This window comes from Salmo trutta, chromosome 2 (assembly GCF_901001165.1).
Source record: "Salmo trutta chromosome 2, fSalTru1.1, whole genome shotgun sequence".
NCBI classification, from domain to species: Eukaryota; Metazoa; Chordata; class Actinopteri; order Salmoniformes; family Salmonidae; genus Salmo; species Salmo trutta.
The window spans coordinates 69117638-69184765 of record NC_042958.1 but is presented as its reverse complement, the minus strand read 5'-3'; the positions used below and the strand labels follow the sequence as shown (position 1 = coordinate 69184765).

General features: G+C 43.9%; 1 protein-coding gene across 4 annotated transcripts; it reads right to left on the bottom strand.

Annotated features, from left to right (window-relative positions):
- Positions 1 to 8181: 8181 nt before the first annotated feature.
- On the bottom strand, positions 8182 to 30971 carry znf281b (zinc finger protein 281b). Of its 4 annotated transcripts, XM_029712761.1 has the most exons (8): positions 30739 to 30971; positions 20412 to 20911; positions 20050 to 20154; positions 19729 to 19852; positions 19002 to 19094; positions 13887 to 14005; positions 10207 to 11086; positions 9543 to 9970 (listed from the first exon to the last, which is right to left on the bottom strand). In XM_029712761.1, the coding sequence occupies exons 2-8, from the start codon at positions 20853 to 20855 to the stop codon at positions 9660 to 9662; spliced, it is 2076 nt and encodes a 691-aa protein (XP_029568621.1). In that variant the 5' UTR covers positions 20856 to 20911; positions 30739 to 30971; the 3' UTR covers positions 9543 to 9659. The 4 variants fall into 4 exon arrangements, with proteins under 4 accessions (XP_029568595.1, XP_029568613.1, XP_029568603.1 ...); XM_029712735.1 differs by having other exon boundaries at positions 8182 to 11086; XM_029712753.1 differs by having other exon boundaries at positions 8182 to 11086; positions 19002 to 19085.
- Between the last annotated feature and the right edge of the window lie 36157 nt (positions 30972 to 67128).

The window sequence follows — 67128 nt, the reverse complement described above, 5'->3', positions numbered from 1 at the left end:
ACCAGGAGACAGGCCAGTACATCAGGAGACGTGGAGGAGGCCGTAGGAGGGCAACAACCCAGCAGCAGGACCGCTACCTCTGCCTTTGTGCAAGGAGGGGCAGGAGAAGCACTGCCAGAGCCCTGCAAAATGACCTCCAGCAGGCCACAAATGTGCATGTGTCTGCTCAAACGGTCAGAAACAGACTCCATGAGGGTGGTATGAGGGCCCGACGTCCACAGGTGGAGGTTGTGCTTACAGCCCAACACCGTGCAGGACGTTTGGCATTTGCCAGAGAACACCAAGATTGGCAAATTCACCACTGGCGCCCTGCGCTCTTCACAGATGAAAGCAGGTTCACACTGAGCACGTGACAGACGTGACAGAGTCTGGAGATGCCGTGGAGAACGTTCTGCTGCCTGCAACATCCTCCAGCATGACCGGTTTGGCGGTGGGTCAGTCATGGTGTCGGGGTGGCACTTCTTTGGGGGGCCGCACAGCCATTAGGTACCATGTGCTCGCCAGAGGTAGCCTGACTGCCATTAGGTACCGAGATGAGATCCTTAGACCCCTTGTGAGACCATATGCTGGTGCGGTTGGCCCTGGGTTCCTCCTAATGCAAGACAATGCTAGACCTCATGTGGCTGGAGTGTGTCAGCAGTTCCTGCAAGAGGAAGGCATTGATGCCATGGACTGGCCCGCCCGTTCCCCAGACCTGAATCCAATTGAGCACATCTGGGACATCATGTCTCGCTCCATCCACCAACGCCACGTTGCACCACAGACTGTCCAGGAGTTGGCGGATGCTTTTGTCCAGGTCTGGGAGGAGATCCCTCAGGAGACCATCCGCCACCTCATCAGGAGCATGCCCAGGCGTTGTAGGGAGGTCATACAGGCACGTGGAGGCCACACACACTACTAAGCCTCATTTTGACTTCTTTTAAGGACATTACATCAAAGTTGGATCAGCCTGTAGTGTGGTTTTCCACTTTACTTTTGAGTGTGACTCCAAATCCAGACCGCCATGGGTTGATAAATTGGATTTCCATTGATTATTTTTGTGTGATTTTGTTGTCAGCACATTCAACTATGTAAAGAAAAAAGTATTTAATAAGATTATTTATTTAATTCAGATCTAGGATGTGTTGTTTAAGTGTTCCCTTTATTTTTTTGAGCAGTATACATATGAAGTGGGTAAAAGAGTATGTAAACATTATTAAAGTGACCAGTGTTCAATGACTATGTACATAGGGCAGCAGAAGGTGTAGGGTAGAGTAACGGGTGGTAGCCGGCTTGTAACAGTAACTAAGGTTCAGGGCAGGCTACTGGTCCGGCTAGTGATGACTGTTCAACAGTCTGATGGCCTGGAGATAGAAGCTGTTTATCAGTCTCGGGCCCAGTTTTGATGCATCCGTACTGTCTCTGTCTTCAAAACAATTTTGTCATATGCGCCAAATAGAATAGGTGTAGACCTTACAGTGAAAAGCTTACTTACAATGCCTTAACCAACAATGCTTTAAGAAAAATAAGTGTTATGTGTAATAGAAAATAAAAGTAACATAATTAAACAGCAGCAGTAAAATAACAATAATGAGGCTATATACCGGAGGTCACGGTACAGAGTCCAATGTCAAGGCACCGGGTAGTCCAGGTAATTGAGGTAAGATGTACATGTAGGTAGAGTTAAAGTGATAATAATAAACAGAGTAGCAGCAGCATAAAAGAGGGGCCTGGGTAGCCCTTTGATAAGCTGTTAAGGAGTCTTATGGCTTGGGGGTAAAAGCTGTTAAGAAGTCATTTGGACCAAGACTTGGCACTCCAGTACCGCTTGCCGTGCGGTAGCAGAGAGAACAGTCTATAACTTGGGTGGCTGGAGTCTTCGACAATTTTTAGGGCCTTCCTCTGACACCGCCTGGTATAGAGGTCCTGGATGGCAGGAAGCTTGGCCCCAGTGATGTACTGGGCCGTACGCACTACCCTCTGTAGTGCCTTGCAGTCGGAGGCCGAGCAGTTGCCATACCAGGCAGTGATGCAACCAGTCAGGATACTCGATGGTGCAGCTGTAGAACCTTTTGAGGATCTGTGGACCCATGCCAAGTCTTTTCAGCCTCCTGAGGGGGAATAGGCTTTGTTGTGCCCTCTTCATGACTGTTTTAGTGTGGACCATGCTTGGACCATGATAGTTTGTTGGTGATGTGGACACCAAGGAACTTGAAGCTCTCAACCTACTCCACTACAGCCACGTCGATAAAAATGGGGGCGTGCTCGGTCCTCCTTTAACCGTAGTCCATAATTATCTCCTTTGTCTTGATCACGTTGAGGGAGAAGTTGTTGTTCTGGCACCACACGGCCAGATCTCTGACCTCCTCCCTATAGGCTGTCTAATCGTGGTCGGTGATCAGTCTTACCACTGTTGTGTCATCAGCAAACTTAATGATGGTGTTTGGAGTCATGCCTGGCCATGCAGTCATGAGTGAACAGGGAGTACAGGAGGGGACTGAGCATGCACCCCTGAGGGGCCCCCGTGTTGAGGATCAGCGTGGCGGATATTTTGTTACCTACCCTTAACACCTGGGGGTGGCCCGTCAGGAAGTCCAGGATCTTTGCAGAGGGAGGTGATTAGTCCCAGGGTCCTTAGCTTAGTGATGAGCTTTGAGGGCACTATGGTGTTGAATGCTGAGCTGTAGTCAATGAATAGCATTCTCACATAGTCTGAGGTTTACATACACTTAGGTTGGAGTCATTCAAACTCGTTTTTCAACCACTCCACAAATCTCTTGTTGACAAACTATAGTTTTGGCAAGTTGGTTAGGACATCTACTTTGTGCATGACACAAGTAATTTTTCCAACAATTGTTTATAGATTAATTCACATATAATTCACAGTATCACAATTCCAGTGGGTCAGAAGTGTACATACACTAAGCTAAGTGTGCCTTTAAAAAGCTTGAAAAATTCTAGAAAATGTCTTGGCTTTAGAAGCTTCTGATAAATGATGTCAATTAGCCTGAGTCAATTGGAGGTGTACCTGTGGATGTATTTCAAGGCCTACCTTCAAACTCAGTGCCTCTTTGCTAGACACCCTTTGAAAATCAGGAGAAATCAGCCAAGACATCATAAAAATATTAAGTCTGGTTCATCCTTGGGAGCAATTTTCAAACGCCTAAAAGGTACCACATTCATCTGTACAAACAATAGTATGCAAGTATAGACACCATGGGACCACGCAGCCGTCATACCACTCAGGAAGGAGACGCGTTCTGTCTCCTAGAGATGAACGTACTTTGGTGCGAAAAGTGCAAATCAATCCTAGAACAACAGCAAAGGACCTTGTGAAGATGCTGGAGGAATCAGGTACGAAAGTATCTATATCCACAGTAAAACAAGTCCTTTAATCGACATAACCTGAAAGGCTGTTCAGCAAGAAAGAAACCATTGCTCCAAAACCGCCATAAAAAAGCCAGACTACGGTATGCAACTGCACATGGGAACAAAGATCACACTTTTTGGAGAAATGTTCTCTGGTCTGATGAAACAAAAATAGAACTGTTTGGTCAATGACCATCGTTATGTTTGGAGGAAAAAGAGGGAGGCTTGCAAGGCGACGAACACCATCCCAACCATGAAGCGCGGGGGTGGCAGCATCATGTTGTGGGGGTGCTTTGCTGCAGGAGGGACGGGTGCACTTCACAAAATAGATGGCATCATGAGGTAGGAAAATTAGGTCAATATATTGAAGCAACAGCTCAAGACATCAGTCAGGAAGTTAAAGCTTGGTCACAAATGGGTCTTCCAAATGGACAATGACCCCAAGCATACTTCCAAAGTTGTGGCAAAATGGCTTAAGGACAACAAAGTCAAGGTATTGAACGGCCATCACAAAGCCCTGACCTCAATCCTATAGAACATTTGTGGGCAGAACTGAAAAAGTGTGTGCGAGCAAGGAGGCCTACAAACCTGACTCAGTTACACCAGCTCTGTCAGGAGGAATGGGCCAAAATTCACCCAACTTATTGTGGGAAGCTTGTGGAAGGCTACCTGAAATGTTTGACCCAAGTTAAACAATTTAAAGGCAATGCTACCAAATACTAATTGAGTGTATGTAAACTTATGAGCCACTGGGAATGTGATGACTGAAATAAAAGCTGAAATAAATCATTCCCTCTCTACTATTCTGACATTTCACATTCTTAAAATAAAAAGTGGTTATCCTAACTGACCTAAGACAGTGAATTTTTACTTTTTTGACCCTACCCAGTCATGTGAAATCCATAGATTGCAGACAAATTCATTTCTTTTAGTTAACCGATTTCCTTATATGAATATATATGCAACTCAGTAAAATCATTGCATATATATATATATATATATATATATATATATAAATAATTACACACACACACACACAATTATTAATTTTAAATGGTCAGGAACCCCTACCGGCCACAAGCAGTCGCTTATTTTCGCTTATGCCCAGAGCCGCCAACCATGTGTATGTGACAAATAAATTTGATTTTGATTTGACCAAAGGTTCTCCCCACTCTCTTTACACCATGTGGGTTGTGTGTTATAATTTTAAGCAGTGAAGTCTAGAACTTGGGCCTTTAGGACTGTTCCTGTTGCCATCTTATCAGATAGTTCAGGTGGCTTTGCAATTGCTTAAAGGAAATGCCATTTTCTCCTACACCCCTCTTCCCACTGCCAGTGGGGAGAAATAAAGCAAAACCAAAAGGTGGGATAAGATAAAGACTAGTGAAAATCACTACAAAAATTAGATAAATTATACTTCTGTATACAACTTAGTTAGGCCTTTAACAACATCAGCTGTCTGAGCAGCTTACCGATCACGGTACCTGTACACAGCCAATCTGTAAATGGCACACCCAACTACCTCATCCCCATTTTATTACTTACCCTCTTGCTCTTTTGCACCCCAGTATCTCTACTTGCACATCATCATCTGCACATCACTCCAGTATTAATGCTAAATTGTAATTATTTTCATCTCTTGGGCCTATTTATTGCCTACCTCCCTACATTTGCACACAGTGTACATAGAGTTTTCTATTTTTCTTTTCTTTTGTGTTATTGACTGTATGTTTGTTTGTGTGTAACTCTGTTGTTTTTGTCGCACTGCTTTGCTTTATCTTGGCCAGGTCGGAGTTGTAAATGGCCTACCTGGTAAAATAAAGGTGAAATAAAATGTTAAAAAATTAAATCAGAACAGCAAACATGAACACATCAGTGGGATACATGGTTGCACTAACTGTCAAGCTGAGAACATACGCAAAAACTGGTACGAAAAAGAACATGGAACATGAAGCTTTAGGATAAAGATGATTTCTTAGAGGGGAAAAATGTAGTACCCTTTAATGGGGATTGTAAAGGGTTTACATTAGATAGTTAATAGTTTGACATTAAGTCCTAATTCATATTAATTGATATTTAACTGTCTAACTACTTATTAACCATTTACACCTTTAAAGGGCACCTTAATGTAAAGTATTACCAAAACATCAGACATGGGGAAAAAATGTTATTGTCATTTAGCAAGGTTAAGTGCCTTGCTCAAGTGCACAGATTTTTCACCTAGTTGCCTCAGGGATTCAAACCAGCAACCTTTCGGTTACTTGTCCAACACTTAACCGCTAGGCTACCTTGACCAACTTAAGGTTGGGTACAGAGTTGTCTGTGTTGAGGAACAACATGGTAACTAATGAATGACCGAGCGTGGTAGAGAAAGACTATGGGAGAACCTCAACAGCATACTCCTCGCCTCCTTCTCAATACCCATTGGATGAGAAAGCCAGATGTACCTCTCCTCCAACATTCTCTTCTAAAGGGTTTTGAGGAGAGGAGAGAGAGCAGAAGAGGATATGCAATTGAGATTCTCCCTATGCCAGGTCACTTACCAGTCAGTACCGATGTTAGCGTCTGCTTTGAATTGAGAGCATTGTTAGAGCATTTTAAAATATGATTTTAAAGAATAATCATATCCAGGAAGATTTTAAAGCATTACAATAGAACATATGATGGTTCAAATTACACTAACATTGATATTTCCATTATTTTGCTCCCGTAGCCCCCCTGTAATTCAAATCTCGCAATATAATTGTGAGTCAATCCAAAAATCTAAATGTGAGTTCTTGCCCTTCTTTACTGTGGTTCAAACCCTTAAAAAAATAAGTGTTGACGTGTTGAGGACTTCACTATCACAATCAAGTCCAGTCTGCACAGGCATTTTTTTATTACCAAAAATGTTTTTATTGGCTTCTCTAATCAGTTTATAAATTCAATAACAGGTACAGCCCCGGAAATCATATCACAAGGGTCTTGAACAAATAAGACAGGGATGGGAGGCATCTGCTACAAAATTTGGTGTTGTGACGATCAGAAAAAAAGCCATACAAAAACATATCATGCATATCGGTAGAAACAAAAACAAAAAAATTAACATACATTTTTAGTGTTTTTGTACATTTTTGTAAACAATATCCTTCTAGAGATCATATCAAAACATTTATGGCGAGTAACAAAAATAAGGGATATAACATGAGAGAAATGAAAGTTTCTATGAGGCATCTAGAATGCAACACTGCTTGGCGTGAAGGCTTTAGACAAAACAAATACATTTTGCAATTCAACGAGTCAATTGCTCTTCTATAATTGTAAACACAGGCATTGTTACATGATTATACAAATGTTTAACCTATACTACAAGTATTTCCACTACGTACATGAAACGTGTCCCTGTTTTCTGACGCTTCAGTGATATGAGGTACATTGATCTCTGAAAGACACACTTGACAAAAATGAGCAAAAATTGCTGTTTAAAATAATTCCAATACTGAGCTATATTGCATGCTGGGGAAAATACATTATTTTATACTAATACAATTGCTCAGAGAACAAAGGTGGGGGTCAAAATTATTGATACCCCTGTTTTCAATACCTCACCGTCAGAGGAAAATGGCACTGAAGCATAATCTAATATATTTTCCTAATTTGTTTGAGAATACAATATAACTCAGTATTTTACAGTCACTTTTATTAATCTTTATCAAGGTTGTCAATTTTGGACCCCACTGTATATTTAGGCCAATCCTATTTTTTATTTCCTCATCTGCCTCTCGCTCTCCCTCTTTTCTTTAAAAGCATAGTGTGTGTTTTGGAGTGAAGTGGCCGGTCAGTCATTCTTTTGTTCCCTGTGATCTGAGCAGCTTTAAAAGTCTATCAGCTGTGGGGGGCACACAGGAAATTATCTAAATACCAACCCTGACTGCTGGGAGAGAATGGCTTGAGCTGCGGAAGACAAAGAAGGCCATTGTTTATTCTTGCAAAGTTTGAAGGACTGCCTTTTTGGGGGGGATATATATATACACATACACACACACATAACGTTGAGCCTGTACAAGTGAGGTAATTTTTATGTATCAGGCCCGATTTCATAGGGTACAGACAGATTGATGTACAGTGAATACTTGCACTTCAAAATCGTCCTGCAAAAATAAACTCTTGCTAGGTTACAAATAAATAAAGGGAAAATAGTTTGATTTTTGCATCCAGTAGAGTCTTAGTACATCAGTGGGAATACAAAAAAAAATTAAAAATAAAATAAAAAGAAGTGTTGCAGCATATTATCTGCCCTCTCTCGAAACAACTTACACCGAACAAAAATATAAAAAGCAACATGTAACGTGTTGGTCCCACGTTTCATGACCTGAAATAATAAATCCCTGAAATTTTCCATACGCACGAAAAGCTTAATTCTTTAATTTGTGCTGAGCAGAATTTTGGTATGTAATGTAATATATATATTTAATTTATTTAACCTTTACCTAGGCAAGTCAGTTAAGAACAAATTCTTATTTACAATGATGGCCTACCCCGGATGACGCTGGGTCAATTGTGCGCCGCCCTATGGGACTCCCAATCACCAGGTACTGCAGTGACACCTCTTGCACTGAGATGCAGTGTCTTAGACCACTGCGCCACCCAAAATAAAAAAGCCCTTCTGTGGGGAAAAACTCATTCTGATTGGCTGGGCCTGGCTCCCCAGAAGGTGGGCCTATGTCCACCCATAACTTGCCCAGTCATGTTAAATCCATAGATTAGGGCCTAATGAATACATTTCAATTGACTTATTTCCTTATATGAACTGTAACTCAGTCAAATCTTTGAAATTGTTGCATGTTGTTTATATTTTTGTTCGGTATCAATAGAGGTCTTCTCAGAACATTGGGTTACATACAGTAATGGCAAATCATTTGTACAACCCTTCCCCTTGACCAAACCGTCAAAAAAACAAACAAAAATACATCTATTCAACCCCAGTCTAACCCTCCCTACAGAACAACAAACCACCCTATCACACCCACCCCCGTTCACAGTTGTCTCTAATAGAAAAAAAAGAATCACTTGGTTTTGCGCATCCTTAATTTAGTTGGGCTGTTTTCAGTTTTCAATGACAATTTTGTTTTTCAAAGTGCTTGTTTGATTTCCACTGACAAAAAAAAAAAAGAGTTAACGGCCAGGAGTGGAGTGGAACCCAGTAAAAATGAGCGACAACAGTTGTTGAAACGTCGCCAACGGGGCCAGCACATTTCCTTGTCACGGGCCACTGAAGGGGCCATCCAAAAGGTGCATGGCTAGACAAACATCACTTGACACTGTATATAAACAAAAAAGGATTGCGGATTGAAACCTCTTTCCGTTGAGCCTGGACTGTGTGCACTATGAGTTCTTGAGTGTATAAATATCCGTGTTAGCGTGTGTTTTACATGTGGCCCTTTACGGGGGCAAATGGGAACGGTCATTTTCACATTGACACAGAAGTACCGTAATCTCTACACAGCTACACGTAGAGGAAAGGGTTGTTCAATGGCGAAGAAAACTGAACAGGAAGATCCGCTGAATTTGTTTGTCTTTTTGTTCCCCCCTCCTCGAGGGATAAATAGTAACAAAGCTTTGTAGTCTCAAAGTACACTTAAAAAAGTGTGCTAATTGCATCTCATAATACAAAGTTCTCCTTATTACACAATTTTGTCTTAATACCTGAGTAATACGATTCTAGTAACAGACAATATATAACGTTTTTTTGCCATTTGAATTCTGGGCCTTTCCCTGCCACAAACGTATTATTATTGAAATTATTAACATCATTCATTATTACTTTACAACTGTATGATGATTGGTAAAACAAGAGTTCAAAGAAAAATCATCAAGCTTAGCTAACCCCTAATTTTTCATTTTAAATTACATTAAAATCTACGTTTACGTTCATATCATACCAACTACACTAACAAAATAAAGACTAAATACAGATTTTTTAAAAAGGAATATAAAAAATTGCATTTGAGGCCTTGAAGACCTTCCCCTGGTAGAGTTCTCGTTATCAACATTTAATGGCAGTGTTTAAAAAAAAAAATTGACCTCGCTACAAGAACAAAATGTAGAGGGGTATAGGGACACAAAGAAGAACACAAGACCCGCAACTAGGTTCACCTCGTTTTAACCCTTACCTGAAACTTTGGCTTGTTGGGGTTTTCGATCCTGTACTTACTGGCTCACTGACGTCAGCTAACAAACTGGTATACCCTGAGAATTCTGACACGGGAGTTCGTATTCGGTGGTCGACCTCGGCCCCAGTGCTGTAGCCCAGCGGGTTGCGGCGGCCCGACTTAAATTGGGAACCGAAGGCCTGGGCGAAGTTCTCGATCTGGTAGGTGGCCCGCAGGTCCATTTCCTTGGGCGTGTCCAGGTCGGAGTAGCTGCCGTTTCTCCCGTTGCCCTTGGCCCCCTGCTCCTTGGGGGCTCCACCAGCGGCCGTCAGCTCCTGGGGCGTCAGCTGGAACGCGGGGGAGTGGTGCTGCTTCTCCAGCTGCTCGGTGAGCTCCTGAGAGGGGATGAGCTGCTGGTGGCCAGCCGCCTCTAGGCCGCTGAGGTGAAAGGCCGGCTGGGAGGGGGAGCCCACCACCATGCTGTAGTGGGACTTAGAGGAAGACAAAGAGGAAGAAGAAGAAGAGATGGAGGTGATGGGCAGTGGCGAGGAGTCAGTGGGCGGGTAGCCGCACTCCAGCGGAGACGTAGTGTAGACATGCTTATCGGAGAAGAGGGGCCCCGTAGGGCTGGAGAGCAAAGGGAAGGGCCCGCTGGGTCCCAGCGTGGGGAAGGGCCCGCTGTGGCTGGTGCGCTCCAGGGCCTGCAGAAGAAACTTGGAGTACTCACTCATGACCACCTGCTTGTCGCCGCCGTTGGGCGAGTCGTCGTCCAGCTCTGGGGTGACAGGGGCCGCCGGCTGCAGGGTCACGTGGTGCGGGCCGCTGTGGTCTGAGAGGTCAAAGGTCACATCGTGGTGGTGGTGTTGCGTGCCATCCGACTTGTGGCTGTAGTGGTCCAGCAGGCTCTGGAGCACTTCGTCCGGGATGACCGACTTGTCGTGGTGCTTGAGGTCCAGGGGCGAGGTGTCCAGCATGGTGAGGGTGGGCTCGTTGTGGTGTCCCAGCGAGCCTTGGATCACGCTGCTGGCATGGGGCTGGCCCATGTGGAGGGAGGGTGCCGCGTAGTCGTTGTTGGCCACGTGTTGGAGGTAGCGCCGCTTCTTCACAAACTGCATGGCGTCATCGTAGTTGTTGCTTGGGGCTGATGGGCCTCGTTTTGCGCCTCCGCTGGAGGAGCCCTGGAGGAGGACCATGGCATCTAGCCCCGAGCCCCCCGCCAGCTCCATGGAGCCCTGTTTCTGAGACAGCAGCTTCTGCCCCCCGTCCTCCATGGGGACGAGGCCCTTCTTAGCCTTCTTGAACACCAGCTTGGGTGTGCGGCCCTGCAGGCTGGGGTCGGAACACTCCATGCCGTAGTCCTGCAGGCCCCCGGACGACGCAGTGGTGGCAGCAGCCTTCTTACGCTTACGATCACTGCCCTCGCCTGCGTTTTTGGACTTGCCCCTCTTGCATGCAGAGGTGGTGGTAGCGTTTCCCTGAGTGAGTGAGTAGTTGCCCTGGCCCATGTCCCCGTGGGCAAGCTCCAACATGCTGGGGTCCGGGCCCTTCTTTATGGCTTCTCCGCAGGTCCGCTTGTGCTTCAGTAACCGGTCCGTCCTTGAGAAAAACTACAGGGGAACGGGGGGAGGAGATGCAGAGTATTTGAAAACTTTCTAGTCACTGGATTGAGCAAATGGCACAACGACAGCAAAATGCATCGGCCCACTGTTAGATGCACCCAAAGTGTTCTTGACCAAGCGTTATGGTTTGAAACGTCTGATGACAGAGCACGTAGCAAGCGTCCAACAGTGTGGAACACCCATGATATTTTGAGCAAACATGCTAGATTGAGATAAACTGCAAACATCAGTCTAACATCAAGAACTATTGTCAATCGGACCTGGGTTCAAATAAATGCGTATTCAAGTATGTTACTTAAAAATACACATTTTCTCTGTATTTTAGTATTTTCAAATAATGTGGCCAAACCAGCTACTTGTATTTTACTTATTATATAGTATTTTCAAATAAATTCCTATAAATAGACAAAACTATTTTCAAATACTTACTTCCAAATACATTATATCAAATACACCTAGGACCAAGCAGACCTTGGTTCAAGTGCATGAAGTACTTAAACATTTACACTTACGGGAATTGGCCTATATGGATAGGGCCAAATTCGAAATGTTTTTACCGGAAGAAATATGCAAATAGAAACGTTAACAGAAGAAATATGAGAAGCATATGCATAATCATGGTAGCAAATGAAAGGGAACACTTTGGAAATCCACAACAGTTCACCTGACCGGACTTCAAGACTGAATCCAAACATAACACTTGATTTTATGTGCATTTTACATTTACTGTACTTTTTGCAGCATTTGTCAATGAAAGAAATCTGAAATAACACTGGATACATTCAGTAACATAGTAAGAATATTCATGAGACTTGGGGTTAGGTGCATCAAACAAACAAAAGGACAAGGGTTTGAGTGAGAGGTCTAACTGGTGTCTCCAAGTAGCCACACACAAAATGGACTGGTTGACTGAAGTAAGGAAATATGTGTTCCAACAATAAGCTGCATTTTGGAATAATTGAAATTGTCACTAGTTACCACAGCCACAAAGTCAAAATGGCCTATATTGTAAAAATACATAAAAAGATGTGCATCACTTCGCACAATTCCGTTCTATTTTATCCTGTTTTTTTTACTATAAAATAGATGTGTCTTGACTGCAATATGGGCTCGGGAAATAAGAGGGTATTTATTGTCTATTAAATTAACAAAACAAGACTATGCCATTGCACAGCCATAGGCTACCTTTTTGAAGATCGTGTTGCATAATATAACCAGTTGATATTACGGTTTCAAAAAGTGAATCTTAAATGGGACATTTTTTTAATTGACTGTACAAAACATCTTAATGTTAAGTTGCACCCCCTTTTAACCTCAATTCATTGGGGCATGGACAATACAAGGTGTCGAAAGCGTTCCACAGGGATGCTGGCCCATGTTGACTCCAACGCCTCCCACAGTTGTGTCAAGTTGGCTGGATGTCCTTTGGGTGGTGGACCATTCTTGATACACACAGGAAACTGTTGAGCGTGAAAAACCCAGGAGTGTTGTGGTTCTTAAAACTCTCAAACCGGTGCGCTTGGCACCTACTACCATACCCCGTTCACAGGCAATTAAATATTTTGTCTTGCCCATTCACCCTCTGAATGGCACGCATACACAATCCATGTCTCAATTGTCTCAAGGATTAAAAATCCTTACTTAACGTCTCCTCCCTTTCATCTACACTGATTGAAGTGGATTTAATTAATTACATCAATAAGGGATCATAGTTTTCACCTGGTCAGTCTGTCATGGAAAGAGCAGGTGTTCCTAATGCTTTGTACACTCAGAGTGTGAGGCAATTTAGCAATTAGGATTCTTTATCTGTAATGGTAATAAATTAGGCATTGTTGCGCACTGTTGGCATATAGATAATTAGACCATTTTTCCCCAGTGTGGGCCCTTTTCTAAAAATAGCCCTTTTTTAGTCACTTGAGTACTCGAACACAAAAAAATGTCAAAATGCCCATCGCTACTAGCTAAGTTATAAAATATGATCTTACAGTGTTAGACTTTCTCACAAAGAACTTCAGAGAAACATCGTATTTCTGTTGGGAATAGAATAGAGTCATGAGTGGATTTGGGTGCTTGTTCCAATGATCGTTCTCTTTACAATATGACCAACATAGGCTCATTCTGTTTAGAAGAACCCAGGGTATGACGCCATGTACGTTGTACATCAAACAAAGCGATCATAAACGTTGATATACAAATTACAAGTTTTATAAATATGGAAATGTGAAGTGCACCTTTGGACGGATGTGTGGTTTGCTTTCCTGACATCAAAGCGGCATTCTTTTAATAATTCTCAACGTCTCAGAACACCTTGATTTACAGCATTGCCCTCACTCAGACAAAACATTTGCAAAAGGAGCCCAATTAGCGGGAGGGTTGGGGGCATATTCTTGTTGCGAGCAGTGCTCAAGTTTAGAAAGGCTGTCAGTTGAATCCCATACAGAGCTGAAAAGGCGGAGACCCTGAGCTCTGACTTCATGTACAGTTTACTGTACAGCTACTGCGTTCCATTTTAGGAGCTTATCAGTAAGCAAATCTGCCATTTTCAACCCGTATACCCGTTGTAAGTGTTAAGGGCTACATATTTGTACTTGAAAATACTTCAATAAATACACACCAATACTTTCCAAGTATTTCCAAATACATTCCAATATTCAACTACATTTTTTAAAATACTTACCTCGAAATGTGTTTGAAAGTAATTGAAACACTCTAATTTGAACACAGGTCGGTTGCCAATCAAAAATCTGTTCTGCTTTGAGGGTAAAACCTAGTTATCCTTGTGACTGACCTGTTGGCAGGTGTCACATCTGTATGGCTTCTCTCCGCTGTGGGTCCTCTTGTGTCGCTCCATGTGGTACTTCTGGATGAAGCACATGTTACACTGGTCACAGCTGAAGGGCTTCTCTCCTAAGGAAAGAATGGGACCACATTGACACAGAACCAAATTGTTGTTTCTCTTTGCTTATTTGAGCTGTTCTTGCCATAATATGGACTTGGTATTTTACCAAATAGGGCTATCTTCTGTATACCACCCCTACCTTGTCACAAAACAACTGACTGGCTCAAACGCATTAAGGAAAGAAAGAAATTCCACAAATTAACAAGGCACACATATTAATTGAAATGCATTCAAGGTGACTAACTCATAAAGCTGGTTGAGAGAATGCCAAGAGTGTGCAAAGCTGTCATCAAGGCAAAGGGTGGCTACTTTGAAGAATCGCAAATATATTTTGATTTGTTTAACACTTCTTTGGTTACTACATGATTCCATGTATATTATTTCATAGTTTTGATGTCTTCACTAGTATTCTACAATGTAGAAAATAGCAAAAATAAAATAAAACCCTTGAATGAGTAAGAGTCCAAACCTTTGAGCACGTGCACACACACAGAAACTATTCAGACCCCATGACTTTCCACATTTTGTAACGTTACAGCCTTATTCTAAAATGGATGAAATGCATTTTTCCTCAATCTACACACAATACCCCATACTGACAAAGCAAAAACAGGTTTATATTTTTTTGGCCAATTTATTTAAAAAAATGTAAAAACGAAATACCTTATTTACACAAGTATTCAGATTCTTTGCTATGAGAATCAAAATTGAGCTCAGGTGCATCCTGTTTCCTTTGATCATCCTTGAGATGTTCCTACAACTTGATTAGCAGATGTTAATGCGAGTGTAGCGAAATGCTTGTGCTGATAGATTACTTGTTAGTACTGCACTGTCGGAACTAACAATTCCACAACAACTACCTTATACACACACACACACACACACACACACACACACACACACACACACACACACACACACACACACACACACACACACACACCTGTAAAGGGATGGAATAAGAATATGTACATATAAATATATGGATGAGCGATGGCCGAGCGGCATAGGCAAGATGCAATAGATAGTATAAAATACAGTATAAACATAATAGATGAGTAATGTAAGATATGTAAACATTATTAAAGTGGCATTATTTAAAGTGACTAGTGATCCATTTATTAAAAGTGGCCAATGATTGAGTCTATGTAGGCATCAGCCTCTCTGTGTTAGTGATGGCTGTTTAACAGTCTGATGGCCTGTTTCAGTCTCCCGGTCCCAGCTTTGATGCACCTGTGCTGACTTCGCCTTCTGGATGGTAGCGGGGTGAACAGGCAGTGGCTCGGGTGGTTGTTGTCCTTGATGATCTTTTTGGCCTTCCTGTGACATTAGGTGCTCTGTAGGTGTCCTGGAGGGCAGGTAGTTTGCCCTCGGTGATGCATTGTGCAGACCGCACCACCCTCTGGAGAGCCTTGCGGTTGAGGTGGTGCAGTTGCCGTACCAGGCGGTGATACAACCTGATAGGATGCTCTCAATTGTGCACCTGTAAAAGTTTGTGAGGTTTTAGGTGCCAAGCAACATTTCTAGAGCCTCCTGAGGTTGAAGAGGCGCTGTTGCGCCTTCACCACACTGTCTGTGTGGGTGGACCATTTCGGTGGACCATTACTGTTTCCTGAAGTCCACGATCATCTCCTTTGTTTTGTTGACGTTGAGTGAGAGGTTGTTTTCCTGACACCACACTGAGTGCCCTCACCTCCTCCCTGTAGGCTTTCTCGTCGTTGTTGGTAATCAAGCCCACAACTGTTGTGTTGTCTGCAAACTTGATGATTGAGATGGCCACGCAGTAATGGGTGAACAGGGAGAACAGGAGGGGCCTGAGCACACACCCTTGTGGGGCCCCAGTGTTGAGAATCAGCGAAGAGTGGAGATGTTATTTCCTACCTTCACCACCTGGAGGCAGCCCGTCAGAAAGTCCAGGACCCAATTGGCGGGGTACAGACCCAGGAACTTAAGCTTAATGAAGAGCTTGGAGGGTACTATGGTGATGTGGTGTACTTGGAGTCCACCTGTGGTAAATTCAATTGGACATGATTTGGAAAAGCACACCTGTCTATATAACGGTCCCACAGTTGACAGTGCATGTCAGAGCAAAAAGCAAGCCATGAGGTCGAAGGAATTGTCCGTAGAGCTCCGAGACAGGATTGTGTCGAGGCACAGATCTGGGGAAGGGTAACAAAACATTTCTGCAGCATTGAAGGTCTCCAAGAACAGAGTGGCCTCCATCATTCTTAAATGGAAGAAGTTTGAAACCAACATGACTCTTCCTAGAGCTGGCCGCCCAACCAAACTGAGCAATCGGGAGTAAAGGGCCTTGGTCAGGGAGGTGATCAGGAATCTGATGGTCACTCTGACAGAGCTCCAGAGTTCCTCTGTGGACATTAAAGAACCTTCCAGAAGGACTACCAACTCTGCAGCACTCCACCAATCATGCCTTTATGGTAGTGGCCAGACAGAAGCCACTCCTCGGTAAAAAGCACAGCCCGCTTGGAGTTTGCCAAAAGGCACCCAAAGGACTCAGACCATGAGAAACAAGATTCTCTGGTCTGATGAAACCAAGATGTAACTCTTTGGCCTGAATGCCAAGTGTCACATCTGGAGGAAACAAGGCACCATCCCTAAGGTGAAGCATGATGGTGGCAGCATCATGCTGTGGGGATGTTTTACAGGGGCAGGGACTTGGAGACTAGCCAGGATTAAGGGAAAGATGAAAGGAGCAAAGTACAGAGAGATCCTTGATGAAAACCTGCTCCAGGACCTCAGACTGGGGCGAAGGTTCAGCTTCCAACAGGACAACGGACGTAAGCACACAGCCAAGACAACGCAAGAGCGGCTTCGGGACAAGTCTCAATGTCCTTGAGAGGCACAGCCAGAGTCTGGACTTGAACCTGATCCAACATCTCTGAAGAGACCTGAAAATAGCTGTGCTGCGACATTCCACATCCAAGCTGACAGAGCTTGAGAGGATCTGCAGACAAGAATGGGAGAAACTCTCCAAATACAAGTGTGCCAAGCCCGTAGCATCATACCCAAGAAGACTAGAGGATGTAATCACTGCCAAAGTAGTGAGTAAAGGGTTCGAATACTTATGTAAATGTGATTTCAGTTTATTTTTAATACATTTGCTAAATTTGTCATTATGGGATAATTGTGGGTAGATTGATCCATTAATCCTTTTTAGAATAAGGCTGAAACATAACAAAATAAGGAAAAAGTTAAGGGGTCTGAATACTTTACAAATGCACTGCTTGTGTGTGTGTGTGTGTGTGTGTGTGTGTGTGTGTGTGTGTGTGTGTGTGTGTGTGTGTGTGTGTATGTAGAGTTAAGTTTGGACACACCTACACATTCAAGGGTTTTTCTTAAATTTGTACCATTTTCTACATTGTAGAATAATAGTGAAGACATCAAAACTATAAAATAATGTATAGTAACCGTAAAGGTGTTAAACAAAACATATTTTATATTTTGAGATTCTTCAAAGTAGTCACCCTTTTCCTTGATTAGAGCTTTGCACACTCTTGGCATTCTCTCAACCAGCTTCATGAGGTTGTCACCTGGAATGCATTTCAATTAACAGGTGTGCCTTGTTAAAAGTACATTTGTGGAATTTCTTTCCTTCTTAACGTGTTTGAGACAATCAGTTGTGTTGTGACAAGGTAGGGGTGGTATACAGAAGATAGTCTTTTACCAAATAGGGCTAAGTCCATAGTATGGCAAGAAGAGCTCAAATAAGCAAAGAGAAACAGTCCATTAATTTCAGATATAAAGGTCAGATATCCCAGAAAACGTCAGGAACTTTGAAAGTTTCTACAGGTGCAGTCGCAAAAACCATCAAGCACTATGATAAAAATGGCTCTCACGAAAGACCCAGAGTTACCTCTGCTGCAGAGGATAAGTTCATTAGAGTTACCAGCCTCAGATTGCAGCCCAAATAAATGCTTCACAGAGGTCAAGTAACAGACACATCTCAACATCAAATGTTCAGAAGAGACTGCGTGAATCAGGCCTTCATGGTCGAATTGCTGCAAAGAAACCACTACTAAAGGCCACCAATAAGAAGAAGAGACTTGCTTGGGCCAAGAAACATGGGCAATGGACATTAGACCAGTGGAAATCTGTCGGTGTAATGACTCCAAATTCGAAATTTTTGGTTCCAACAGCCGTGTCTTTGTGAGACGCAGAGTAGGTGAACGGATGATTTTCACATGTGTGGTTCCCACCATGAAGCATGGAGGTGGTGTGATGGTGCTTTGCCGGTGACACGGTCAGTGATTTATTTAGAATTAAAAGGCACACTTAACCAGCATGGCTACCACAGCATTCTGCAGCAATATGCCATCCAATCTGGTTTGTGCCTAGTGGGACTATCATTTGTTTATCAACAGGACAATGACCCAAAACACACCTCCAGGCTGTGTAAGGGCTATTTGACCAAGGAGAGTGATAAAGTGCTGCATCAGATGACCTGACCTCCACAATCACCTGACCTCAACCCAATTGAGATGTTTTGGAATGAGTTGGACCGCAGAGTGAAGCAAAAGAAGCCAACAAGTGCTCAGCATATGTGGTAACTCCTTCAAGACTGTTGGAAAAGCATTCCTCATGAAGCTGAGAGAATGCCAAGAGTGTGCAAAGCTGTCATCAAGGCAAAGCGTGGTTACTTTGAAGAATCTCAAATACATTTTGATTTGTTTAACACTTTTTTGGTTAGTACATGATTCCATATGTGCTATGTCATAGTTGTGATGTCTTCACTATTATTCTACAATGTAAGAAATATACAAATAAAGAAAAACCCTTGAATGAGTAGGTGTCCAAACTTTTAGCTGGTACAGTACATACATACAAAATAAATGGCATTCAGGCATGAGGGTTGGGTTAATTTCAACGCAGGAAGTGAACTGAATTTCAAATTCAAATGTCTCTTTGAATTTCCATTTACTTCCTGAATTGACTAAATTCAAATGGAATTGACCACAGTGCTGGCTGTCATAGGTTAAGACTCACCGCTGTGGATCTTTTCGTGCCGCTGCAGCAGGTACTTCTGGATAAAGCTCATGTTACACTGACTGCACCGGAAAGGCCTCTCACCTGTGCGATCAAAAATACAATCACCCACTCTCCACATTAATTGACTATCAGTGGGGGAAAGCAGAAGTTGGCTTTATTCAAGTCTCAGTTCATTAAAATCGACTTTTTGGATAAACACTGCAGAAGAAGCAAACATGCTAGTGTAAGTTAAAGAGTGAAATCCTAAAGGGGATAGTTCAGCCAAATAACACATTTATATTTGTTCCCTTACCTTGAAAGCAATCTTTGGACAGAATCTGCAATAAAACACTTTGGGGGAGCAGTGTCTTGTTTACCGAAACCAACGTGGATTGCATTCTCTCCTTGTCCATAGACTACTTTCAAGGTAAAGACATGTATATATACACACAGACATTTGTAATTTGGCGGAACATTCGCTTGAAAGAAAAATAATAAAACAGAATTCCTCACCGCGGCGACAATGAGTCAAACCTGCAAGAAATGTTTGTGTCATTTACATTACCTCAACATTTACAGGACATTTGTAGCATCAAACAAATGCCATCCACGCTACTCACGTCAGTGATATTGGGTGCATTCGTTTTAGCTCACCCTGTGCCTTGGGTGGGTGAGGATTTCACTTTAGAACCAATAGAATGACCTAAAAATAATTCCCATGCAGAAAGCACCGAAAGCCTCTCACCTGTGTGAATGAGCACGTGTCTGCGGAGGTGGTAGGAGCTGCGGAAGGCAGCGTTGCAGTGCTCACAGATGTGCGGTTTGGAGTTGGGAGACAGGCCGGTCCCCTCGCCGTCCAACATCATGGCCTGTGCGGGGCGCGGGACAGAATGAAAGGTCAGAATAACCCGAATGCAATTTTTCGGCGAAGTGTAAACATGTTGTTTGAGGGGACAAACTGCTGTTAACATGACCTGACCACAGCAAAACTGATCTGCTGTGCGACTTTTTGGTATCTTTGATTCTAAAAATGCATATTCATGTAAATGCTAGAGATGTGTTCGACCTTGGGTTCTCCACGTTTTCTTCTGGCTTTCCCCTCCCCATCACTGTTGCTCTTCCGTCTTCTTCCCGACGTCTCTTTCGGCCCTTTCTCTGGTCTTCCAGACATCTGAGGACAAAGCAGAGGAGGTGGTTGGCCATGTAGACAGATACGTGCTTATGATGTGATATCTCATGCGCACAGTGTGAATATTCTAAAAGGAGCGATAGGCGCTATACTGATAACTAATTTTGATCTTCACAGAGGGAGTACCAAAGACAAAAATATGAAAGCATACATGATAACTCTACAGAAACTATCTATTGAGTGAGGCCCCTTTTCAGCCACTAAAACTACAACGCTACAAATAAACATGGGTTCCTCACCGGCTCTCCCATTCGGACATTGCCGAGGCTGAGGTCGTGCAGCAGCATGTTCTGATGGTTGTGGTGGTGGCCTCCACCAAACTGCATCTCCAGCATCTCGTTGCCCTTCCCCGCGCCCCCTCCGCCACAGCTGCCACCCAGCCCTCCTCCTCCACCGCCACCTCCGCTATAAAGGGGCATGCGGTAGTCCAGCTCGCTCATCCGCTCTTGCTTGATGCCCATGCCGTGGAGGAAGCCGTGGGCGTTGGGTGGCGAGTCGCGCTCCTTCTTCAGGATCATCTCCTGGGGCAGGTCGCCCCCCATGACCGACTGGGAGGCCAGGCGGGTGAAGCTGGTGACGGGCGGCAGGTGGCTGAACATGAGCATGCCGGGGGCAAAGTTTGGGTCCATGCCCCCATTGCCTCGCAGAAACTCGTTGCCTAGCTTGTCTTGGATAATACTCATGGTTGGTCAGCACGTGTAGAAAGGGGAAACACTAAATGGGGCCAGGTGGGGATGTCCTGGAAGAGAAGGGAGAAGAGGCTAAGTATAAAACCACATTATCAGTTTTACAGTTTACAAGTGTTATTTAGCAAACGCTCTTATACAGAGCAACTTAAAGGATTAATTAGGATTAAAGGGACATTTCACAATTGTTCAATTTCATATTCATCATCTCCAGCACCACCTGTGAAATTGGCATGTTTCTATGTTTTCTGGGGGGGGGGGGAGATGTTTCCAATGACGTCATTGATTTTAACCAACTATGAGTAGGCATTGCCGGACAGTTATTCCGAGGAAGATATAGGCTGCAGGCCTGCAATCTTGTAAAGCAATCTTGTAACCCTGACCTCAGGGCTAGACTGGTCCCAGGTGGAGTCAGTGTGTTCTCCATTTCCCCAGTCATCCATTAATTACTTGATTGGATTTATTGGGCTTTGCCCATCTGGAACAGGATGCATGAGTAATTCTACTTCTATGGAGTGAGGCTATGGTTATGGTTATCAAGCAAAACCTCTGTGGCTCCTTTGAAGACCTTTTAAACATCCTGCCTCTTGTTTACTTGATGCAATATAATGTAGGATAGCTCACATTTCCAAATGCCAGGGGGCTATGGCTAAATCAAATTGCCATGATTAAAGAGGGCAAAATAACTATACTGTTAAAGCAGGGACTAAATTGCCTAGTCCAGTGCTATCATGCAAAGCACTAGGGGAGCGACATGCGTTATATCAATGTCACATAAGGTTCACAGCACCGCAGCAAAATCAAGGCCATTACTAACCGTACTAAGTCTATCTCACCGGGTCAACAAAGATTAAAGAAACAACTTAAGCTAAAGCAAAGCTTAACCTCTTGACTGCAGGCAGCATGCCCCCAACAATGGACCAAGGCCAGCAGCTGTGGCAGTCTGAATGGAATATCTGCCTAATAAATGGCGCTGAAGATTTCTCTCGAAAACACAACGCATTAACAAGGCATTCTGCCTTATCCCAAGTGTTCTCAGCTATAAGCACCGCTTACCGGTGGGACCATGCGAAATACAATCCCAACGCTCTGTTTTAATGTTTAGAAACCAATTTTCAGATAGGCACTAGACTACCCGAACAGTGGACATCCCCTGCAGTCAGACCTTCATATTAAATAGGAGTGTAGATCGATATGGAGACTTAGAAAAAAGATTCACCCATTTTGAAAGTTATATTGTTTTTGTGAATCTGAGTGAAACTATCGATTCCCCGGGTCATTTCACATGCATCTGAGCTATTACCGTTCAAGCTGGCAGAAAATCGGCAGGTATAACGGAGCATTGCGATAACGCCGCTCTCACTACACTGGAAGTTAATAGTAATTTGATTTATAGATTGCAAAAACATCATAGATATCAGATATCAATACTGTCAGATGTCATAACGCAGGAGGTTCTCTTTTTAAAAAAATATATATATTCCTACCTCAAGAAATGTGTAATTTAACAGAGGCCCTAATGCATTTCTCCTATTTGTCTGCCTTTTCAGTTCAGGGTGCATTGCATGGTGTCGTTGCGAATGTCAGACTCTACTCTGAGGCACATCGATCTGCATGTTGAACATGGTGAGATTGTAGACTCCTAAATTAATAGTGCAGTTTGCCACTCCACATGGTGATACTGACGTTGATATTACTGTGAGCCGCTACATTTGCTAGCTAGCCAGCCAATAGAGAGAGCATTGCGGGTTTTGTAGTTAACTTGAGCTGCAACAGGTTTCCACAATAAATGTTTATGTTGCTTCCAACCTTAACAAAATGAAACATTTCACAAAAAAATATTGTTCTCACATATTAGAGTAACACTGTAAATTATAGGAATTAGTGGTTTTGGATGGATTCTTTAAGTTGTCTGCATATATTATGACAACATTTTGGTCTTCGTCAAGGATTTTGTGCACAAACATTTTTCACGAGGCAAGCCCAAGTTCGGGAGCTAAAGTCTACAGCCTTTCGTTGGTCATTGGTCAACAGTAGGCATTCTTCAATGAAGTGTTTGTTTGTCATTCAACGATACTCATTTTCATGCAAATGTTTCCACTTGAGAAATACTGCATCGTAGATGTAAAAATTGGGCGACTAAGATCTCCTCTGCAAAAACATCAAAAGTAATGACAGATTTCTTGAGATATCGTAGATTAATTCGGACTATTTTGAGGAAGTGTATACTGGCTCTGGAGTCTCAAGAGACATAAACCGTGCTATTGTGAGTTGATAATATGCACGCAGCTCTCGCTCCTACACTCTCCTTTTTCTTTAACTCATTGTTATTACAATTATTATAATAAGTCATGTCATTAGTATGCTTCGTATACATTGCATTTGGGAAGTATTCAGACCCCTTGACGTTCTCTACATTTTGTTACAGCCTTGCTCTAAAATTGTTTTTCCCCTCATCAATCTACACACAAGCCCAAGTCCGGGCTCTGGCTGGGCCACTCAAGGACATTCAGAGACTTATCCTGAAGCCACTCCTGCGTTGTCTTGGCTGTGTGCTTAAGGTCGTTGTCCTGTTGGAAGGTGAACCTTCGCCCCCAGTCGGAGGTCCTGAGCGCTCTGGAGCAGGTTTTTAAATCAAGGATCTCTGTACTTTGCTCTGTTCATCTTTAACGTGATTAGTCTCCCAGTCCCTGAAAAACATCACCACAGCATGATACTGTCACCACCATCCTTCACCGTAGGGATGGTATTGGCCAGGTGATGAGTGCTGCCTGGTTTCCTCCAGACGTGATGCTTAGCATTAATTTAAGAGTTTCATCTTGGTTTCATCAGACCAGAGAATCTTGCTTTTTGCAAACTCCAAGCGGGCTGTCATGTGCCTTTTACTGAGGAGTGGCTTCCATTAGAGCGTTGGGCCAGTAACCAAAAGGTTGCTGGATCGAACCCCTGAGCTGACAAGGTAAATATCTGTCGTTCTGCCCGAGCAAGGCAGTTAACCCACTGTTCCCCGGGCGCCGAAGACGTGGATGTCGATTAAGGCAGCCCCCCAAACCCCTCTGATTCAGAGGGGTTGGGTTAAATGCGGAAGACACATTTCAGTTGAAAGCATTTAGTTGTACAAATGACTAGGTATCTGCCTTTCCCTTTCCTGTCTACTACCATAAAGGCCTGATTGGTGGAGTGTTGTAGAGATGGCTGTCCTTTTGGAAGGTTCTCCCATCTCCACAGAGGAACTCTGGAGCGTTGTCAGAGTGACCATTGGGTTCTTGGTCACCTCCCTGACCAAGGCCCTTCTCCCCCAATTGCTCAGTTTGGTTGGGTGACCAGCTCTAGGAAGAGTCTTGTTGGTTCCAAACGTCTCCCATTTAAGGCTGATGGAGGCCACTGTGTTCTTGGAGACCGTCAATGCTGCAGACATTTGGTACCCTTCCCCAGATCTGTGCCTCGACACAATCCTGTCTCGGAGCTCCACAGACAATTACTTCGACCTTATGGCTTGGTTTTTGCTCTGACAAGCACGGTCAACTGCGGGACCTTATATAGACAAGTGTGCGCCTTTCCAACTCATGTCCAATCAATTGAATTTACCACAGGTGGACTCCAATCAAGTTGTAGAAACATCAAGGATGATCAATGGAAACAGGATGCACCTGAGCTAAATTTTGAGTCTCATGGCAAAGGGTCTGAATACTTGTGTAAATAAGGTGTTTTTTTATTTGTAATACATTTGCTGAAAACATGTTTTCGCTTTGTCACTATGGGGTATTGTGTGTAGATTGATGAGGAAAACATTGTATTTTATCCATTTTAGCATAAGGCTGTAACGTAACAAAATGTGTAAAAAGTGAAGGGGTCTGAATGCTTTACAAAGGCACTGTACACCGCTAAGAATTTTGACCAATCGATTGGTCGAAAGAATAATAGGCTACACTGATAACTCATGCTTGACTGCCAAACGTATACATGTCCCCATAATATTTAAATTAAGGAACTGTGATAACCATTATTTTAGCAATTCATGGTATATGCCGCCCCTAATAAAAATGCCTCCCGTCCTGCTGATTTGAGCTGCTGGACAGTATTTGCACGAGCCGCATTAATGGGCGAGAAAGTGAATTTGCGCTTTCCAAAAAGTTTAGCACAGCGGGGAATCAGGGATGCCCTGCTTTGCGATCTATTGCCTAGGACATCAACAGCCAGGAATTCATTAAATAAGATATATAGGCACAGCACTTTTTGCCCATTTTGGCTGAATTAAATTGACGCATTTGGCGATGATGAACTTCAATTCCACTTGAACATGGTAGAATAGCTTAGCCATACTCATTAATAGCATAATCTATACTTTAATATACTCTTGGTGAATTTACCAAGATAAGACATTGCGAGATACAGATTACAAAGACACAGCCTATGCGCACGGTTCCGACTGACTGTCTCTCCCTTGCCTGCTCTTTATCTTGGCTATGAAAGATGTGAGTGTGTGTTCAGTCTGTGTTCAGTCTTCGGTCTGTTGCGTCTAGAGTACCTTAGCCTACTCATTGATAGCCCCTACTTTAGTGAACTTGAGACATTTCATGCCAAGAAATTGACAGATACAGTATTGCAAGATACAGCTTTTGAATACAGACGCATGGTTAGGACTGTCTGCCTGGTTGTTGACTTGCTTATCTATGCCCCTCCCCAGCTCCTTATTTGCTGTGACGCTAAAAAGTTTGTTCTCGGGAAGTAGGCGACGGCAACTACGACGGGTAAGGAGTCGAGTCGTTTGGAGTCGACTCTCAACGACTACTTGTTTATCCATGGTCCATGCAAATGTTACAAATGTCTATACCACAGCATTGTAGAATACTCATTTCTGATTGGTTAGAAGGGCATTCTGAAATGGACATTAAAACCAGATAACGGGACAGTTGTAAAAGGTATCGGGACACCTCGCAATCCTGACGCAATATGCACCTACACATGCAGACCATGCTTGCTACAAAGTTACAGAAAGCTAAACCAACAACCACACTACATTGTAAATGCAGATCCATCGAGGAAAAACTTAGCTAGCTAGTATTGATGTTTCAGCAAAGACGTGTTTTGTTTTTTGAGCATTTGATAGCCTAAAGTGGTGAGTGATGAACTAGAATTTCTCCAGTCCCTATGTTGCAGTCTGATTGGGGTTGGGCAGTATCCAGATTTTCATATCGTCATTTCTGGTATAAGCGGTTTAGTACACAAGTGGGCACCAAAAAAACGCGAAAAAGCCCATTGGGCGTCATATATATATATATATATATATAGCGAAGCTGCATGGAGGCTGCTAGCTAAATATGTTAACGAGCGCAAACAATATGCAAAGACCGGTAATCAAGCTCATAAAGTTCTACATATCTAGGTATTTGTGCAAATTAACAAAGTTTTGACGAATTGCAGCACTGGCGCTCCAGCAGCATGTCTACAAGATGTGTGGAGTCTGGAGTCGCTAGGGCAACTGGCCTGCCTGCTCTAAGAAGAGGGGGGAGGAGCAGACGGGCTGCGAACAGAGAGGAGAAAAATACAAGGAAATCAAGATAGCAATGGCAGCTGTACAAATAACTCATCCAAAAGGGCTTACCTTCTCAAACACGGCAGAAAGCTAACATAATATGATTCCCCGTCACCTTATTAATTCAGCCACTTTTAGATAGCAAAAAACTAAGGGTCGTGCTTACGCATAATTTTGTGTTTTTCACGCAGGAAAAAAAGATTAAAACGCACAAGAAATATCTTGCTGCGTTTTGTAAACACAGATCTAAAAAGCTTCTTATTGTAATTTCTGCTCGGCATTAGACCGTTTCTGTGCTCCAGCTGCACTTCTATACTCGGATGAGAGTTCATGAGTATCCATTCTATCAGCAGACAGCGCTCCAACTGATGAATAGCTTCTTTTCTCCAGTACTTTGAGTGTAGCCAGCCTAATTTAGCTCTGGTAAAACGCAAGATTAACTTTTAGCAAAAACATTAGGAAATGTACCTGCGAACATTATTTCTATAACAGGCGTAAACATTCGAAATATGATGACCATGCATAGTTTTATTTATTAATTGTAAGCTCATTTACTTGTGTGGCTGCCAGCCAAATAGTGTTACACTTCTGTTGTCATCTGATGAAAATGGAAGCCATTTTATGTCGAACGTGTTGCACTAATGTATTTTCTGTGATGGAAAACGATAGTTGCACGTCCCTGATCACCCTATTGAAGCAATAAAACACTAGCTTCAATATAAATCTTGACCCCTGTCAATACACAGCTGGACTCATCTGCTCCCGCTTTCTCCTGTTGTGATATTTAAGTGATAATGCCAGAGAAGCCGGTGTTTGGAGGATATATTGGCACGGGTGTTGTTAGGCCCGAGACGAAGCCGAGGGCTGGCAAACCGTGCCAATTTATCCTCCAAACGTCGGCATCAATGGCATTATCACTTTTATACGACAGGTTAACATAATTCAAATAATGATTGACATATTTGCACAAAAACGTTATTTTGATGAATTTATTCATACTAGTTCATCCTTCCACAAGATACAGTCTAATGAGGCGCGATTATGCCTGGCATAGAAAATGTGTTCTCTCGTCAGAAAACCGGTGTTCAGAGGAGCTAGCCAACAACACAGCTAACACAATAAACTTCAAACTGAAGCTGGAATGACTGCAAACTAGCTGCACTTTATCTTTTTCCAATTTACATTTCTTTGTGTATATATATGCATAAAAATTATGCCAGCTGATTCATGGTTTCGACTGTCTGAGAAACGCTGCCTGCCTGTCTCGTCCCGACACGCTCATTACTATGGGACAGCTGGAGATCAAATTTGAATATTGAAACAATGTTACAAATGTCAGACACAGACAGCAAGGTTTATAAAAATCTTAGCTGTTGAAAACTAAATGTTAGTCTAAAAGAAATGTGAGATAATGTCTAGATGCTTTTTATAGTGGAGATGAAGTTTATAAAATATCTGGCTGGGCTGATGAGACAGTGGATTGTGCAGTCAGATGGAACAGAGTAAATAGGCATTTTAACATCATTGATTTAGCCGGTAGTAAGTTGTGAAATAGACATCGGCTGGAATGCGGTTTTAACCAATCAGCATTAGACCGAACGCGGAGTGCCTAGATACAGCCCTTAGCCGAGGTATATTGGCCATATACCACAAACCCCTGAGGTGCCTTATTGCTATTATAAACTGGTTACCAACGTAATAAGAGCAGCATTCAGGGCTCGAACCACCCAGCTCATAATTACAAACAAACACGTGACTGGCTCAACTGTGCTTGGGAACTAAGTAAGTAACTAAGTCATTCAAAATGTAAAATAACGTGACAGGTGAAATAAGAACGCAATCTGCTTCATCTAACACATGCACAAGTTGCCTGCAGGTATTTACGTAAAGTAGCGACAAATATTATAATTTATTGAAAAACTTATACAAACACTGAGGTACACCTCCTAAGCCTATTTCTGATTGGCTGGAAGGGCTTTTGTAGAGCATGCATTATGGTATATCCTCAAAGTAGAATTCAAAGGCTATAGTTCATTCTTACTTGTTCTGTGTTTGACCTGCTTTTGATAGCAAATGTTGAATTAAAAACATTATTGGCATTGCTGAATTCGATTTTCTTAATAGCAAGCTGATGGTTTGGTTAGCTAAACTAGCGAGTCTGTTTGGTTACCCAGGCAACTACTATAGCTATCTTGTAAACTTGCTAACTACTTGAGTGGACGTTGAACACATTTCTACAGGCAAATTAACAATTATAACAATGGTATAAAAGGGATTATAAACCGGGTGGTTCGAGCCCTGTATGCTGATTGGCTGAATGCCGTGGTAGCTCACTAGCTTTAAGCACCAGCTGTCAGAGCAGCTCACAGATCACTGCACCTGTACATAGCCCATCTATAATTTAGCCTAAACAACTACCTCTTCCCCTACTGTATTTATTTATTTTGCCCCTTTGCACCCCATTATTTCTGTTTCTACTTTGTACTTTCTTCCACTGCAAATCTACTATTCCAGTGTTTTACTTGCTATATTGTATTTACTTCGCCACCATGGCCTTTTTTGCCTTTACCTCCCTTATCGCACCTCATTTGATCACTTTGTATTTGGACTTATTTTTCTATTATATTATTGACTGTATGTTTGTTTTACTCCATGTGTAACTCTGTGTTGTTGTATGTGTCAAACTGCTTTGCTTTATCTTGGCCAGGTCGCAATTGTAAATGAGAACTTGTTCTCAACCTGCCTACCTGCTTAAATAAAGGTGAAATAAAAAATAAAATAAATATCAGGCACTATACCACGGGTATAACAAAACATTCATTTTTACTGCTCTAATTACGTTGGTAACCAGTTAATAAACAGCAATAAGGCATCTAGGAGGTTTGTGGTATATGGCCAAAATACCACACCCCCTCGTGCATTATTGCTTAATAATCAACTCAGGGCTCTATAAAAAATAATGATCGACATGGAAGTTGTTTTCCTCGATGCTCTAGCAGAAGCCTCTAACCCTCTCAAATGACCTTGTGCTCGCCTAATACCAATTAGACATCACCATAACATTAGGCCCGTGAAGAATAGTGTAGCCAGCCATCACCAATCAAATGTAGGCTAGCTACTTCTGAAACATTATCCAAATCACGTGTTACGTGCGACATTTTGTATATCACATGCAGCCAAACAAAAATCGTTGCTGCAATGTAAAATGTGCACGTTTATGTTTTCCCTTTCAAATGACAACGTCTGGTTGACAATTGATTAAAATGTATTACCCGGGATGTGAACACCTTGAATTTGCTGCCCTTGACAATTTATAAGAAGAACCACAGGCTTTAGTCACTGCCTGTGATAAACACGTCAAATTACACGGTCCACTAGTCTAAAACAAACCATATTTCACCTTGAATTTAGTAACATAATGTAGTATAACGTTAAAACGGCTCTTTGGCTGACTATTCCAGCTGGACCCTGAACGGCTCAGGCGCAAATGTATTGTTTAGTCTAGCCTACCATTTGGCTACGCGACATCGAATTATATGGAAAGCGGATGGGCTTTTGTGATGCATAGCTAGTTAGCTAGCTGGCTACAATGAAACGAATTACGTTAGCTACCTACCTAGATGTCCTCGCCAGCTTTGCTGATACAAAACACACTTCTGTCACAAATGCAATACTATTAAGACACAATAACACAGGACAACAAATCGACTCATACATTGTGAAAATTGAACCTGGATGGCGACGGCTCAATAATAATGGGTAACGTTAGCTAGTTGTGCTAGCTAAGTCCAAGTAACGTTAATCTCAAACTGACAAAACATTACAGTACCCTGGGATTCAATGGCTTTACAGGTCGCACGACCTTAATAAAAACTCAAATAGTGAAATTAGCTCACGGTGGAGCACATTTTATTAACCCATTTATGAAAGACGATTGGTTGGGACCAGGCTCGAGAAAACATTCTGGTCATCTCTGGCGTTCGAGTATATTTATCAAACTACAGTAACTAGCTAGTTATAACTGTAGCTAATTATAGCTAGCAATTACCGCTGCATTTAGTAATACATGATGTACTGTTTGGGATCTAAAGTTAAATTGCACCGCATTCTGAAAATAGTAACTACGGATGCTATGAGCCAAATTAGTGCTTACCAGCTAGCTAAAGCTAACGAGCTAGCCGCTCCAACTGAAACCCCGCATTACTATGATCCATGCAACAGAGAAACAATGATGCTCGGCTTTGAGTGCATCTCTCGCTGGTTGAAACGATATGCGTTTCACATTTCCACATAACTCGACACATTTCAACAAATACTCCAAAATAAATGGAAATGTATATTTACCTACACATGACCGCTATTTGCATTAAACGTTCGTATTTTCTTCCCTTTCTCGTTCTTTTTAGGTTTTATAGCCAAAACATTGTTGTCTTGGGGCCCCTGCTTTCTTCCATCTTGTCTTGGCGCGGGGAATTATGGGTCTAGCGAGCGGACGGGTCCTGAGAGGGGAGAAGACAGGGGTTTCCTCTAGAGTCAGCGCTATCTGGGGTCCTTGGGACGTCCATACCATGAATCAAAAACCCTAACCCTAACCCTTACCTTTAACAATTTTACATTCAAACTTCAATGAGGTAGGGACTTTTCAAGGAACCCGGAAAGCAATGAGCTTTCCACTAGCTTTGATAGCCACAAAGTCAGGTTCCACAGCCGCAAAGCCCAAATTTGCAAAAAAACAAAACTTAATTTAAGATTTGGGTTAGGAATAAGGTTAGCAGTGTGGTTAGATTTAGGGTTAAGTTTAAAATTACATTTTAAGAAGATTTATTGTATGAATGTGCTGGGTTTATGACTTTGTGTCTATAGAAGCTAGTGACGACTGGAGACAGGCAAGAGAGTTACTGCAGACTTGCAGTACCCTAGCGATGGCTAGTGTGACCTAAGGTCGCGACATCCTTTTCCACTGTCAGGTCGATATTGTTGACTGGAATATTATCCACTATATTTTGTTTTATTTTATTGTGGTTAAATTGTAATTCTGTAAGGTAAATCATCATTGCACTGTAGATTAAACAAATGCAGATGGGCTTCTGATGATAGAAGTCACAACATTCTGAATATTGAGATAATGTGGTCTTTTGCATCATAATTTGAAACAAATGTGATAAGCTAGGTCTCTGCCCATCTCTCTCTCTCTCACACACACACACACACACACACACACACACACACACACACACACACACACACACACACACACACACACACACGCGCACACATTTGTGTTTACATTTTCTGGTTAATCACATACTCATTTCATTCAAAAAGTAAAGAAGTAGTTCTTTATCAATATTGCAATGTTTCCAGATGTTTTTCAATGTAAAAATGTTTAAGTGAAGCAAGTTTTAAGGAAGTTTCAAGGATTGGGGTCCCTCCTTTGGGTTCAAGCTCCAGCTGTGTTGGGGACAGATTTCTGTGTAGCAGCTTTAGTCTGGTGAGCTTGAAGCACAGCCACTTCCTCATCAACCTTGGACCACAGTGACTCTCGGAACTTCAGCATGTGGAGCAACTCACAGTTTTCTAACTCCAGCAGCATGTCTGTGATCTTCTTAGACTGGCAAGGGTGCATGTTCTGTATGAGGGTGAAGAGATTCTCACCCAGCATTTGCTTCTGTTCCTGAGGAGGAAGAGCAGCAGCCAGCACAGAGGCCATCAGAGGCTCCTGGACTTGAATATGGAAATCTGTGGGTATTGGGTTGCTTTGTAATGTTGTATTCCTGGATGGGGGAAGATATGAGAAATGATTCACAAGGACAGCAAAGCTTGCTTCAGTTACATTTGTAATGAACGAGAAGCTTGCTGTGCGCTCCATTTATATGAATTTCTTGACATCAAAAGAGCTAGGGATTTTTCTGCCATTGAAATCCTTGGGCGGGCTGTTTCCGTTTGCCAAGTCCAAAGAGTGTAATATTTAAAAAATATATATGTAACTTTTTTTTCCCAATAAAATTTCAGAATGAAAAAATGCTTTCAGAGTAAACATAAACGAGTAAAACCAGATATATAGTATGTAGAAAAGATAATGGACCTATATATGTCTAAATAATATAATCTCTGAGAACTAACAACTAAGTAAAAGCTAGACAGTTTTTCTCAATTCCATGGCAGAATATGTTGAATTGCAGGAAATGTGCTTTAAAACTGCAACATTATCTCATAACTGCATGGCAAAATGTGTAGAATTGCAGGAAATTCCTTATAAAATGGCAAAAATGTCTCTCAGCTCCAAGGAGAAATTTGTAGAATTGAAGGACATTGGCTTAAAAATGCCAAAATTACTCTACACCGCCAAGGGCGGGACCTCTAAAATTGTATCCACATTTTGTCCGTGCAGACGGTCCAACCGTGCCCTCTGCCACGCCCACCATCCAAGCCACTTTTTGATCCAGAAAAAACCCTGAGAGGACACAGATCGTACATGTATTATCGCACTCAGGTGAATGATTATCATATTGCTTAATGGTAAACTTAATGCTGTATGAATACATTTATGTATTAATTTCATTCAAAAGTAAAGAAGTGCTTCTTTATCAATATTGCAATGTTTCCAGATGTTTTTCAATGTAAAAATGTTTTCTGACATTTTTATTTCGATGAAGCAAGTTTCAAGGAAGTTTCAAGGATCGTGGTCCCTTCCTTGGGTTCAAGCTCCAGCTGTGTTGTGGGCAGATTTCTGTGTAGCAGTTTTAGCCTGGTGAGCTTGAAGCACAGCCACCGACTCAGCCACCTTGCTGTGCTCTACCTCTATACGAATTTCTTGACATCAAAAGAGCCAGGGATTTTTCTGCCATTGAAATCCTCAGGTGGGCCGTTTCGGGTCGCCAAGTCCAAACAGTGTAAAAAAAATGTTTTCAGCTTTTTTTTTTCAATAACATTTCTGAATAAAAACTTCAAATGAGTAAAAATCAGACATAAAGTATATAGAAAAGATAACAGACCTATTTATTTTTTAAATAATATCATCTATAAAAACTAACAATCAGCTAAACATCACTTTATGCTGTACAAATACATTTATGTAGCCCCTTCCTGCAGTCAACTGACTAAATCACCCTCCAGTGGCCACATGGGTGGAATGTTATTAATATTTAATATAATCCAGGGTTTTCTCACAGTTATGTTATATTCAAGTCTTCTGTAATGTATACAAAGTGTAATACTGGGATACAAACTCAAAATTGAATACATTTCAAGTCTATATCTCACATGATACTGGTGTCTTACTTTTATAAGACCATAACCATGTGTGTGAGATGTATACTTTTGTTTCAAAGTAGACTTGTTTAAGACTACCAAGGAACACTCTGTGTGACCCTGATTTAGCCCACTGCAGTAAAAGGTTAATAAGGCACATTTCATTCTATCATACATACAGTGCATTTGGAAAGTATTCAGACCCCTTCCCTTTTTCCACATTTTGTTACGTTACAGCCTTATTCTAAAATGTATTAAATAAACCATTTTCCTCATCAATCTATACACAACACCCCATAATGACAAAAAGAAAACAGGTTTTTATGAATGTTTATATTTTATTAAAATAATATACAGAAATACCTTATTTATGTAAGTAATCAGACCCTTTGCTATGAGAATCAAAATTGAGCTCAGGTGCATTCTGTTTCCATTGATATTTTTTTTAGATGTTTCTACAACTTGATTGGAGTCCACCTGTGGTACATTCAATTGATTGGACATGATTGGGAAAAGCACACACCTGTCTATATAAGGTCCCACAGTTGACAGTGCATGTCAGAGCAAAAACAAAGCCATACGGTCAAAGGAATTGTCCATAGAGCTCCGAGATAGGATTGTGTCGAGGCACAGATCTGGTGATGTGTACCAAAACATTTCTGCAGCATTGAAGGTTCCCAATAACACAGTGGCTTCCATCATTCTTAAATGGAAGAAGTTTGGAACCACCAAGACGCTTCCTGGAGCTGGCCGCCTGGCCAAACTGAGCAAATGAGGGAGAAGGGCATTGGTCAGGGAGGTGACCAAGAACCCGATAGTCACTCTGACAGAGCTCCAGAGTTCCTCTGTGGAGATGGGAGAACCTTCTAGAAGGACAACAATCTCTGCAGCACTCCACCAATCAGGTCTTTATGGTAGAGTGGCCAGGTGGAAGCCAATCCTCAGGAAAAAGCACATGACAACTCGCTTGGTGTTTGCCTAAAGGCACCTAAAGGACTCTCAGACCATAAGAAAGAAGACTCTCTGGTCTGATGAAACCAAGATTGAACCCTTTGGCCTGAATGCCAAGCGTCACGTCTGGAGGAAACCTGGCACCGCTCATCACCTGGCCAATACCATCCCTACAGTGAAGCATAGTAATGGCAGTATCATGCTTTGGGGATGTGTTTCAGCGGCAGGGACTGGGAGACTAGTCAGGATCAAGGGAAAGATGAACGGAGCAAAGTACAGTGAGATCCTTGATGCAAACCTGCTCCAGAGAGCTCAGGACCTCTGATTGGGGCTAAGGTTCACTTTCCAACAGGACACAGACCCTAAGCACACAGCCAAAACAATGTAGGAGTGGCTTCGGGATGAGTCTCTGAATGTCTTTGAGTTGCCCAGCCAGAGCCTGGACTTGAACCCGATCTATGCTAGGCAAGAAGCATGGGGAAATAATGTTTTGATGCTTTTTTCCAAGGGTGAGGAAGTTTATGAATACCTGGCTGTGCAGCGATTGCTTCCCATCCAACCTGACAGAGCTTGAGAGGATCTGCAGAGAAGAATGTGAGAAACCCCCCAAATACAGGTGTGCCACGCTTGTAGCATCATACCCTAGAAGACTCAAGGGTGTAATCACTGCCAAAGGTGCTTCAACAAAGTACTGAGTAAAGGATCTGAATACTTATGTAAATGTCATATTTCAGTTTGAATTTTTAATACATTTGCAAGAAATTCAAAACAGTTTTTGGTTTGTCATTATTGGGCATTGTGTTTAGATTGATGAGTAAAACAAACAATTTAATCAATTTTAGAATAAGGCTGTAACGTAACAAAATGTGGAAAAAGTGGAGGGGTCTGAATACTTTCTGAATGCACTGTACGTAGCCTACTTGTACTGAGTCTTGCTCATGGCTGTCACTGTGTCTGCACTGGCTCTGGGCTAGGGCCATGTATAGTGGCTTGGTGCCCACGATGCGGCCATTCATCTCCATTCATTGCCTTGGTTGCTGACGAAGCCAAAAAAAGCCCCAAAGTGGCATCCAAATACTACTGTAGACTGGTTCCATATGGCCTGTGTTAGTAGGAATATTTCAACTGAGACTGTAAATCAGTCCATCAGTGAGGCTAGTTCTAAAATAGATAGATGGTTGCCAACAGCAGATTCCATACTGCGCATAGAGTCCCAACTGCAAGAGTTCTCTGAGTACAATGTGTTAACCAAGGGGAGGAGGTTGGTGTGTTGTTGCAAGATAGGGAGAGGGCCCCAAATCAAATTCCAAATAGCTTGCACTGCCCCTGGGGAGACCTGGCCCATTTTAAAGCCAAGAAGAACACACTGAAGAAAGACATTGTGGCGCAACTCAACTTAAATAATATTGTAATGATGTTTCAGCAGAAATGTTTTTTTGCTCACACTGAAACATCAAGCCGACAATGAGTGGTAACTCAAAACATCTTGGCTGAAGATGCGGCTCAGAATATTATCAGGGAATGCACACTTCAGTCTCCATCAAAAGAGGACTTCTAAGGCTGGTCATCCTTTCTGACATTGAGTTGTCTCTGGAGGTCTGCAGGATGGTTGTCAGCATCTTACTTGATGATGCAGACCTTTAGAACTTCAGGGAGAGGAAAGATGTCCAGCCCAAATGACCCAAACAAGTTGCTGATGTGCCTGGACAAAGGAGGGGAACTGAAGTTCAGGGAGGAGCACCAGTCCTCTTTTGATGAAGAGTGCAAGTGTTCTTTCCCTTTCAATGTCCTGAGTAGATTATATTAATTTCTTCATTATTTTTTAATGGATCATTATAGATGAAGAAATATGGTAAATGATTGCCTAGCACAGGGAAAGTGTATCAAATGCTTGCTGAAATCCTTGCTGCACAGGGCTCCCGAGTGGTGCAGTGGTGTAAGTCAGTGCAAGAGGTGTCACTGTAGTCCCTGGTTTGAATCCAGGCTGCATCACGTCCGGCTGTCATTGTAAATAAGAATTTGTTCTTAACTGACTTGCCTAGTTAAATATAAAAAAGTCAATTTTTCAGGACCCTGTCTTTGAAAGATAATTTGTAAAAATCCAAATAACTTCACAGATCGTCATTGTAAAGGGTTTAAACACTGTTTCCCATGCTTGTTCAATGAACCATAAACAATTAATGTACATGCACCTGTGGAATGGTCGTTAACACTAACAGCTTACAGACGGTAGGCAATTAAGGTCACAGTTATGAAAACTTAGGACATTAAAGATTCCTTTCTACTGACTCTGAAAAACACCAAAAGAAAGATGCCCATGGTCCCTGCTCATCTGCGTGAACATGCCTGAGGCATGAGGACTGCAGATGTGGCCAGGGCAATAAATTGCAATGTTCGTACTGTGAAACGCCTAAGACAGCGCTACAGGGAGACAGAACGGACAGCTGATCATCCTCGCAGTGGCAGACCACGTGTAACAACACCTGCACAGGATCGGTACATCCGAACATCACACCTGCGGGACAGGTACAGGATGGCAACAACAACTGCCCAAGTTACACCAGGAACGCACAATCCCTCAATCAGTGCTCAGACTGTCCGCAATAGGCTGAGAGAGGCTGGATTGAGGGCTTGTAGGCCTGTTGTAAGGCAGGTCCTCACCAGACATCACCGGAAACAACGTCGCCTATGGGCACAAACCCACCGTGGCCGGACCAGACAGGATTGGCAAAAAGTGCTCTTCACTGACGAGTCACGGTTTTGTCTCACCAGGGGTGATTTGCGTTTATCGTCGAAGGAATGAGCGTTACACCGAGGCCTGTACTCTGGAGCAGGATTGATTTGGAGGTGGAAGGTCCATCATGGTCTGGGGCGGTGTGTTACAGCATCATCGGACTGAGCTTGTTTTCATTGTAGTCAATCTCAACGCTGTGCGTTACAGGGAAGACATCCTCCTCCCTCGTGTGGTACCCTTCCTGCAGGCTCATTCTGACATGAACCTCCAGCATGACAATGCCACCAGCCATACTGCTCGTTCTGTGCGTGATTTCCTGCAAAACAGGAATGTCAGTGTTCTGCCATGGCCAGTGAAGAGCCCGGATCTCAATCCCATTGAGCATGTCTCGAACCTGTTGGATCGGAGGGTGAGGGCGAGGGCCATTCCCCCCAGAAATGTCTGGAAACTTGCAAGTGCCTTGGTGGATGAGTGGGGTAACATCTCACAGCATCTTTCTTTTGGTGTTTTTCAGAGTCAGTAAAAAGGCTTCTTTAGTGTCCTAAGTTTTCATAACTGTGACCTTAATTGCCTACCGTCTGTAAGCTGTTAGTGTCTTAACGACCGTTCCACAGGTGCATGTTCATTAATTGTTTATGGTTCATTGAACAAGCTTGGGAAACAGTGTTTAAACCTTTTACAATGAAGATCTGTGAAGTTAGTTGGATTTTTACACATTATATTTGAAAGACAGGGTCCTGATAATGGGCCATTTCTTTTTTTTCTGAGTTTATTTAAAAAAGAAGTATATTTTTCTGCACATTTAAGCATACCTCTTGAGCTTTCTGTATCCTCCTGACTGGTGGTTATTTTTTTTAAAGAAACTAAATATGCTTCTCCACATCTTTGCTAAAATCTGGATAAAAGATTGAAGGGAATGTGTGTCTTATTCAGTACATTTAGTTATTAATTGTTTTCTAAAGTCTACTAACTTTGCCAGTAGGCAAGCCAGCTATGATAGTTAGACAAGCTAGATAATCTAACTTGATTCATAGCCTGAAATGGCTTCTTGGTGCCTAGTTATGAGGTTGGGAAATGGGGAACCTATCTGGGCTAGCTAAAGCCAGCTTCATAAAGTTACTAAGGGGTTATTAGTATTGCAGAGAATTTTTTTTAAATTATTTTTTAAACAGGACAAATCTGTGCCCTCTAAAGTTTGGTTAGCTAACAATGTCACGAAAACGATGTGTGCGCGTCCATGGGGCAGAGGTCAGCGTGTTGTTGTGATTCTGAATGGACAGATTGTTAGCAAGGACGACAAGAAACTGCCATGTGGTTAATCATAAGTGGGTCATTTCATCTTGTTATTGATACCATATCTTGTTTTGAGGTGTTTTGACTGATTTAATGTCAATGGTAATATGGCTAAAATCCTCTAGCGAGCTAACTTACAACTGTAACAATGTATTGGAGAGACAACAAGTGCTCATTGCTAATTTTTTTGTTTTCAATAAACATTGGAGACTAAATATAGCTTACATGTTGTCAATAATCTAAGTCAAACCCATCTGTTTTGCCCCATAGTGGCGCACACCTCGGTTTGTTGCTAAACAATCAACCCGTCTATCAGCATGACACCTATGTAATGGAAGGTCACAATGTTGGAGAGGATGACTAAGGAGTAAACCAAAGTCACTTAGAAGTAACCCAACTTCATTCTCTGCATCTCCGCGTGTCTGCAATATTGTAAAAAAACAACAGCATAAAAATAAGAGTCCCCATTGGCTAGAGATCTTTCCCTATATTGTACATGGTTTGACTCTGATGGGGTGATTTACAATTTTGTGCAATAGTATTGACTGATTGCTGGAAACAGTGAACACACTTTTACAGAAACAGATCTTGTCTCTCTCTAGTCAGCAGGAAGCAGATTGTGCAGTCAACCTTTCTACCTGTTCTTGATTATGGTGATACTATTTATTAAAGTGCAGCTGCTTCTACTCTTAAACCCTTGAATGACCTCTTTGAAATCCCGTAGATCACATCATTATGTTATTTCTGTTTACGAAGCCCTGCTCCACAAACTTCTGACTTACCTAACATCACTGTTAAGATTTAAAATGGTAAGTTATCAAACCTGTTCACAGGGTTGGTTAACTCTGAACACTCCTTTGGTGTCTAGAGAATTAGGTAAATCAGCCTTTCATTTCCTTGCACCTTATGTGTGGAATGATCTACAATACACTTTCAAATGTGAGGAATTGGTGCGTCTAGAACATTTCAAACGGTTGTTAGGGGACCTTTTTATTGTGTCTGTTTTTTATCATTGTGTTTTGCTGTTCGTTTATTGTGTATAATAAGGTGTATTTTATTGTGTTTATGAATGTGTAGTTTAATGTGTTTATTGTATTGTGGTGCTATACAGGGCTCATCTCGAAAAGAGACCTTGGTCTCAGCATTGATTCCCTGTCAAAATAAAGGTTAAATTAAAAAAATTGCATACATTTCTCTTCTGATGAAAACAGCTACTATTCTGTGAACGAAACACTTAAAAGTGAATTTTGTATTAGGTGAAGGTAGCTCAAAGTGGATTTTTATTGATTATTCCATCCAGAGGGAGCGGGTGCTTCGCGTCACTCGCCTAGCGACAAGACCTGTGAATTGTTTTGCTCTCCGGAGCAGGGTGCCTTTGAAAGTGACACACGCCGTTTGGTGCGAAACATACCCAGTGGCGAGCGTGGTGAAACTGACAAGACATTGTCTGTCCTTTTGAATTTTGAAGCAGAGTCTTTACCTGATAAAGTCTTGTTAGGATATGTCAGTTATCCCGTGAGAGCTTTTGTGCCAAACCCACTAAGGGATTTCAGATGCCACGCTTATGGTCATGTACGTGTAGCAACAGAGTGTAGGATGAGAGATTCTGAGATGTGAGAAGTGTGCAGGAGGGCATGGGACAAAGGAATGTGTAGTATTAGTGGGAGAAAAAAAACGGTTTGTGTCAATTGTGGGGGTGCCCATGTTGCTGGGGATCATAAGTGTCTGGTGCAAGAGAGACAGGTTGGGGTTGTGAGGGTCAGAGTGGAACAGAGGGTATCATATGCTGAGACAGTGAAGAGAGTAGAGGATGATGGGTCAAGGGTGAGTAGTAGGCCTAGGCCAATACAGAGTGATGTGAATTTGTGCTTCAGTTAGATTGGCTTCTTAGCATTCATTGCCATTGTTATCAAATGTACCGCAGCAATGGAACGTAAATCACAGAGAATGTTGTGGTGGCAGCTGCAGAGAAGTACTTGGGTGTACAAGGTTTTACTGCAGGAGAGTTACAAGGTGTGCTGAATCAAAGAGTCCCATCCTCCCAGGCCGTCTGCCTGGTGTAGGATCAGTTAGGGTCAAAGTAGTGGAATGGGGTGGTGATTTTTTTATTTGATGAAATATTGCTATATACGTAAGTGTAGGGTTAGTTGGTGGTGCTTTTTTATTTTTGTATGACAAAATGTAACGTGATCGACCACACACCACCACACAGTAGGTAGCGGCATGCAGAAACAATGTGCAAAGCCATGACACTGTGACGAAAATGCTATCATGTGAAGAGACAACCTTGAAAATGTTCATCTTGTCTTTCGTGTCATAAATAATCCTTGGTTCCTGCCTGTGCTTGGTAAAGATATAGAGGGGGTGACATGACCCACTCCTTAGGACCATCTGACAGAACGCCATGAATATGTTCTATAAGTTAAGATAGGAGACGGTGCCAGACACATGTCGGAACCAACATTATGAACTATGCCTATGTAATGTGTCTGTAACCAGTATGTAAGAGATCTAACGGGACTGCCCCGGAGGGCTCCCGACAGACATGTACTATACTTTTTTGGTTACTACATGATTCCTTATGTGTTATTTATTAGTTTTGATGTCTTCACTATTATTCTACAATGTAGAAAATAGTAAAAATAAAGAAAAACCCTTGAATGAGTACTTACGATTCAGTACTACACAAATTGGTTTAATTATTTATTTACTAGCTAACTAAATGATAACACAAGATAAACATACACACTTAATACATTAGAAACAGGGCCCTAGCGGACTGACACAATTTGGCGGCTTGTTACAAAAGACAAGGAGAGGGCGAGAGAGAGAGACAGAGACATAATACTTTGATACATTTAGAAACTACTCTTACAGTAATCATATACTTTGCACACGAACCGCCGCCCATTTGGAATAAGAAATCATGAATGTATTTACGTGTAATTGTCTTAGTTCTTCGTGGATTTCTGTCGGAACCAGGCTTTCTTGGAAAGGTTGTTGGGCCAGGTCGTGGCATGCTTGTAAGGCTCTGATTGTCCAAAAGGGGTCCCCACTTGTCTCGTACTGTTGCTCTCCTCTGCCGTCGCCCAGCATCCGGCGACCTGTCGTGTAGTCCTGAACAGAACTACAGAGCTCACTTCCACTTTCTCTGGAAGATGCTTATTTGAAGATAGGCTAGCCAGGCGTGTCGATGGTTCTCAGTGGTGATGAGAGTATTAGAATACGATGGTTTGAATAGAGTAGTAGAATTGTGCCACTTAAATTTGCTTTACTAGATACTTTATTTAGGACAGATAATCAGCCGTACCAGTGATTGTCAGGGAGGTGACTTCATCGTCTTTACCTCTACCTTATTCCAAAATGTATTAAATGAATTGTTTTCCTCATCAATCTACAAACAATAACCCTTAATGACAAAGTGAAAACAGGTTTTTAGAAATGTTTGCAAATGTATTACAATAAAAAACAGAAATACCTTATTTACGTAAGTATTCAGACCTTTTGCTATGAGACTCAAATTTAAGCTCAGGTGCATCCTGTTTCCATTGATCATCCTTGAGATGTTTCTACAACTTGACTGGGGTCCACCTGTGGTAAATTAAATTGATTGGAAATGACTTGGAAAAACACACACCTGTCTATATAAGATCCCACAGTTGACAGTGCACGTCAAAGCAAAAACCAAGCCATGAGGTCGAAAGAATTGTCCGTAAAGCTCTGAGACAGGATTATGTCGAGGCACAGATCTGGGGAAGGGTTCCAAAACATTTCTGCGGCATTGAAGGTCCACAAGAACACTGTAGTGTCCATAATTTTTAAATGCAAGAAGTTTGGAACCAACAAGACTCTTCCTAGAGCTGGCTGCCCTCCCAAACTGAGCAATAGGGGGAGAAGGGCTTTGGTCAGGGAGGTGACCAAGTACCCGATGGCCACTCTGACAGAGCTCTAGAGTTCCTCTGTTGAGTTGGGAGAACCTCCCAGAAGGACAACCATCTCTGCAGCACTCCACCAATCAGGCCTTTATGGTAGAGTGGCCAGGCAGAAGCCACTCCTCAGTAAAAGGCACATGACTGCCCGCTTGGAGTTTGCCTAAAGGCACCTAAAGTACTCTCAGACCACGAGATACAAGATTCTCTGGTCTAAAGAAACCAAGATTGAACTCTTTGGCCTCAATGCCAAGTGTCATGTCTAGAGGAAACCTGACACCATCCCTATGGTGAAGCATGGTGGTGGCTGTATCATGGTGTGGGGATGTTTGTCAGCGGCAGAGACTGGGAGACTAGTCAGGATCAAGGGAAAGATGAACAAAGAAAAGTACAGTGAGATCCTTGATGAAAACCTCCTCCAGAATGCTCAGGACCTCAGACTGGGGCGAAGGTTCACTTTCCAACAGGACAACTACCCTAAGCACACAGCCAAAACAACGCAGGAGTGGCTTCGGGACAAGTCTCTAATGTTCTTGAGTGGCCCGGTCTTGAACCCGATCGAACATCTCTGGAGAGAACTGAAAATAGCTGTGCAGCGACACTCCCCATCCAACCTGACAGAGCTTGAGAGGATCTGCCGAGAAGAATGGTAGAAACTCCCAAAATACAGGTGTGCCAAGCTTGTAGCCTCATACCCAAGAAAACTTGAGGCTGTAATTGCATCCAACGGTGCTTCACCAAAGTACTGTGTAAAGCAGGCCTGGGCAACTCCAGTCCCCAGGGGCCTGATCGGTGTCACACTTTTGTCCCAGCCCCAGCTAACACACCTGACTCCAATAATCAACTAATCATGATCTTCAGTTTAGAATGCAATTAGTTTAAGACAGCTGTGTTTGCTAGGGATGTGTGACACCATTCAGGACCCCGAGGCCTGGAATTGCCCAGGCCTGGTGTAAAGTATCTGAATACTTATGTAAATGTGTTATTTCAGATTTTATATTTTATACTTTTGCAAAAATTTATATTATTTTTTTGCTTTGTCATTATGGGGTATTGTGTGTATATTGATGAGGAAGAAAAAATATTTGAGCCATTTTAGAAGGTCTGAATACTTTCCGAACTCACTGTATGTTGGTAATGGTTGACAGTTACTCCAAATGGATTGAAGTTTTCCCCACCTTAGGTGATATATGAAGAAGTGTATTGCTGTTGTTTCTTTTGGTTTTGTCTTTCTTTAAGACAAATCTCACCAGATTGGGCCTGCTGGATGGTTGGCATGTCTCCCTAAGGATTAGCCCTCTAACTCCCTGATCCTATAACTCTGAGGTGAGATCGCCAAGATGATAGGGGAGGATAACCAAATTTGAATAAAAAAATGGTTTCAACTGTGTGTTGTGATTCTTTTTTACATTTGTTTTAGAAATCTGTATTAAGAATCTTGGCAGTAGTAATAATTTGTCATACAGGGAATCATTTATATGGATTTCCTGAATCAGAAATGCCCTATACTAAACTGTTGTTCTGTCCTCTCTTGAGGTTATGGTGAAGGTTACCACAGATGGTATCTAGATGCATGGAAGGGATAATTTGACCAGGAACAATATGAACCTCACCCACTCTAACCAACTGAAGAAATAGCGACAACGGCGTTCACTATGGTCCTTCTATGGTGAGACCCGAGTCCGAGCCAGCAAACTGTACATAGCATCCAGTCGAAGCTATCAACTGCCTTTTCTCTCATGCCTTTTCTCTCAGAAGTGCGACATGAGCAAGTGGAGTGAACATGGAGAGTGATCAGTCCAAACTTCTCTCATCCTGCTGGTGTACCGGTAACAAAATGGACAAGACATAATGGACCGTAAAGGAAAGTGGCTGCTCAGGTGTGCGAAATCGAGAGATTATCAAGGGCCATCCACTTTGAACATGTGCCATTGGGAGGACAAACTATTATCTGAAGAAGAAAATGACAACACGCCAGAAGTTCACTGAGTGCAGTGAAGGAGGGGGGTGGTCAACCATGCCTGTAATTGATATAGGCTTGTCCAAAATTGTTTATTTCGGGTATCAGGTTGATTGTGGAGGTCTGCAAACTGCAAACATTATAGTAATTTAGACTAGAAATGCATTGAGACACCAATCTGTCATTACCACAAATGGGCAGGGATGGGGAGTAACGGATTACATGTAATCTGTTACATGTAAAGGATTACAAAAAACGGTAACTGTAATCCGTTACGTTACCAGCAAAAATATTGTAATCAGATTACAGATACTTTTGAAAAGCTAGATGATTACTTTGAGGATTACTTTAAATTCAGAAAGGATGTTTGAGGGGAAAAAATCTTTGACACTTCTCTGTTTTCTCAATGACATTCAAATCAGCATTGAAAAAATGCGCAAGTTTAAGTTTGTTCCACCTGAGTGAGTCTGACCACAAGTCAGAGACCACTATGATGACACACCAAATGTATTTGATGGATCACGGGAAAAGAGCAGGAATAGGCTTTTTAGGCTACAGTCCAAGCTATGTCTTCCAGTGGTGCGACTGCTGTCGGCATCCAAAGATTATTCAACTTGAAAAACGCTTAGAAGTAAAGATGACAGCAGTGGTGATGTCTACGGCGATATGGATATCACTTATTATTGATATCTACATAGCGCAATAATGTGAATCACGCTGCTGCTTTCTTATTTAGATATTTGTGCCGTACGGATTGTGGTTGTGGTGGATAGCTGTTCACAAATCTAAATGTGTATTTGAACCCAATAATGGTTGAATTCAAGAAGTTTCAGCTGCCTATCAATCATTGTTTTTGAAACCAGTGGACAGCCAGTGAAAAATGCGCTCTTGCAACAGCTGCATAGTGCGGATCAAAGCCTATGGGAAAAAAAGTGGGGGTTTAATTGCTCAATCTAATTCATGCTGATAAAAAAAATCCATAGGCCTAATGGACACATTCGCAAACTTGTACACTTTTGATAGACTTAAAGGGTGAATCTGTAGTTGCTACATCCATTTTTAGACTTGTAAATTATACATAGAGTACCAATCAAAAGTTTGGACACACCTACTCATTCCAGGGATTTTCTTTATTTTTCTACATTGTAGAATAATAGTGAAGACATCAAAACTATGAACTAGTTAACACTTTGTTGGTTGCTACATGATTCCATATGTGTTATTTCATAGTTTTGATGTCTTCACTATTATTCTACAATGTAGAAAATAGTAGAAATAAAGTAAAACCCTTGAAGTTGGAAGTTTACATATAGTTAGGTTGGAGTCATTAAAACTGTTTTTCAACCACTCCACAAATTTCTTGTTAACAAACTATAGTTTTGGCAAGTCGGTTAACAATTCATTTTTCCAAGAATTGTTTATAGACAGATGATTTCACTTATAATTCACTGTATCACAATTCCAGTGGGTCAGAAGTTTACTACATGACTGTGCCTTTAAATAGCTTGGAAAATTCCAGAATATGATGTCATGGCTTTAGAAGCTCCTGATAGGCTAACTGACATCATTTGTGTCAACTGGAGGTGTGCCTGTGGATGTATTTCAAGGCCTACCTTCAAACTCAGTCCCTCTTTGCTTGACATCATGAGAAAATCAAAAGATACCAGCCAAGACCTCAGAAAAAAAATTGTAGACCTCCACAAGTCTGGTTCATCCTTGGGAGCAATTTCCAAATGCCTGAAGGTACCACGTTCATCTGTACAAACAATAGTACGCAAGTTTAAACACCATGGGACCACACAGCTGTCATACCGCTCTGGAGATGAACGTACTTTGATGTGGACAGCGCAAATGAATCCCACAACAAGAGCAAAGGACCTTGTGAAGATGCTGGAGGAAACAGGTACGAAAGTATCTATATCCACATTAAAACGAGTCCTATATCGACATAACCTGAAAGGCCACTCAGCACGGAAGAAGCCACTGCTCCAAAACCGCCATAAAAAAGCCAGACTACTGTTTGCAACTGCACATGGGGACAAAGATGGTACCTTTTGGAGAAATGTTTTCTGGTCTGGTGAAACAAAAATAGAACTGTTTGGCCATAATGACCATCGTTATGTTTGGAGGAAAAATGGGGAGGCTTGCAAGCCAAAGAACACCATCCCAACCGTGAAGCACGGGGGTGGCAGCATCATGTTGTGGGGGTGCTTTGCTGCAGGAGGGACTGGTGCACTTCACAAAATGGATGGCATCATGAGGGAGGAAAATGATGTGGATATATTGAAGCAACATCTCAAGACATCAGTCAGGAAGTTAGAGCTTGGTCGCAAATGGGTCTTCCAAATGAACAATGACCCCAAGCATACTTCCAAAGTTGTGGCAAAATGGCTTAAGGACAACAAGATAGTGGAGTGGCCATCGTAATGCCCTGACCACAATCCTATAGAAAATTTGTGGGAAGAAATTAAAAAGCGTGTGCAAGCAAGGAGGCCTACAAACCTGACTCAGTTACACCAGCTCTGTCAGGAGGAATGGGCCAAAATGAACCCAACTTATTGTGGGAAGGTTACCCGAAACGTTGGACCCAAGTTAAACAATGTAAAGGCAATGCTACCAAATAATAGCTGAGAGTATGTAAACTTCTGACCCACTGGAAATGTGCTGAAAAAATAAAAGCTGAAATAAATCATTCTCTCTCCTATTATTCTGACATTTCACATTCTTAAAATAAAGGGGTGATCCTAACTGACCTAAGACAGGGAATTTTTACTAGGAATAAATGTCAGGAATTGTGAAAAACTGAGTTTAAATGTCGTTGGCTAAGGTGTATGTAAACTTTTCACTTCAACTGTATGTATATTTACATCCATTGATTCTTGAAGAATATAACTTATAAATCACTCATGAGCTTAGTTCAACTGTCACACTCCATGAGAACACCAAATATAAGCTTGTTTTATTCCAATGTTTGTAAACATTGTAAATGTAAACGAACACTGTATAGCCTCATAACATGGTTAAAACAATCATTTGTATATCATGGATGGTCAGTCCTTGCATCCATAGCTCTGTCTATTAATCTTAGAGTGGTTACATTTCTCCAGGCCCATCCCTCAGCTTTTTACCAAAACAGAGGCGGGGCGGCCATTTTGTTATTGTTTCATCTGTCGATTTGCCCTTTACAGCCGATATTTTCAAGATATCAAAGTGTCACCAATGAAAAGGTAAACAATAGGCCTATAGCAAATGCAGCATATATCATTCATTTTCCACATGTAAATAGTACTTTCAATAGTGCTCAAAGCATGCCATTCCATGAGCGCAGCATTTATTTTTCAACGTGAATAAATGAGCCCAATCAGTTTTCCATGACAACAAAATCATAAACAACAGAGTAGGGCTGGCTAATTTTACCTGAGCATGACCCCAAAATAGTTTTGGGGTCATGCTCAGGTAAAAGAATTTGGCTAATCTATACTTCCATATTTCCAAGTCCTATTCTTGAAGATCAAGGGGTATAACATTTATTGGAATGACTGGAATTCTGTCTGGAATTCTGTTTTGTAATGTAAAGATATCATTTAATCATATTATATGTAGTAGAAAGCGACGGGTTAGAAGAAGCCTTCATAACCAACCCATAAAGTAAAATTGAACATCCATATATGGCCAGCTATGTAAACTTTAACATTGATTGATCCTGCAATAGATGTCGTTCAATTGGTAACATACATTTGTGTCTTCTTCTAATGCCTCTTAAGGGGAAAGTAATCTAAAAGTAATGGATTGTAATCAGATTATGTTACTAGTTCGGGTAACCCAAAAGTTGTTACTGATTACAATTTTGGACAAGTAACTAGTAACTGTAACAGATCACATTTTGAAAGTAACATACCCAACCCTGCAAACGGGGCCCGTGATGAGAAAAGTACTGTAAATCAATGTAAATCTACATTCTGCCAGTATCGGTGTGTGCTAAATTGAGGGTCTTAAAATTCGAAGTGAGAGACCCAACGTGAAGCACTAAGGACTGTCATTCTAAATTTGGGTTGGATAACTTATCAATAGTTCTAATTTTGATTTGGAAAGGCGAGGCTTTGAGAGACAAAGCGATGCCACTAAAATGTGAGGAGAGCCACTAGATTATAGCTTTGGCTAACCTTGCCCCAATCTCATTCTTATCAAGGTTGGTGTGAAACTGTTATAACATGTGTTCTCTCTCTTCCCTGTGAAAGTCAACATGGTTTCTAGGTCGTGTGGAACATGTGAGTGATCATTGTTCCAGATGAGGGATTGTTGGAAACTGACACATTTTTTGTAACTGACTAATTGACTTGAGCAAGTGTTTAGTATGTTTTTAACTATGTAAGTGGAGCAATTCATGTGTTATGGGTTAGATGGAATGATTTATGTGCAAATGCATTTGTTGCCGGAGGCAAAGTAGCAGGAATCCTGAGAGAAAGGGACCAACGCCGGCCCGGAGTAGCTGCCCAGAAGTAGCTGGTTATCGTAGAAGAGGAGGCCTTCTGGCCCCTGGGTTGAGTCCGGTTAAGTGGTGAACTTTACTATAGCGTTGATATGAAAAAAATAATTTTAAGACTTTGACCAACAATGTGCCCTAGACCAAATTCGGGAGATCTCTTGAGACGTAGAGAAAATTGGCAATGCTAAAAGAATTGCGTAAATTGGCTCTGCAAAACAGAGAGGCTCTTGACTATCTTTCGGGTGGTCAAGGGGGCACTTGTTGTCACAGTATCTAACGAAGGTGGCGCCCCTCCTCGGTCGGGCGGCGCTCTCCGGTCTTCGTCGCCGGCCTATTAGCTGCCACCGATCGTTGTTTCTGTGTCTGTTGGTTTTGTCTGTCGATCCCGCACCTGTTTTGTGTTTTTCATTAGTGGGGGGTTATTTAATGTGTATTTTCAGTTGGGGTTCTCGTGCGGGATTGTTCGTTTGTTCATGAAGGACAGTTGTGTTATATCCGATTTAGGAAGTCATTATATTGCCGGGCTGCGCCCCGCGCGCTGTTTTTTTTTTTTTGTGCGCTTCTTTGATTTCCTTTTTTTTTGAGAAAAGTGTTTTCTCCTGGCGGACTTCGCCACTCGCCCTGTGCCCAACGGCTATTGCGACTGGTATTGCCTATTAAAACTCAGTTGCTCCGGCCCTCTGTCTCCTGCTCCTGATTTCATATATCCACTGGTCCTAGACGCTCGTGACAGAATCCCGCACCTATAAAATGGAATCAGCAGGAGCAGAAGCGCCGTCCATGGCTGAGCAGGTGTCTCAACACGCCAGCCTCCTCCACCGCCTAGGCTCGGCCATGGACCAGGTGTTGGCCAGGTTGGAGAATTGGGAGAGAGGTGCTTCCCCAGCTGGACCAGCTCCGGTCCCTCACCCTGCGCCCCTACACACACCCCCTGAAGCGGGCGCCGGTGGTATCCGGATTACTCCTCCCCGGGAGTTCGATGGGACGGCTGCTGGGTGCAAGGGGTTCTTGCTCCAATTGGAACTCTACCTGGCGACCGTCCGCCCCCCCCCCCTCCGACGAAGAGAGGGTGAGCGTCCTCGTCTCCTGTCTCACGGGTCGAGCCCTAGAATGGGCCAATGCGGTCTGGGATGGCCCAGACTCGGCTCGGGGCGACTACCCAGAGTTCACCCGCCGCTTCTGGGCGGTTTTCGATCATCCCCCGGAGGGCAGGGCGGCGGGTGAGCGGTTATTCCATTTGAGACAGGAGACGAGGAGCGCTCAGGATTTCGCCCTAGAATTCCGGACTCTCGCCGCTGGATCGGGGTGGAACGAGCGGGCCTTGATAGACCACTATAGGTGTAGCCTTCGCGAGGACGTCCGCCGGGAGCTGGCCTGTAGGGACAACGCCTCCACCCTCGACCAACTGGTGGACTTGTCCATTAGACTGGACAACCTGCTGGCTTCCCGGGGACGTTCCAGTCGGGGCCTGTTCGTTCCGCCTCCCAGTTCCCCCGCTCCACAGCCCATGGAGATAGGGGGGGCTGCGTCGAGGAGGACCGGAGTGGGGGGTCTCTCCTGCACCCGATGTGGACGCAGAGGACACACTGTGGACCGGTTCTGGAGTGATCCCCCGGGAGTTCGGAGGGCAGGCAGAGCACTACTTCGAAACCCCAGGTGAGTCCGCACCAGCCACACCCAGAGCCCCCTGTCGACCACATGTACACCTCGGTTTGTTTTCCAGATTTTTCCCCTCACTTCCAGTATAAGGCACTAGTCGATTCAGGTGCAGCTGGGAGTTTTATGGACCTTGGGTTAGCTAAGAGGTTAGGGATTCCCCTGGTTCAGCTGGACCACCCCTTCCCCGTGCACGCCTTAGATAGTCGACCGCTAGGGTCAGGCCAGGTAGGGGAGGTCACAGTGCCACTGGTGATGCAGACGTGGGGGGGTCATGAGGAGCGTATCAGCCTGTTCCTCATTGACTCCCCAGCGTTTCCGGTGGTACTGGGAATCCCCTGGCTGGCTACGCACAACCCTCAGATTTCGTGGAGACAGAGGGCTCTGACGGGGTGGTCGAGGGAGTGCTCAGGTAGGTGCATAGGAGTTTCCATCGGTGCGACTACGGTGGAGAGTCCAGACCAAGTCTCCACCGTGCACATTCCCTCAGAGTATGCCGATTTGGCTATCGCCTTCAGTAAGACGAAGGCGACTCTATTACCACCCCATCGACGAGGGGATTGTGCGATAAACCTCCAGGCCGACGCGGTTCTTCCTAGGAGTCACGTGTATCCTCTGTCTCAGGAGGAGACAGTGGCTATGGATACATACGTCACTGAGTCCTTGAGACAGGGATACATTCGGCCCTCTAAATCCCCCGTCTCCTCGAGCTTCTTTTTCGTGAAGAAGAAGGAGGGAGGTCTGCGCCCGTGCATTGACTATAGAGGTCTAAATGCTATCACAGTGGGTTTCAGTTACCCACTACCTCTCATTGCTACGGCAGTGGAGTCATTTCACGGGGCGCGCTTCTTCACGAAATTAGATCTCAGGAGCGCATATAACCTGGTGCGTATCCGATATGGAGACGAGTGGAAAACCGCATTTAGTACCACATCGGGCCATTATGAGTACCTCGTCATGCCGTATGGGTTAAAGAACGCTCCCGCTGTCTTCCAATCCTTTGTGGACGAGGTCCTTCGGGACATGCTCGGGCAGGGTGTGGTGGTGTACATCGATGACATCCTGATTTGCTCCGCCACACGCGCCGAGCATGTGTCCCTGGTGCGTAAAGTGCTTTTTGGAGCATAACCTATACGTCAAGGCGGAGAAATGTGAGTTCTTCAAAAGAGCCGTCTCATTTCTAGGATATCGCATTTCCACCTCGGGGGTGGAGGTGGAGTGTGACCGCGTGACGGCTGTGCGTAATTGGCCAACCCCAGCCACTGTGAAGGAGGTACAGCGGTTCTTGGGGTTCGCTAATTATTATCGGAGGTTTATCCGGGGTTTTGGTCAGGTGGCGGCTCCCATTACCTCACTGTTGAAGGGGGGGCCGGTGCGGCTACGATGGTCAGCAGAGGCGGACAGAGCCTTCCTTCGTCTGAAGGCTCTGTTTACCAACGCACCTGTCTTGGCGCACCCGGACCCCTCTTTGCCATTCATAGTGGAGGTGGACGCGTCCGAGGCTGGGGTAGGAGCTGTGCTATCGCAGCGCTCGGGCGTTCCTCCGAAGCTCCGCCCATGTGCCTTCTTTTCTAAGAAGCTGAGCCCGGCGGAGCGCAACTATGATGTGGGGGACCGGGAGCTGTTAGCTGTGGTCAGGGCTTTGACGGTGTGGAGACATTGGCTTGAGGGGGCACGTCACCCTTTTCTCATCTGGACCGACCACCGTAACCTGGAGTATATCCGGGCAGCGAGGAGGCTTAATCCCCGTCAGGCAAGGTGGGCCATGTTTTTTACGAGGTTTAACTTCACTCTCTCGTACATTCCAGGTTCCCGGAACCGGAAGGCTGACGCACTGTCGCGTCTCTACGACACCGAGGAGCGGACCATCGATCCTACTCCCATACTTCCCGCCTCCTGTCTGGTGGCGCCGGTGGTATGGGAGGTGGATGCGGACATCGAGCGGGCAGGTCGGTCAGAACCCACTCCACCGCAGTGTCCTGTGGGTCTGAAATACGTTCCGCTTGGTGTTCGCGATCGACTGATCCGATGGTCCCACACTCTACCCTCCTCAGGTCATCCTGGGGTGGAACGGACAGTGCGGGGCCTGAAGGGAAGGTACTGGTGGCCCACCTTGACTGAGGATGTTCGGCGTTATGTCTCTTCCTGTTCGGTGTGCGCTCAGTGCAAGGCTCCTAGGCACCTGCCTCGAGGGAAATTACAGCCCCTCCCTGTTCCGCAGCGACCTTGGTCTCACCTCTCGGTGGATTTCCTCACGGATCTCCCGCCGTCCCAGGGGAATACGGCGATCCTGGTCGTTGTGGACAGGTTCTCTAAGTCCTGCCGTCTGCTCCCTTTGCCCGGTCTTCCTACGGCCCTGCAGACCGCGGAGGCCCTGTTCACCCATGTCTTCCGGCACTATGGGGTGCCCGAGGACATCGTATCTGATCGGGGTCCCCAGTTCACGTCCAGGGTGTGGAGATCGTTTATGGAGAGGCTGGGGGTCTCGGTCAGCCTGACCTCGGGTTTCCACCCCGAGAGTAATGGGCAGGTAGAACGCCTCAACCAGGAGGTGGGCAGGTTTCTGCGGTCATATTGCCAGGACCGGCCAGGGGAGTGGGCGCAGTTCGTGCCATGGGCCGAGATGGCCCAGAACTCTCAGCGCCACTCCTCTACCAACCTGTCACCCTTCCAGGTGGTCTTGGGATATCAGCCGGTCCTGGTGCCATGGCAACAGAGCCAGACGGAGGCTCCTGCGGTGGAGGCATGGGTGGAGCGCTCTCAGGCGACCTGGAATGGTGTCCAGGAGTGCCTAAGGAGAGCTGTTGAACGCCACAAGGAGAGCGCTGACCGCCACCGCAGTGACGCCCCCGTGTATAATCCGGGGGACAGAGTCTGGCTCTCGACGCGGAACCTGCCCCTCCGCCTGCCCTGCCGGAAGCTGGGTCCGCGGTTTGTGGGGCCGTTCAAAGTCCTGAGGAGGATAAACGAGGTGTGTTACAGGTTACAACTCCCTACATATTACCGCATTAACCCCTCGTTTCATGTGTCTCTCCTCAGGCCGGTGGTAGCTGGTCCACTACAGGACGATGAGGTGCTGGAGGTCCCCCCGCCCCCCCTGGACATCGGGGGGGCCCCGGCGTACACAGTCCGAACCATCCTGGACTCCCGACGTCGGGTAGGGGGCCTGCAGTACCTCGTGGACTGGGAGGGGTACGGTCCGGAGGAGAGGTGCTGGGTTCCGGCGGCGGACATTCTAGATCCACCGATGCTACAAGAATTCCACCGTCGCCGTCCGGATCGGCCGGCGCCTCGCCCTCCGGGCCGTCCCCGAGGCCGGCGTCGGCGCGCGGCTGGAGCCGCGCGTCAGGGGAGGGGTACTGTCACAGTATCTAACGAAGGTGGCGCCCCTCCTCGGTCGGGCGGCGCTCGCCGGTCGTCGTCGCCGGCCTATTAGCTGCCACCGATCGTTGTTTCTGTGTCTGTTGGTTTTGTCTGTCGATCCCGCACCTGTTTTGTGTTTTTCATTAGTGGGGGGTTATTTAATGTGTATTTTCAGTTGGGGTTCTCGTGCGGGATTGTTCGTTTGTTCATGAAGGACAGTTGTGTTATATCCGATTTAGGAAGTCATTATATTGCCGGGCTGCGCCCCGCGCGCTGTTTTTTTTTTTTTGTGCGCTTCTTTGATTTCCTTTTTTTTTGAGAAAAGTGTTTTCTCCTGGCGGACTTCGCCACTCGCCCTGTGCCCAACGGCTATTGCGACTGGTATTGCCTATTAAAACTCAGTTGCTCCGGCCCTCTGTCTCCTGCTCCTGATTTCATATATCCACTGGTCCTAGACGCTCGTGACACTTGTACAATCATTGGCGATGAATGTTGTACTTTTGTCCCAGATCACTCTTCTAATATAACTGATCTCACCGAATACATTGCCACTGTTGCTAAGAATAATTCCCCTCAACCAGTGGAAGCCTGCAACTTGGTTGGAATCACTGTTTAGAAGTTGGGGATCCCAAATTGCCAAATGGGCTGCAGCATGTTTTTTGCTTAGTTTGACTAATTGTGTTATTTAACATGCTGTGCATGTGTGTGTATTTTTGATAAATGCACTCCCATTAATAAAAGTATAACCTTTATTATGATGATAGTATTACCATACTAATTAGATTGTATCACCCACAATGAAGGGTTTGAAATGATGAAGTGTCTGGTTTTACATGTTGATTTCTCTTACTATAATAGAACTATAGAACCTTTTGATAGAAGCAAATATTAATGCTTACCTTAATGCAAATATAATGCTTACCTTTTACCTTGTGGAGAGACAGCCTTGAAAATGTTAATATTGTCTTTTGTGTCATAATTAATCCTTGGTTTCTGCCTGTGCTAGGTGAAGATATGAGGGGGGAGCGACGACCATCTGGCAGAATGCCTAGAACATGTTCTATAAGCTAAGATAGAAGATGGAGCCGGAACCAACACGCTGAACTATGTAACGTGTCTGTATCCAGTGTATAAGAGATCTAACGGGACGGCCCCGGGAGAACTGACTTCAGACCGGTACTTTATGCATCCAAGTTCGATTGTGACTTCTCCAGCTTGCTGGTAATAAACAATGATTCATTTAAGATTGACTTTGAGTGTCACGTGTAAAATTTCCATGACAATACCAAAGAAGAAGCAGAGAAAAATAGGACAGCTCTGGTGGGTAGGGCTTTTTCTTCTGACCAATCAGCTGAGGTGTTCTCATTCTGGAATGTGCTTTCAAACAGGGGTCCAGGGTTCCGGTCTGGAAGCATGCTTTCGACTTCACTAAATATGGATCAAATTAGTTAAAATTACAAAATGATATGCAAAGAATTTGAAAACTACAGCAAGGTGTTTGTGAGGAATATGAAGGGAAGAATTTAAAATATTGTTTCAACATAGCAAAACCGTTACAAGCTAGCTAGCCTCTTTTCAATTGAAATGACATGGCTGGTTAATGAGCTAGCATTAGAACCTTCTGGCTAGCTTGTATCTAGTGATTCTGGCGTTGTGTAACAGAGCAATAGATATCGCTATGTACTTGTAATTTGGATAAGACAAACATTAGTTTAGAAAATAATTGCTTGCTCTGTGTATATTTGGTGTGTACAGTAGTTGGTTGGCTTTGCTAGTTAGCAAGCTGAGATCTCTGCTCAAGATGGCTGAAGTTAGCTAGCTTGCTAATAATGGTTTGAGGAGAACAGGCTAGCTCCCTGTAGAATCAAGACAAGAGAGGATGGAGAAGAAGATTAGATGTTCAGTTGCTTCATCTGGCTGATGTAGTGCCCAGACGAGAACTGCTATAGAGAAAAAGGTGAGATCTCACCTTTTTATCTTGATTAGCTTGCCAGATGTCAATGTCGAACCAATGCATGAGCTGTTTTGAGCTGTTTTTCCTGAAAATGTCTAACTGATACAGCAAGCTAGTTGTTGCGCTAGTGCAATGTTTTTTAAATGTTACAGATACAACATCATGATCATGTAGTCATGCATCTGCAGACCATCGAGGAGGAGAAAAGCCTGCTTTGGGTGAGCTACCAAGAACAACATCAACTAGCTAGCTGTAATATCAGAGACATTTTCAGGAAAAGCATGGCTAGACATAGCATGGCTAGACATAGCTATCTGTAGTAACATTTTCATTTGAAACCACATGCACACCATCTGTATCTTTGCTACATTCCATATTATCAAATTGTATTGGTCACAAACACATGGTTAGCAGATGTTAATGCGAGTGTAGTGAAATGCTTATCGTTCCCGACAGTGCAGTAATATCTAATAAGTAATCTGATTCCCCAACAACTACCTAATAAACACAAATCTAAAGGGGTGAATGAGAATATGTACATATAAATATATGGATGAGCGATGGCCGAGCGGCATAGGCAAGGTGCAGTAGATGGTATAAAATATTGTATATACAGACACCTCAGCCAAATGCATTTAATCTCAATTTTTCACAATTCCTGACATTTAATCCTAGTAAAAATTCCCTGATTTAGGTCAGTTAGGATCACCACTTTATTTTAAGAATGTGAAATGTCAGAATAATAGTTGAGAATGATTTATTTCAGCTTTTAGTTCTTCCATCACATTCCCAGTGGGTCAGAAGTTTACATACACTCAATTAGTATTTGGTAGCATTGCCTTTACATTGTTTAACTTGGGTCAAACATTTTGGGTAGCCTTCCATAAGCTTCCCACAATAAGTTGGGTGAATTTTGGACCATTCCTCCTGACAGAGCTGGTGTAACTGAGTCAGGTTTGTAGGCCTCCTTGCTTGCACACGCTTTTCATTTCTGCCCACAAATTTTCTATAGGATTGTGGTCAGGGCATTGTGATGGCCATTCCAATACCTTGACTTTGTTGGTCTTATGCCATTTTGCCACAACTTTGGAAGTATGCTTGGGGTCATTGTCCATTTGGAAGACCCATTTGCGCCAAGATTTCACTTCCTGACTGATGTCTTGAGATGTTGCTTCAATATATCCACATAATTTTCCTCCCTCATGATGCTATCTATTTTGTGAAGTGCACCAGTCCCTCCTGCAGCAAAGCACCCCCACAACATGATGCTGCCACTCCATGCCGCACGGTTGGGATGGTATTCTTCGGCTTGCAAGCCTCCCCCTTTTTCCTCCAAACATAACAACGGTTGTTAACGACAGTTTTTGTTTCATCAGACCAGAGGAAATTTCTCCAAAAGGTACGATCTTTGTCCCCATGTGCAGTAGCAAACCATGGTCTGGCTTTTTTTTATGGTGGTTTTGGAGCAGTGGCTTCTTCTTTGCTGTTGTTCTGGGATTGATTTGCACTTTTCACACCAAAGTACGTACATCTCTTGGAGACAGAAAGCGTCTTCTTCCGTATTACGGCTGCATGGTGTTTAAACTTGCGTACCATTGTTTGTACAGATGAACGTGGTACCTTCAGGCATTTGGAAATTGCTCTCAAGGATGAACCAGACTTGTGGAGGTCTACAATTGTTTTCTGAGGTCTTGGCTGATTTCTTTTATTTTCCCAAGATGTCAAGCAAAGAGGCACTGAGTTTGAAGGTAGGCCTTGAAATACATCCACAGGTACACCTCCAACTGACTCAAATGATGTCAATTAGCCTATCAGAAGCTTCTAAAGCCATGACATTTTCTGAAATTTTCCAAGCTGTTTAAAGGCACAGTCAACTTAGTGTATGTAAACTTCCGACTTCAACTGTACATATGAAATGAGAAGTGTAAGATATGTAAACATTATTTAAGTGGCATTATTTAAAGTGGCATTGTTTAAAGTGACTGGTGATCCACTTTTTAAAGTGGATTTATTATAGTGGCCAGTGATCGAGTCTCAATGTAGGCAGTAGCCTCTCTGAGTTAGTGATTGCTGTTTAGCGGTCTGATGGCCTTGAGATAGAATCTGTTTTTCAGTTTCTCGGTCCCAGCTTTGATGCACCTGTACTGACCTCACCTACTGGATGGTAACGGTGTGAACAGGCATTGGCTCGGGTGGTTGTTGTCCTTGATGATCTTTTTGGCCTTCCTGTGACATCGGGTGCTGTAGGTGTCATGGACGGCAGGTAGTTTGCCCCCGGTGATGCGTTGGGCAGACTGCACCACCCTCTGGAGAACCTTGCGGTTGAGAGCTTGGCAGTAGCCGTACCAGGCTGTGGTAAAGCCCGACAGGATGCTCTTGATTGTGCATCTGTAAAAGTTTGTCAAGGTTTTGAGTGACAAGCCAAATTTCTTCAGCCTCCTGAGGTTGAAGAGGCGCTGTTGCGCCTTCTTCACCGCACTCTGTGTGGGTGGACAATTTCAGTTTGTCTGTGTACACAGAGGAACTTAAAATTTTCCACCTTCTCCACTGCTGTCCCTTCGATGTGGATGGGGGGGTGCTCCCTCTGCTGTTTCCTGAAGTCCACAATCATCTCCTTTGTTTTGTTGACGTTGAGTGAGAGGTTGTTTTCCTGACATTACACTCCGAGTGCCCTCACCTCCTCCCTGTAGGCTGTCTCGTCGTTGCTGGTAATCAAGCCCACTTCTGTTGTGTCGTCTGCAAACTTGATGATTGAGATGGAGGCATGCATGGCCACACAGTCGTGGGTGAACAGGGAGTACAGGAGGGGGCTGAGCACGCACCCTTGTGGGGCCCTAGTGTTGAGGGTCAGCGAAGTGGAGATGTTGTTTCCTACGTTCACCACCTGGGCCAGCCCATCAGGAAGTCTAGGACCCAATTGCACAGGGTGGGGTTGAGACCCAGGGCCTCAAGCTTGTTGATGAGCTTGGAGGGTACTATGGTGTTGAATGCTGAGCTGTAGTCAATGAACAGCATTCTTACATAGGTGTTCCTTTTGCCCAGATGGGATAGGGCAGTGTCCAGTGTGATGGCAATTGCATAGTCTGTGGACCTGTTGGGGTGGTATGCAAACTGAAGTGGGTCTAGGGTGGCCAGTAAGGTTGAGGTGATATGATCCTTGACTAGTCTCTCAAAGCACTTCATGATGACAGAAGTGAATGCTACGGGCCGGTAGTCATTTAGTCCAATTATCTTTTCCTTCTTGGGTACAGGAACAATGGTGGCTATCTTGAAGCATGTGAAGACGGCAGACTGTGATAGGGAGCGATTGAATATGTCCGTAAACACACCAGCAAGCTGGTCTGCGTATGCTCTAAGGACGCGGCTAGGGATGCCGTCTGGGCCAGCAGCCTTGCGAGGGTTAACACGTTTAAATGTTTTACTCACATTTGCCATGGAGAAGGAGAGGGTGGGACGTAGTCCTTGTTAGCGGGCCGTGACGGTAGCGATGTATTATCCTCAAAGCAGGCAAAGAAGGTGTTTAGTTTGTCTGGAAGCGTGACGTCGGTGTCCGTGACATGGCTGGTTTTCTTTTTGTAGTCCGTGTTTTCCTGTAGACCCTGCCACATACGTTTCATGTCTGAGCCATTGAATTGCGACTCCACTTTGTCCCTGTACTGGCATTTCGCTTGTTTGATTGCCTTGCGGAGGGAATAACTACACTGTTTATATTCAGCCCTGTTCCCAGACCTCTTTCCATGGTTAAATGCGGTGGTTTGCGCTTTCAGTTTTGTGCGAATTCCACCATCCATCCACGGGTTCTGGTTAGGGTTGTCACGTCCTGGCCAGTATAAGGGTTAATTAGTATTGTAGTTTGGTCAGGACGTGGCAGAGGGTATTTGTTTTATGTGGTTCAGGGTGGTGTGTTTGGTTAAAGGGTGTTTGATTTAGTATTTCCGGGTTTTTGGTTGATGGTCTATGTTTATGTATTTCTATGTGTAGTCTGGTGAGTGTGTTTCTATGTTGTGTTGATTGGGGTTGGGACTCTCAGTTGAAGGCAGGTGTTGTCTATCTGCCTTTGATTGAGAGTCCCATATATTAGGGTGTGTTTGGGTTTGTTATTTGTGGGTGATTGTTCCGTGTTTAGTGTGTGTAAACCTAACAGGACTGTCAGTGTAGCGTGCGTTCGTTTTTGTTATTTTGTATGTTCATTTTGGGAATTTATTAAAAGTTCAAAATGAACCATCTCAACTCCGCTGCATATTGGTCCTCATTTTCCGATGATGATTTCGCTATATCGTCAAGCGACGAGGAAATCCCTGACAGAATCACCCACCAACGATGGACCAAGCAGCAGAGGAAGGAGCAGACGGATTTCGAGTTGGACTGGCGGGAGAAATGGACTTGGGAGGAAGTTCTGGACGGGGCCGGACCTTGGCACCAGGCTGGGGAGTATCGTAGCCCGCAGTGGGAAATTGAGGCAGCCAAGGCAGAGAGGCGGAGGTACGAGGCCATGGACGCGCTGAGGGAGAAGCACGAGAATCACCCCCAATAAAAAATTTTGGGGGGGCACACGGGTAGTTTGGCTAGGCGAAGGAAGAGCCGGAAGCCAGCTACCCGTGGTTATATGGAGGAGCGTATGGGGTGGAGAGCGCTATGTTTCGCTGAGAAGCGCACTATCTCACCCATACGCACGCACAGTCCGGTGCGAGTTATTCCAGCCCCTCGCAGGTGCCGTGCTAGAGCGGGCATCCAGCCTGGTAGGAGGATGCCTGCGCAGCGCATCTGGTCGCCGGTACGCCTCCGAGGACCAGGCAACCCAACTCCCGCTCTACGCACGGCTACCATCAGGCCCCTGCACAGCCCAGTCTGCCCTGTACGAGCACCCCGCTCGTACAGGGCTACTAGTTCCATCCAGCCAAGGCGGGTTGTGCAGGAGGTAAGATCTAGACCGGCTGTGCGCCTCCATAGCCCTGGGTTTCCAGCTCCTGTCTCTCGTGCGGACCCGGAAGTGCGTCAACCCAGTCCGACTCGTCCTGTTCCCGCTCCCCGCACTAGCCTTCAAGTGCGTAAACCCAGCACCGCCAGTCAACAGTCGTCAGAGTTGCCCGCCAGTCAACAGTCGTCGGAGCTGCCCGCCAGTCAACAGTCGTCGGAGCTGCCCGCCAGTCAACAGTCGTCGGAGCTGCCCGCCAGTCAACAGTCGTCGGAGCTGCCCGCCAGTCAACAGTCGTCGGAGCTGCCCGCCAGTCAACAGTCGCCGGAGTGGCCAGACTGCGCTGAACTGCCGGAGTGGCCAGACTGCGCTGAACTGCCGGAGTGGCCAGACTGCGCTGAACTGCCGGAGTGGCCAGACTGCCCTGATCTGCCGGAGTGGCCAGACTGCCCTGATCTGCCGGAGTGGCCAGACTGCCCTGATCTGCCGGAGTGGCCAGACTGCCCTGATCTGCCGGAGTGGCCAGACTGCCCTGAACTGCCGGAGTGGCCAGACTGGCCAGACTGCCCCGAGCTGCCAGACTGGCCAGACTGCCCCGAGCTGCCAGACTGGCCAGACTGCCCCGAGCTGCCAGACTGGCCAGACTGCCCCGAACTGCCAGAGTGGCCCGACTTCCCGGAACGGCCAGAACCGGAGCCACCTCCTGATATAGGTGGGTTGGGGAGGGGGGGTGTAGCACAGTGCCGTCGTTGATGGCAGCCACCCTCCCTTCCCTCCCTTTAGTAGAGGGGAATTTTTGTTGTTGTTGTTGTTTTGGTTTTGTTTTTTGTTTTAAAGGTGCTTCCGGGGTTAGCACCTTTAAGGGGGGGTACTGTCACGTCCTGGCCAGTATAAGGGTTAATTAGTATTGTAGTTTGGTCAGGACGTGGCAGAGGGTATTTGTTTTATGTGGTTCAGGGTGGTGTGTTTGGTTAAAGGGTGTTTGATTTAGTATTTCCGGGTTTTTGGTTGATGGTCTATGTTTATGTATTTCTATGTGTAGTCTGGTGAGTGTGTTTCTATGTTGTGTTGATTGGGGTTGGGACTCTCAGTTGAAGGCAGGTGTTGTCTATCTGCCTTTGATTGAGAGTCCCATATATTAGGGTGTGTTTGGGTTTGTTATTTGTGGGTGATTGTTCTGTGTTTAGTGTGTGTAAACCTAACAGGACTGTCAGTGTAGCGTGCGTTAGTTTTTGTTATTTTGTATGTTCATTTTGGGAATTTATTAAAAGTTCAAAATGAACCATCTCAACTCCGCTGCATATTGGTCCTCATTTTCCGATGATGATTTCGCTATATCGTCAAGCGACGAGGAAATCCCTGACAAGGGTAGGTTTTAATAGTCACAGTGGGTACAATATCTCCAATGCACTTCCTTATAAACTCACACACCGAGTCAGCGTATAGATCGATGTTGTTCTCTGAGGCTGACCGGAACATATCCTAGTCCGCGTGATCAAAACAATCTTGAAGCGTGGATTCTGATTGGTCAGACCAGCGTTGAATTGTTCTAGTCACTGGTACATCCTGTTTGAGTTTCTGCCTTTAAGACGGTAAGAGCAAGATGGCGTTGTGGTTGGATTTCCCGAAGGGAGGGCTGGGGAAGGCTTTGTATGCATCGCGGAAGTTAGAGTAGCTGTGATCGAGTGTATTACCCTGCGCTTAGTGCAATCAATATGCCTATAGAATTTAGGTAGCCTTGTTCTCAAATTTGCTTTGTTAAAATCCCCAGCTACAATAAATGCAACCACAGGATATGTGGTATCCAGTTTCAATAGAGTCCAGTGAAGTTCCTCGAGGGCCGTCTTGGTGTCTGCTTGAGGGGGAATGTACGCAGTTGTGACGATAACTGACGAGAATTCTCTTGGGAGGTAATATGGCCGGCATTTGATTGTAAGGAATTCTAGGTCGGTGAGCAGAAGGACTTGAGTTCCTGTATGTTGTTATGATTACACCATGAGTCGTTAATCATGAAACATATACCCCCGCCCTTCCTCTTCCCAGAGAGGTGTTTATCTCTGTCGGCGCGATGCATGGAGAAGCCCGGTGGCTGAACCGATTCCGTCAACATATCCCGAGAGAGCCATGTTTCTGTGAAACAGAGAATGTTACAATCTCTGTCTCTCTGGAAGGCAAACCTTGCTCGAATTATGTCTACCTTGTTGTCAAGAGACTGGACATTGGCGATTAGTATACTCTGGAGCGGTGGGCGATGTGCATGTCTACAGAGCCTAACCAGGAGGCCGCTCCGTCTGCCCCTTCTGCGGCGCTTCTGGGATTAGCTCCATTGTCCTGGGTGGTGGTCCAAACAGAGGATCCGCTTCGGGAATGTCATATTCCTAGTCGTAATGTTGGTAAGTTGACGTCGCTCTTATGTCCAATAGTTCTTCCCGGATGTATGTAATAAGACATAAGATTTCCTGGGGTAACAATGTAAGAAATAATACATTAAAAAACAAAATACTGCATAGTTTCTCTGTCGGTGCCATCAGTCAATATGTTTTAATATATTCGTACTGTATTGCTATCTGTCTCAAGTTGCACAAATCAATAGCATGAAGAATACTGAATTCTGTTGAATTGTCAAGTGGACTGAATTCTCATTCAAATATTGTTGTGCGTCTCTTTCAGATCACAGCTCTGCCTCTGCTAGCCACACGACCACTACCTTAGAGTGGTTGGGTAAGCTCCCTCCAGCTTGGTCTGTCCAGGGGTGACATTGAATGGGGTCACAGCGTCTCCCAACCCCCCTGTCTCAGTCCCCCAGTAACTTGGGGCCAAAGCCAGGCCACTGGTACTTTTCAGCTGGCATTTACATAACTATAGCTAACTGTGAACTTTAGCACTTTCTCACAAAGCAACTGTTTTGATTATGCAGAGGTTGTTGATTCTGCTCTTCACAAGTTCCCGCTGTCAGTCCTAGCTATGGAAATACAATTTCCCTAGTATAACATAAGGGTGTATACACTAGTGTAACAATGGTGCTACAGTCTAAGCAGCATTGGATGCGTTGTGAATATGGGCCCTGTGTAATGTGTGGCCTTAGGCATGCTCCCATGGCTCCGGCGGACCTGCTCTCACTTGGGGCTAAAGCCAGGCCACTGGTACTTTTCAGCTTGTATTTACATAACAATGCTAACTGTGAACTTTAACACCTTCTCACAAAGAAACTGTTTTGATTATGCAGAGGTTGTTGATTCTGCTCTTCACAAGTCTTCACTGTCGGTCCTAGCTATGGAAACACAATTTGCCTAGTATAACATAAGGGTGTATAGTCGAAAAGCAGCATTGGATGCTTTGTGAATATGGGCCCTGGTGTAATATGTGATATTAGGCATTCTCCCCAGTGAGATATTCACTGCCCCGCCCCTCCCCCACCCATTTTCTCTCCCTCTCTCTCATGATTAACTTGATCCTGTGGTTGGAAGGCTTCGTGGCAGTCATCCCTTTCGGCACACTAGTGGCCATCTTCGCTTTGTGGTTTGGCATCTCCGTGCCCCTCAACTTAGTGGGCAGAGGCATGTGAGTTTCAGCTATCAATCACACTGTCTGTATGAATAGCTATTTCAGATCATCTTACATTGTGTACATTTCCCTTCTGTGTTTGCAATCTATTTCACACTGGTATAACAATCATAGAAAACATAGCACACTTACAAAGGTCTAACAATGTCTTGATGAGTTTCTATGCTACTCTCTGTGCTCCAGGCAGATCAATGAACATTCCTTCTTCACCCAGCCCATGCCTGGCATCGTCAAGGGGGGCATCATGGCCTTTGGCTGCATCTTCATCCAGCTAATTTTCATCCTCAACAACATCTGGTAAGAACAAGGTTCTCAACAAGGAGCATGAATTTGCCTAGTGGTGCTTGTATAATGATTCCTAAAGAAAATAACAAGTAATTAATTGATTATTAATGTGTAATTAACATTTACAATCTAACTAATAAGTAAATAGTTAATAATTTCTTTGAACTAAGGTCACTCAGCCACTGAGCAAGGAGACTGAATTTGCTTGATTGTTGAGTATTTTCAACAACAAAAATTTCACCATATGTACTACATGTTTGGGTTCCTGTTCCTGGTGTTAATAATTTTCCTCATCACCCACTCCGAGACCACCATCCTGCTTTGCTACTTCCACTTGTGTGCAGAGGTGGGTGGAGCCATACATACAGTTGATGTCGGAAGTTTACATACACCTTAGCCAAATACATTTAAACTCAGTTTTTCACAATTCCTGAAATTTAATCCTCGTAAAAATTCCCTGTCTTAGGTCAGTTAGGATCACCCCTTTATTTTAAGAATGTGAAATGTCAGAATAATAGTAGAGAGAATGATTTATTTCAGCTTTCATTTCTTTCATCACATTCCCAGTGGGTCAGAAGTTTATATGCAATCAATTAGAATTTGGTAGCATTGCCTTTACATTGTTTAACTTGGGTCAAACATTTCAAGTAGCCTTCCACAAGCTTCCCACAATAAGTTGGGTGAATTTTGGCACATTCACCCTGACAGAACTGGTGTAACTGAGTCAAGTTTGTAGGCCTCCTTGCTTGCACACGCTTTTTCATTTCTGCCCACAAATGTTCTATGGGATTGAGGTCAGGGTGTTGTGATGGCCACTCCAATACCTTGACTTTGTTGTCCTTAAGCCATTTTGCCACAACTTTGGAAGTATGCTTGGGGTCATTGTCCATTTGGAAGACCCATTTGTGACCAAGCTTTAACTTCCAGATGTCTTGAGATGTTGCTTCAATATATCCGCATAATTTTCCTCCCTCACGATGCCATCTATTTTGTGAAGTGCACCAGTCCATCTTGCAGCAAAACACCTCCACAACATGATGCTGCCACCCCCGTGCCTCACGGTTGGGATGGTGTTCTTCGGCTTGCAAGTTTCCCCCTTTTTCCTCCAAACATAACAATGGTCATTATGGCCAAACAGTTCTATTTTTGTTTCATCAGACCAGAGGACATTTCTCCAAAAAGTACCATCTTTGTCCCCATATGCAGTTACAAACCGTAGTCTGGCTTTTTTATGGCGGTTTTGGAGCAGTGGCTTCTTCTTTACTGAGTGGCCTTTCAGGTTATGTCGATGTAGGACTCATTTTACTGTGGAAATAGATACTTTTGTACCTGTTTCCTCCAGCATCTTCACAAGGTCCTTTGCTCTTGTTCTGGGATGGATTTGCACTTTTCACACCAAAGTACGTTCATCTCTAGGAGACAGAACGCGTCTTCTTCCTGAGCGGTATGATGGCTGAGTGGTCCCATGATGTTTAAACTTGCGTACTATTGTTTGTACAGATGAACGTGGTACCTTCAGGCGTTTGGAAATTGCTTCCAAGGATGAACCAGACTTATGGAGGTCTACAATTTTTTTATCTGAGGTCTTGGCTGATTTCTTTTGATTTTCCCATGATGTCAAGCAAAGAGGCACTGAGTTTGAAGGTATTCCTTGAAATACATCCACAGGTACACCTCCAATTGACTCAAATGATGTCAATTAGCCTATCAGAAGCTTCTAAAGCCATGACATAATTTTCTGGAATTTTCCAAGCTGTTTAAAGGCACACTCAACTTAGTGTATGTAAACTTCTGACCCACTGGAATTGTGATACAGTGAATTATAAATTAAATAATCTGTCTGTAAACAATTGTTGTAAAAATTACTTGTGTCCTGCACAAAGCAGATGTCCTAACCGACTTGCAATACCTATAGTTTGTTAACAAGAAATATGTGGAGTGGTTGAAAAACAAGTTTTAATGACTCTAACTATACATGGGTCTGGTTATCACAATAATTGCATTCTGTGCTCTCTCTCTTTATTCATTTTCTTTTACCTTTATTTAGCTAGGCAAGTCAGTTAATAACAAATTCTTATATTCAATGACGGCCTAGGAACAGTAGGTTAACTGCCTTGTTCAGGGGCAGAACGACAGATTTGTACCTTGTCAGCTCAGGGATTTGAACTTGCAACCTTTCGGTTACTAGCCCAACATTCTAACCGCTACCCTGCCACCCATTTGTTTGAAAATGCATTGTGTAATATTTGTAAAACGTATTTCCAACATTTCCAGTTTGCCAGATTATCTGTTCCCGTATGTTTGTTACATTCCCCAGCAAGAAAACCAAATAATGTCGCTCAAACAGAAGCAAAACAGGTGGGGTTTTAGGAGCGGTTCTGAAAGACACTCAT

Excerpts from the sequence above, each read along its gene's own strand:
- znf281b (XM_029712735.1), bottom strand. The coding sequence starts at position 20,855 with ATGAGTATTATCCAAGACAAGCTAGGCAACGAGTTTCTGCGAGGCAAT. Across the intron at positions 19,853-20,049 it reads GAAAACGTGGAGAACCCAAG|GCCATGATGTTGGACGGCGA; the intron begins GTCGAACACATC and ends CGCCCCGCACAG. Across the intron at positions 14,006-19,001 it reads GCACGAAAAGATCCACAGCG|GAGAGAAGCCCTTCAGCTGT; the intron begins GTGAGTCTTAAC and ends TTCTTTCCTTAG.